Source organism: Tympanuchus pallidicinctus, unplaced genomic scaffold (genome assembly GCF_026119805.1).
Source record: "Tympanuchus pallidicinctus isolate F22 unplaced genomic scaffold, pur_lepc_1.0 scaffold33, whole genome shotgun sequence".
NCBI classification, from domain to species: Eukaryota; Metazoa; Chordata; class Aves; order Galliformes; family Phasianidae; genus Tympanuchus; species Tympanuchus pallidicinctus.
The window spans coordinates 3,282,409-3,353,208 of NW_026294751.1; the positions used below are offsets into that span (position 1 = coordinate 3,282,409).

The window sequence follows — 70,800 nt, forward strand, 5'->3', positions numbered from 1 at the left end:
ATGCAGGGCAGTTTGCACCACATCCCCCACGGCTCCCTTCTGCCCATCCCACATCCTTCTGATCCCTGTGCTGGGGGTAAAGCTGTGGGGAGGTGGGACAGCATCACCACGTGCCATAAGAGCTGACCACAATGTGGTCTTGAGCTTGCACCTTCCCCACCCTCCTCCTGGCCGCATAGAGGCCAGTGCAGGACAGCTTGCATCTGCTCATCTTCTCCCTCTGCGCTCTCATGCTGCACCACAGGTGCACAGGGTCTATTGCAGCCGTGGCCCATTTGCTCCTGAATGCTGTGGGAGTGCTTCTGCAGGTGCATTGCATTCCTCCATGCTGAGTGCTGGCTCTGCTGCTGGCACCAGGTGTGGGCATCAGTGTGTCCAGCATCAGAGATGTGCTCAGAGCAGGAGGGGCTCGTGGTGCTTGGGAGGGATAAGCCGTGCAATGGTGAATTCTTTAACTTTCTGGCAGCTTCAGCTCCTTTCTATGGTGGCAAAGAGCTTGAAAGGGAGACTGGAATTTCCTCCTTTCACTTGGGCTCAGCCCAAGGCTTGTTTCTGTTATAGGGACAACGCCAGCTCAGATTTGCACCCACTCCAAAATCCTGGACCAAAAAACACTGGTGCTGAGACTTGTTTTATTTTTTCCCCCCTTATTTTCTTTTCCTTTTTAATCAGATGTTTATTTCTCCTGTGGTTTTGCTCATCACACTGGGACTGGGCACCTATTGCTCTCCCTGAGCAAAATGACAAAGCAGCCCCACATGTGGGGAAGGAGAGACCTCAAAGGAAAGGAAGAGCTCTGGGCTCCGGCCAGCAGATGGGATGCAAAACTGCCAGTGGTGCCACTGATGTTCATTCTGTGCTCCAACTGACCCGGACTCACAGCCCCCAGCGTGACCCACAGCCCTCACCTGGGGACTGTGCTGCATTTCCTTCCAGCCCTCATTTTTCATCTGCAGAGCTGAACCTATTAATACTTTTGTTGGCAAGCGCGAAAGAAAAAAAAATAATAATGTAATCCTCTCCTGTAAAAACAGCTGATTCAGATCCGTGGTATCTTGATGTGGCAGAAAGAAATGAGTTACTGCACGTGGGCTGAGCTGCAACTGGGCTCTGGGTGTTCAGCACTGAGCAGCTGGGATGGAATGGTGCTGCAGTGCCATGGGGATGTGCTGTGGGGTTGCCCTATGGGGCTGTACCATTGGGGTTGTGCTGTAGGGCTGTGCTATTGGCTTGTCCTATGGGGCTGTGCTGTAGGGCTGTGCTGTGGGGCTACGGGGCTGTGCTGTGGGGCTGCCAGGAGCGGTGCTTGCTGCCCACTGCTGTCCCAGGGAGAAGACCAAGCCAAGCATTCCATAAATGATCCCATAATTTCCATTCCTGAACTGGAGGATAAGGAGTAAAGTTTTAAAGCACCTGTGCATTCTCCCAGCCCTCAGACAGCATCCAGGAATGCAGCAAACACTGTGTTTAAGGGGTCAGAATTTGCCCAAACGGTGCCACGAGTCAAAATGTAAAGCAAAGTCCACCTGCAGAGCTGCAGTTGCCAATGTCTCTCCCATCACCGGGTGAGGAGGCTCTTAGAACCTCCCTCGTGTGTCCTCCTCTGCCTTTGGAAATGATCAGGGTAGAAAGGAGGAGAGGATTCAGAGGAGGTGAGCACCAGCACAACCAGTTGGACTGGCACCAGGTGCTGCACTCCAGTACTGAGCGGGCAGGGATGGGCGATGCTGAGAGCAGATGGAAACGTGGACCCCCAGGTACAGAATGGCCCTGAGATCCCCCTGTGCACAATGCAGGTCGATGAGAATTCTTTTCCTGCACTGCAAAAGAAAGCACAGAGCCGCCCCAAGCCATGAGATCCAATGGGGTTTCCATGCAGAGGGTCTCGAGGGCGGTGGGGGGCGAAGCAAACCCGCAGCTCTCTGCAGATAGAGGATGGAGAAGGTGGGGAACATTTTTTAAAAACGTTCCGAAAACATTCCATCCTCTATAGGAATCAAAGCCCCATTGAAGGCCACAGAACCGCTCACATTCGAGGTTTAATGAAAACCAAACTTTTCGTGCCCCTGTGTTTTTCTTTGCGAGGATTTCCAGGGGAACACAACGGAACCGAAGGGGCGGATGGGGGGAACTTGGCTGCCATTCCTAGCATCCTGATAGGGCTCTCACTGTGCTTTTTGGTTCGGGGTTTACAGATAAGGCAGCCTCACTGCTGGGGGTCTGTCGGGGTGCTCTCAGAGCTGGGCGAGTGGGGGTGCGTGGCCAAGGGGGCCCTACAGCACCGCAGACCCCCCCTGGCTTTTGCAGCATGTTTAATCCCCTCGTTAACGTCCCCCCATTAGAACAATTCATTCTTTCACTCCGGCTCAAACACCCACCTTGGCTTTACAGCTCATTTCATTTACGACTGAGAAATGAAATCACGGTATCGATTTCGCGGCAGGCAGCGAACAAACCCGGGTGTTCCCAGCTCTGCCGACCTCCAGAAGCAGCAAAACCCACCAACGGCGACGGGCAGCGGCCCTCGGGACCCATCCCCGTGCCAAACCCATCTTAAAGAATTACATAGATGTGCTTCCAGGGAGCTGGGGGGGCTTTGCAAGTCGCTCCGATGGAAAGGAAATCCTCTGCCGGGCAGCGCTGGTGAAAATGTTCCTTCTGGAGCAGAGCCAGGGGCCCAATGGGAGCCAGGGAGGGGCTGGAGGAGGTGGGGACACCAACCCGCCCCAGGCTGCAATTTATCCATCCCCAAGGGGCCACTGATGTTGTTCCATCCCTTCTGTTTTGCTGCATGGTGCAGCCATGGGCACCACCGCTCTGTGCGTTGGGGCGGCTGCCCCACGGTTCCAGCAGGGCTGGGCAGGATGGGCCACGCAATAAGCAGTGATGTCCATAGCTGGATGCACAGCCCTGCAAGAAACCGAGTGGCCAGGAGGTGCTGGGCAGTGGCAGAGGGCTGCTGGGGGTGGTGAGGTGGTGGTGCTGCCAGGTATGTGTCCCCTGCCACATGGACATGCCTCATCACATGTGTGTGCTCTGCTCACACAGGCAGGTGTGTGCCCACAGGTACCTTCTGGGCACTGCACACACACACACACACACACACACACACACACTCCTCGCTGCCCCATCACCTTCCCTTACCCCAGACACTGCCTGCTCTCTCCATGCCTAACATGGGGTCACGCACCCCAGCTCCCCATCCTGCCCTGCCCTGTCTCTTTGCAGCCGGGCTGCTCCCATTGATGGCAATGGAGGAGTCAGCATCCCAACAGCACATTGCCTTTGTAGAGCTGAGCCAAGGGTGCAGAGTGCACAGATGTGCAGAGTGAGAGTGTATTTTAATGCAGAGCCTTCTGATCTCCTGGCCCAGCCCAAGAGAAAACACCTTCCCCGCGTCCCGCCCTGCTGCTGTCAGGGGATGAACAGTTATGCAGTTGGCTTTGTTTGCATGACTTCAATAAGAAACAGTGTCTGTGATTCAATTGCAGCCCTCGTGTGGAGCAGCACGCTGTGCGCTTCGGGGGAAGCTTGGGCTGCAGTTAATGTGCCCTATGCAGCTGCTGCAGAACCGGTGTGTGCTGCTGCCCGAGGGCTTGGGGTGGCACTGAGACTCACACCCCAGTGACATGGCCCTGTGGGGCAGAAAGGGGCTGGGAGGGTGATGGGGATCCAGGGACATGGCATTAGATTTTGGGGTTTGGGGAGGTGATGGGTTCCAGGGACACGGGGTTTGGTTTGGCAATGGGAAAGATGCTGAGCTGCAGGTGTTGGGGGAGTAGTCACCCTGGCATGGGCATGCAGGGGGATCTGTGCTGGAGCCCTATTTGTGGTACAGCACACAATGGGTGATGGGCAATGGGCAGTGGGAGATGGGAGACTAGAGGTGAGTGATGGGTGGTGGGCAGTCAAGGGGGTCAGTGGGTGGTGGGGGGGGATGGGTGACAGGGGGTGGGCAATGAGAGATGGTGATGGGCAATGGACAATGGGCGATGGTGATGGTGATGGGTGATGGCACCCAATGGGGGTCGGAGGTCCGAGGGCTCCTCACATCTGGCCCCACTGCTTCAAAGGGACAGGACTGTGCTTGTGGGGCACTGGCTGCTGTCCTGCACAAGGCTCATTAATGGTTTGATGAGGGAAAGGCCCTGTGGCATGGCACCAAGGCGGGCTCCATCCCACCTGCCCTGCATCGCATAAAAGCTTTGGGGAAGTGATTTATAAGAAGGGAGACAACACTGCCATTCAAAGAGGAGCTGTGCTCAGGGTTTGGTGTGGAAGAACACAGCGCTGCGGGTGAGGAGTGAGCAGAGGGGAGGCACCGGGAACTTGTAACCGTACGTTTATTATTCCACATGGAAAACCATTAAAACGATTACACGGAGGCCTGACAATATAATCATGTACAATGGATAAGAACATTGACACCAATAATGGAAAAGCAGAACTGACCACTTTGGCTTCGTACCAACGGCGAGGAGGAACCCGGCCACCCTCTGGAAGCCAACGCAGCAGCGTCGTCCCCAATGACTTCACCAGGAGCAGCCCCTCCTCGCCCCCCCCCCACCCCCCACCTCCCCCCACCCCAGTGACAAGTGCTACAGGTTAAAAAGATGGGCTACATATTAAATAGAGGGCATTGCCTTCAAGTAGGGCCGGTACGTTACACAACAACCACATTATTTGGTATCGCTAGCATTTCTTTTTAATGTCCATTGTAAGACACCATTAAAAAAAAAAACCACCACAACAGCTTTGGCCTTCTTTATCTACAGCGATCTCTGTTCTCATCTCCTTAGCTCTTCGTTGTCGTTTTACCCTGCATGTACAAGTATTAGAAGCATTCTTAAGAATCGGATCCTTCAACACATTTAAGAATTATATTATTATAACAAATATGACCAAAAATTAGATTTTATAGTTAAATATTCTTTGAGCTGGACAAAGGGGTTCATACTGTACAAGCAATTGTGCATTTTCTTTCTTTTTTTTTTTCTTTAAAAAAAAAAAGCAAATTATAGTGCAAAGCAAAAAACATTGGCCTGTCTCGTGACCATCTGCATACCATAGAGGTGCGTATATTTACGCCTTCACATGACAATATGTCATAAAAACAACATCGTTGCTTTTCTTTTTAATTCACTACGAACAGTCATAAATTAAGCTAGTCCTACGAATGCCTTGTTTGCTTGTGCTTTCAATCAGTGGTGCGATTGGATGATCAATATAAATGCATCCAAACACAGGCTGCTCCGGTCCAGTTTCTCCAGCTGGGAGCACCCAAAGGTGCCTGCTGTTGCTTAAGGACGTGAACGTTGCAGTTTTGCTGGGGAAGGGATTTGGGGGTGGGATGAATCTTATAGGAGAGCTGTTTCTCTTGTTGCATGTTTAACTCACTGAGTGGTCATCGCAGCTTTCCGACTAAACAGGGACGCCTCGCTCCCATCTCTGCATGGTAGTGCAATTAGAACTGATTGCTGATGAGCTACCAACTGAGATTTGGCAAGAGGTGTTGCGGCCATAAGGGCATAAATTCAGCAGGGAAGGATGGGGGGGCAGCTGCTGGGTTTATGTTTTCTTGCGCTCGTGCACAAAGAGGCACAACGAGGGTCGTGGATTCTTTAAGATTGGAAGAGACCTCCGAGGTCATCGTGTCCAACCACCAACCCAGCGCTGGTGGGAATGGATGGAATCGTGGTGTGCGGCTCAGGCAGAGCCCCCAAAGGTTCCACAGTGACTCTGAGTGCCGGTCCTTCAGCTGCTGAGCTGACACCAGCACCCCAAGACACCTGGAGGAAAGGAGGGGATGTGGGATGACAGCTGGCATTGCTTCACGACCTTCCCACCATGAGAGGGGCTGAGTAGGAAGCGCTCCTTTCTCCAGATCTCAGTTGGTGCTTTCAGCACACGCTGGTAAGCGCCGGTCGTTGCTTAATAAAACAGTCGATCCGCTCCTGGTGAAAACACAGGAAAGAATCACAGCAGAAGGAGGACGCTTTGCCACCAGCTGCGTGTGCAGGCACTCAGAGAGGATGAAAGGAAGACCCACAGACCCACGGCAGCACAGTGCCAAAGGTTCCCAGCCCCACAGCAGCTCACGAGCCGGGAATTTGCATCTCACACATCTCGGATTGCCCCCAACACCGCCTTCACGTCACACAACACCACCACCATCATCGCTGAGATCTGCTAAGAGGAGCAAAGAATTGAACGGTGAGGTCAAGGCGAGAGAGCAAACAAAACACAACGCATCGTGTGAAAAGTACATCTCATATGTAAACATAGAGGAGAGGGGAGGGCCTGCCAGGCACAGGATCAGCCACGCTACTGCTTAAAAAACGACGACAACGCACAGAAATGAACAACACAGCCTCTGTCGTCAGCAAGGAATAATCACAGCCCCATCACAGCTCCCGTTCACGTGGCTGATGCCGACCCACAAGGGACACACAGCCTGTAACTTGTGCTGTAAACCAGAGCTCTTTGCTGGGCAGCAGCCCTACACTGCTGGGAGGGAATGAGAGGAGACAAAGGTTTCTTTCCTTTTTTTTTTTTTGTTTCCTTTTTTTTTTTGTTTCCTTTTTTTTTCAGTTCAGTCTTTGTGCTTCGGCACAGAGATGGCTCGGATGATTTCCTGCTCTTGTCTCTGGAGCGCTTTGCAGAAGGGCGAGCTTTCCCTGACTGCTGAATGCTTTGTGTGGGGATGAGGGTGCAAGTGAGATGACCGAGAAGTGTTCGGCAGTAAACAAACATATGAATCCACGCATCTTTTTTTCCCTATGTACAATCCACATATTAAAACCATATGAAAGGAACCACATCAAGCGACAAATTCAAGCCTTGTGGACGTTCATCTTGAAATGTAACGTAGGTCCCGGCCCAGCTTTGCTTGATGTTTGCCCGTGGTTATGTGTAGAGGATTCCTCCTGCTTTGCTTTCGGTTTGGGAGACTTTGGTTTACCTTTCCCCTCGGCGTCATTTCGATGGGAAAGGAGTAACGTCGCGGCGGCCGATCCGGTTAAAGCTCTCGGTGCCCAGCTGCCCTCCTCCTTCCTAGTAGGGTCTCCAAACCGACTCATCCATCCTCCCAGTAGTCGTCATGGTTGTCGGTGAGTTACTGTGGCTCCCGTCCGCATCCACCCCGTCGTTCTGATTGCCCAGGTTGGGGTTCATTAAGTTGTTCCCCGCCGAGGCGCTCGTACACGAAGAGAGCATCCGGGTGGGGGAGCGTTCGCCACCCGCCACCATGGAGAACTGATAGGAACCCGACGACGTGCCGTAGTACAAATGGTAGGGAGAGGGGTTGGTCTGGAAGGGTCCGCTCTGGTTCTGCGTGGAGCCGGGGTAGGGAGGAGGCAGGTAGGTGTGGTGGAAACGCGTGGTGGTGGGCATGCTGGTCATGCTGATGCCCCCGATGCCCGTGGCTGAAGGGGTTGCGGTGTAGGGGAAGGCGGCTGACATGGCGCCGGGGTAATGCATCCGTGGGTCGGAGAACCTGGTCTCGGTGAGGGTTGGCAGCGTGGGGAAGGAGCGGTCGAACTGCCGCGGGTCCGAGAAGGGGCTCAGCTCTGATGTGCCTGTGGGGTGCAGGGAGAGAGCGGGCGGTCAGGGCACCGCGCTGGCAGCGTGCAGCTGGTGCTGCAGCCACACTCTGCGCGAGGAGTTAAAGCCAGAGGGAAAGAACGTCTCTAGGATCTGCTGGGGATGAGAGCTGGGAGACTTAAATACAAAAACCCCAAACCCATCTTGTTTGAGTCGTTCCCATTTCCTGTCCTGAAATTTGTTGTTTCCCATCCAAGAAGGGACACGACTAAGCTGACTCCTCCCGGGGTCTATTAGTCTCTGGTAGATTAAAAACAACAACAACAACAACAAAACCCACCTCATAAACAAAGAAAGAAAAAGAAATGTTTAGCCATTACATCAGCTGTGTAGTAAATAGATGGATGCAGCCCCAGACGGCCGCTCCCCAGATAGCCATGCTGTGTACACACGCACACACGGAGCCAGGGAGGAAAAGCTGGAGCCCAGACTGGGCTGCTGAGCCTTCTTGTGGGTGGCCTGTTCGTGCTGATACCATCAGGGGATGGAGCTGATAAACACACGGCTGAAAACTCCCAAGCTAGGAGCCACAACATCCCCCTCGCTCGCTTCGCTCTGTGTATTTTTCTCCATCCAAGAGGATAAAGAGAGTGAGAAGTTCAGGCTTTACTCTGCTGGGGGAAGGGAGCCCTGGGTCAGTGTGGGAGATGCTGCCCAGCTCCCTTCTCGGGGGGTACGGATGCACAGTGGGGCACAGCCCAGTGCTGTCGGGTCCTTCCTTTGCAGGAAACCCAGAGGGAAGGGGAGCCCACACCAGCAGCTCCTTTTGGGACCTGAGAGGTTTTCCGTGCCCACCCCTGGTGCCATGAGACCATTTCCTTACTGAGCCCTCTGTGCAGGGGGCTCTCGAGGCAAAGAGTTTTGCTCTCCAAGGAAGATGTGAAATCCTGCTCCCCGCAGCTCAGCAGCCCTCACCAAGCTCTGGCAAAGGCTGTACAGGAGGGCACAGCCATAAATGCCACCAGTGCACTTTTCTCAGCCTTTCCACACCACTCGTGAAACAAAAACCTCCAGGAAGAGCAGTTCCAGCACAGAGAGTACAGCTGGCACATGGAGCTGAGAGCTGTGGGCCGTCTGGAGGCAGCTTTCCCTCACTAAAGGCAGGGAGCTGCACCTCGCTGCTTTGGGAGCAGAATGGCCTTTGGCCGTAGTGACTTTTTCTCCAGGCTCACCTCCTCCCCGTGCTCTGCAGGATGAGACACGCTCTTCCAAACTATGGGGAAATCCCTGCAGTGTTTCCCCAGGAAAAAAACACCCCAGCTGCTTCCTTCTAGCTGAGCGAAGGCTGCGGCTCACGCTGCTGGTGCAGATGGGGAGAGATCAGACTTGCTCCCCTCCTGGTCTGGGTGAGTCCTGCAGCCCTCAGAGGAGCAGGCAGTGCCCACTTCCCACGCAGGCTCCACGCAGGAGAAAGGAGGAATACCTGCGTGGGGAACGTGGCTGCGGCTTTGGTGCGAGATAAGAGAGGAGCAGCTCAAAGCCGTCATGAATTGCAACGCGCTGCCGCCCCTCTGCACACTGCTCTGAGGGCTGTGTGCTTGGGGCTGGCTGGAAAAGCACCCACAAGTGAACAAACCGAGTTGGTTTCACACTCTGGTTTGCCTGCAGGATGCTCTGTCCCAGTGCAAAGCTGCACTGCTGCAAAGCACACGGGCTCCAAATCCCCCAAAACGCAGTGATGCTCAGCTGCTGCCCCGGAGACAGTGATGGCCCCCAGCAATCAGACCGTGCCCCTCTGTTGGCTCCCACACACCCGTAAATGATACTCCAGAAGATGGAAATAAAACAAGGGTGCTCAGGGCACATTTCCCTTCTGCTCCGCCACACTCAAAGGGTCCTTTAAAAGCTCCGTTGTCTCGGCCAGAATTTGCAACACTTGGCAACTGGTACTTGCTGCTAATTGGGACACAAGAGTGTGAGAGCGCTAATTACAGCCGCGTTCTCATCTTCACCTTTGGGCTGAAGGTACCCCAGAACAAAACTCCATCTCTCTGCTATCCCCCACCTACCCCAACCCCACGAGAGCTGCTCCGGGACGCTCGGACAGCGGCAGCAGCGGCCGGTCGGGCTTCTCGGGCTTCCCATCCCCGCTGGCCTCTGTCGCACCGCAGAGCAGGGAGCAGCCACGGGCTGTCGGTCCGACTGCAGGCAGAGGGACGGGGCCGCGATCCGAGGCGGAGGGGCCGCTAGAGGGAGCCGGGCGGCCGCCGGGCGAAGAGAAGCTCCGACCCGCTCCCCGCGTCGGGGATGCGCCGTCGGGGCTGCGCTCAGATCCGACAGCCGCCCCTATTCCCCACGTCCGAAGAGGGACTCCTGGGGGCGGGGGGGACTTAGGGACAACCCCAGGTGGAGAATGGCCGTAATTCTCATCGCATTCACTTCACTCAGCAATAAAGCAGCCCTCCAGCTAAGGCTATGCAAACCCCGGGGAAAGCTGCACCCTCTGCCCCTTTGGCATAGCAGACAAAAGTCAGGTCGGGTTGTTCCCATCCCCAGGGTTGTCCCCATCCCAGCACAGCCTCGCAGGGTGCATGCAGTGTGCTCTGCTCGCTCGCCATCCAACCCCCATTTGCTTTTTTGGGCCCTGGCAATCCGAGCTTTGAGTATTTCAGTTGTCCAGTTGCCAATCAAAATATTTGAAGGAAATGTTTATTTTCTTCTCGAAATCGCACCAGCTGCTGCACTAACTGAATAAGCCCATTTAGCTGTAAGAATTTAACCATTGTAAGAAGGAATTGAGCCCCCCCAACTACTCCAAAATCTGACCCAATCTATCAGCGGAAATGTCAATGTTTTGGATGGGAGTTTGGGGAAGTGAGGAATGTGTATTAAATAAAAGCCATGTAAAGGTCAAAGCCCTGATTAGTAATGCCACTGTCTCCTCGTTAGGGCCGTGCTGCCCAGGGGACTGCGAGGCCGGGGCACACCCTGCTATGTAATTGTGCAGCTGCAATAAGCACTGTGAGAGGACCCCATATCCCCCACTCACAAAGCCCGATGGAAACAGACCCTCAGCCCCTTTGCTGATATCACAACCGCTCTCAGGTGTCTCAGCAGCTCTGCTTTCACCTCGGAGGAGATGTGGACTGAACTGGGTCAGGGCCGGTGGATGCTTGCAGCAGTTTTGGGAGCCCTCGTGGAGCCAAAGCAATGTGATGCATGGAACCTGAGTGACTCCAAATCCCCCCAGGGACCGCTCTCTGGTCCCTGCTTTGGAGATGTGGAGAAGGTGCAACAGTTTCTCCCTTAAGTCAGCAATAAAACAGAGCTTGAGTGTACGCAGCAGCCACAAACCCATATAGCGTGTGGCACGCAGAGAGAATAAAGGGGATCTGAAGGGAACCTGATAACGTGGAACTTTCCGTGTGTACAGAACACATAAATATCTGCAGCCTGGCCAAATATCACTGCTTTATTTATATGCACATACGTGCCTTGCAAAATTGTCATGAAAAATTTAGCCCGAGGGAAAGCAAGCTCCTTTCCTGCCTTATGCCATGATGATTGACGACAATGTAAACATTAATGATATTTTATGCTCATGTATATAATACGCAGTCGTGCGCGAGACGGAGCGGGGACAGAATTCCTCTCCCCATCTACACCTCCTGCTCTTTTTTCTCCCATCCTTTCTATGATGCTTGGATGGTTTTTTGGCATCTTTCTGACCTCTCTCTGCCTCCTTCCCCTGCTCCCAGGGCTCCATCCCAGCACAACGGGGCAGTGGCCAAGGATGGGGAGAAGCAGCGCTGCAGGGGAAGGGGGATGGGGTGCACTGAGCCCCCCGGATCCAGCTCATCTCTAGACAAGCATTGCTCTCCTGCCACCCACACACACAGCCACGCTCCCACGGCTCTGTCACACATGTGAACAAGTTCATTTGTTTCCCAGTCAGAGCCAACTAAAAAAGAAAACGGCCTCTTCCTCTCACCCCGCAGAAAATAGAGCGGGTTTTATTTTGGGGGGGGAAGGGGGAGGTGTTGAGAAAAAAAGAAAAAAAAATAAATGAGGGTGTGAACAGCATCCGTTGTTACACACCCATAGAGCAATTGTTCTGTATCTGATCGAAGCAGAGCACAAAGCCGGTGCAAATACTTCCTCTGCAGAGCCTGACAAAAAAAAACCCGAACCCAAACACAGCGCTTATCGCCAGGCACCACCTCGAGATCACCCAGCACCTTTGCTTCTTGCTTTTCTAACTGCAAGCCCAGCACCCTGCAGCACTGCTCTGCTTCCCCCCCCACTCCCCCCTATTGCTCCATCTGGGGGCAGCCCCCAGTTCCCCCCCATCACAACTCTTTGAGGTCCATAGGACGTTTGTACCCCTCACTGCCCTCCCCCTGCCCTCTTCTCCCCCCCTTCCAGCCGGCTGAGCCCCCCCTGTTCTGTGCCACCACTGCTTACATCAGCTCTCCCCATCCCTGCTGTTTATGCCCTGGATGTATTTACAGAGCAACGCGCTCTGCTCCCAGCCTGCCCTATGCTAGACTAAACAAGCCTGCTGCCTGTCCTCTCTGCCCCCCAGCCCCCCTTCCCTCACCATCCCCGCACTGCCCCGCACGGCTGAGCCACCAGCTAACGAGCTAACAGTGCTAATTGGCACGGGTGGGTGGGCCGAGCAGGAGAACAGCCCACACTGCAGACCCCCCAGCAGCTTCCCTGCACTCTATTCTTTACCTGCATTCAAAGAGCCCTAAAAATAATAAAAACCAACCCAACAACGACATTAAAACAAGCCCTGACGGCATAAAAGGAAGCAGTGGGATTTACAACCCTGCCTGCACCGCTCTGCCTGCACCCACAGCACGTGGGCTGCTCCAAACCTGAGCCCCTCTGACCATCAGCCCCAGCACCCATCACACAACAGCAGGGGAGCTGCACAGACATGGGTGCATTCGGAGCCCGGAAGCCATCCTTGCAGTGTTCCTTCCTCCAAGGCTGAAGCCGAATCCCACAATATGTTTTCTTCCCACTAATGCTTGCCTGGCTTCCTTTGGAAACAATTTAGCCTCTGCCCACGGTACAATGTTTTTATCCATTAAGAAACGGATATTTTAAAGAAACCATAAGTCGATCTGGACAGGGATTAGGAAGCAGCAATTCAGTGTATTTGCTGGGCCCATAATTCAGGACTTAACCTCAGAGCAGCCACGTTGCATTTTGGAAACAATGGGGCACTCGCTGGCTATGCCAAGAAGCTGCTTAAAAGTAATCTAATACTTTAAAATGTATATTTAAAAAGAAAGAATGGGAGAGAGAGAGAGATTTTACTTGAACTGCATATGAAGTGCTCTGCTGCTGAGCAGCCTGTGTTAAAAACACTGCATTTGAGAAATGGGTTGTTGAGAAACGGATCACAAACCCAACTGGTTCTACTGGGCAGCATCCAGATGAGAGCTGAGGCTGTTCACCAGCAGGCACCAAGGCTGGGAAGGGAGGGATGCAGTCTGCAAAAGTATCCAGCAGACGTTTACGGTGCTGTGAGGTCAGGGGAACTCGGTTTTGCTGCAGCAACATGAAGATGTTCAGTGCATTTGTCACAACAGCTCATTCTATTACTGCAGAGATCGTATTCAAAATCACTTTGCAATTGGCCCCCTGTACCCAAGGCCCCTCTGTGCTGCTGAACAACGCACACAACTCCTCCTGAGCAATTGGAGATGTTTCCAGCACGAGGCCAGCAGGCAGGAGCCGGCTGCCTGGGCGGTCCTCTTCTGTTGCAATGGGAATAAAGTGGTTCAAATGGAGCTGCTAGAGCACAGGCAGGGCAGCGAGGCTGCAGGGCTGTCTGGGTGCTCCCAAAGGATGTGCCTGTCAGCAGCCCACTTCCCCAGAGCAAGGGGCCCAAGAGGCAGCCAGCAGCAAGTTCCTTTAACATCTCGCTTCTCTTTTGAGAGCTACTTGATTTTTTTCTTTAATATATTTTTTTTAATTTTATTTAAAGCTCGAAGACAACAGTGGCAATGAAGCCAGCACGCAAGGCTCTGGCATCGCGTGCCCCGTAATCAGGAACCATTTCAGGCCGTCCTAATGACAGTATGGTGCCTCACTGCAGAGATGGGAGAGCCAGGATTTCAAAACCTCGGATTTCCCAGACCTCACTGGGGGAAAATTGGGCCAAACCCTCAGTGGATGCCAATGGCTCTGCCCAGCTCACTGGGTTTCTCATTTTCTCTCCCTGCACAGTGGATGTGGCCAACAAACCCGGCGCGTTCAGGGCTGCAGACGTCTGTTCCATCAGAACAAATGGCTCCCCGCTCAGCTGCAAGGGGCAAGGCAGGGCTGGAGCCTCTGCAATGAACTGACCCTGGGCAGTGGGCACTGGTGCTGCTGGGAGATGCTCAGCATCACCGTGAGCACTTTGCAGGAGATGTTTATAACCCCCAGGAGATGCTGCACCCAAAGCCTGCGAATGGCTGAGGGCCAATTCCTTTCCCATTTACACCAGTGCCCCTGATGTGATCCCACTGCAGCACAGGGGAGGACAGAGCAAACATCTCCAAAGGACCTCAGTGGACAAACCCCACCCCCTGAGCTCCTTTCTGCCTCGCAACCTCCATGTGCCCTGCTTGAGGACCCAGGCTCTGCTTGCCTCTCGGTGGCTGAGGCTGTTCGGAGCACTCCAGCTCATCAGTTTGGCCACAAGCAGATCAGGGATCGCTCACACAGTGCACTGGCTCAGCAGAACCAGGAGGTCACCAGGAGAGGTTACAGGGGATGGGGACAGGAGGACCTGCAACACCCAGTGAGAGACAGCAGGGACTGGTAAACTTCAGCCTGCCTCATCCATCCCTCCTAACCAGCATCTCGTTATGCTTTTGCTAATCAGCTTCTCGTGTGTGTTACCTGAGAATGTGCCAAGTCGTGAGAATTACAGGCCTGTTAACTCCCGTGTTGTTCTTGGCATGGGGCAGCCTCCACTTGCTCGGGTAAAAATTACGATCTTTGTGAATAAGCTGTGTGTGTGAGAGCAAGAGGGTTGGGTTTTTTTTTTAATGATTATTATTCTGCTTGGTTATAGCCAGCGCTGTGTCAAAAGGCTGAGATTAAAATCACTTGAGTCGATTCTGCTCCTGGTTTTTAAGACGGTTCCTCCAGTTTGGAAGCAGCAGAGCCGAGAGCAGAGCGCGCACGAAGCGCAGCTTTGCAGCATTCCTGGTCCTCCTTTGGATGTGCTCCACAGGAACCATTTGGGATGGGCTAATTCTGTGCGTCTCCACTCCTGCTGTCACTGACATTTGGGAATCTGGCCCAGGCGGTGACTCGTGGCCCGTTCCATTTTTCTTTCTGTATTTGTGTCATCACCTGATTCTTTGCTCCAAATGATGCTCTCTGGGTTTCTGGCACTACGGGGGACTGTGCTAATTTAAACTATTCCCTCCCAGCCTCCTCCAAAGAATCTCTATTGCACAGCCAATGAGATGAGTCTATAAAACTCAGCCTCTCTTCTTTTAAACAAAAATCAAATGATAATCCTACACAAAATGTTCTTCTCGCAAACCGCGCTGCTATCATTGGATGATGATAGCATGGACTGAGAAATAAATTAAACTTTCATTGTCATTTGGAGTTGGGAGGAAAACCCCAATCGGCTTTTACAATTCAGGTGACATTTTCTAACATATCTCGGTGCCTCTGCCAACCCCCTGGCCAACAAAACTGAGGTCGTCAAACATCTACATCACTTCTGAAAGCGCAGCTCTGGGGCTTTTGAGACTTTCAGCCCCAACCTTTCCAAGGGTGACAATTTCACACCAAAACTCAAAGCCCGCGTCTCTTCAATAATACCCCATAGATCTCTGCTTGTACTTCTGCTGATTCTCAAAGGAAAGCAACACCACGATTAAAAACACACGGGAGGGAACTCGGGGCTACCGTGCAGATGAGAGAACAGCTCTCTTAATTACAGCGGTGCTGAGCGGTGCAGCAAAGCAGCCAGATCGCTTCACATGCAGCGCCTACACCTTGGGGACGAAACTCCAGCACACAGGACGGGCAGGCTGCAGCCCCAACCTCTTTCCTGGCAGCTGCCAGGCAGACACACGGAACACCTGAGGGCTCAGTGCCACTGATAGCACTGATGGGAAGAGCAAAGGCTGCGCGTGCGCCCATGCAGGTGTGCATACATGTGGGGAATGAGGCTGGAACAAGGCGGTGGATTGCTGGGCTTGGCATCAACACAGCTCAACAAGATAAGAAACCATTTGGATTAGCATGTAAAGTGCAATACACCCTTTATAGTTGATGCTTAACCGTCTGCACAGCGCCTTCATATCAAAGGAGTGACTGGATTCCAAGCACGTTGCTTTGCTCTCCCGGCATTCCGACTGGAACTGCTTGGTTTTACTGGGTGAAACCACTGGAGCGTGCAGCTCAGCAGCCATCTGCTCACCCCATGGGTGTGAGGAGGCTCCCAGGAACAAAATCCCAACCCCAACCTTGGAGATGCACGCCAGCCTTACCTTGGATAGGAGTCTGAGCCTGCGACCCGAAGTGGCTTGGGGTGCTGAGGGATCCACGGGGGCTGGGTGTTGTGGGGGTGACCCTCATGGACTGACGCAGCCGCTCCAGTTCCCCGTAGCGGTCAGCAAAGGGTTTGGTTTGGTCTTCTAGCTTTTGTCTGTGCCCTGGAAGATGATAAGAGAGGATGGTGTCCAACCCGTTCCCCTTTGGTGGGTGGAGCACAGCAGGAGCCCCCTGCCTCCACAACTAGGGAATCAGTGAGGGAAATGCTTGGTTGTGTTTTCTATAGCATTTCCTCCATGCACCCAGGACAGCCCCTTGTCCCACTGCAGCCCCTGCCCTGCTCTGCCCACGGCACCGCTTTGCTTCGCTCCGTTCCTCTTCTCCCAGCCCTAAAGCAGCAGCTAACGAGCATTTGCAAAGAGCTCCCAGCTCCTTAGGTAGCAGCTGCTGGAACGGGGCAATAATAATTATTAAATTTATGCTAATAGGCCTGAGGCAAGAGGCGCATGAAATACACTTGATACATAACTTTCCCATTTTACTACATTAATCATTGCCGAACGGCTTCGCTCTCCCTGGGCTGGATTCCAGCCTCAGTTACAGCCGCACGAAGCTGAAGGGCCCCACATCTGCTTGGCGTGAGCACGGTGTCAGCTCATAGCAAAGTCACAGAAGGTCCCCAGACTTTCCCCTCCTTCAGCCTGGCATCTGGTATCTCCCCATCTTGCCTCTGATTGGCTTGGGATGCGCTCCCAGGCTTGTGGAGCCTCTGGGAAGCTCAGCCCTGACTCCAGCATCAGCTCCAGCCCTGCTCTCTGATGTCCCCCCGTTGTTCCCATGCACAACTCCAGCCCCAGTGCCAATGTGCTGATGGCACAGAGCAAGATGCTCCAAAAGGGCTCCTAGCAGAAAGGAAAACATGGTGGTATTCTGAAAACGCAATTCCCTGCTTGGTTTACTGTGTGAAGTAAACCAAGGAAACCTCGAATCCTCACCAGGATCTAATCTCCCTGTGCCCCAAGACCTCAGGCATCTCCATGTTACTGGAGGGTCCTGGGAGACATAAGGAGCATATGGGGAAGAGATGGGTGTGCAATGAGGTGTCTTGCTCGGGCCACATCTCATCTGAACACACAAGAAGAAAAATAGGTGGAAATAAGTTTTTCCTCTAGCACTTCTCTCAGGCACAACTTAGCAGAGGAGCCAAAAGGACTGTGAAGACGAAGCTGCACAGAAATTCAATGGAAATGCAATTATCTGCCCCTACCTCAGCCAAAACCCCATCCTGCAGCAGTATTTGGGATGTGACAGAAAACCCTGAAGTGTAAATCAAATGATGTTGTTAATGCATTTGAGCAGTATTCAGCTGCACGACTGAACTGAGGGCTTTACGCAGCCACGCTGTGCTGCACTGCAGTCCCTGTGCTGCTTCCAGTAAATAGCAGTGTCCTTTGGAACAAGGTTTGTGTGCAGGCTCAGCCACTACCAGCAAAAAAAAACCCAAACCTAAGGCTGTCTTGATAAAAAAATAATGTAGAAAACTCGATGTGGATGTAAGCCAAAGCAAACACTGGGGTTGGTGTAGGAGGTGAGCAGCAGTGGGGCTCACACCCTGGCCAGCTTCCCCAGGCCCTCCCCAGTGCATGTTGTCCATGCCTACCTCCATCCATGGGGCTGAGCTGGGACAGCACTGTGTTGTACAGAAAAAGGAAGCGAATGAGTTAAAAACCAGCAGCCCCACGGACTACCAGCCCTGCTCGGTACAAGCTGTCTCCCCAGCGTTTCCTGCTGCTTGTCACTGAGAGCTGGGGACGTCAGACTTTGTCACGCAAGAGAGAATTGCTATTAATGGGTTTCTTTCATCAGAACAACCTGAGCTTTTTTATTTCTGCAGCGGTTGGCTTCATTAAAAGCCCTTCCCCATCTGCCCACAGCTGACATGCAGAGGAAACCAGCGCCGTCAAACGAACAATAGCTCATACCTTAGAGAAAAGGAAGGTGGTTTCGAGCTTAACCCAGGGACTGACTCAAAGCCTCCTGAAGTCAGTGGGTGGATTTTCAATTGACTTCAAACAGCGTCAGACCTCAACCCAAGAAATCAGTCAGAGGAGGCTTCAGCGCCCTGAATCATTTAACGCTGATACTCAGTGTGATGACGTGCAAATTTGGACAGACCACCTCAAATCCTGACGTAAGAACGCGATCTGCATCAGCCCAGCAAACAAGAAATCCCACCAAACACCTCCCAGCTGGGAGAGCTGTGATACTTAGGCCAGTAATAGGGTGCATCCTGGAAGTTTGGGGTTTTTTCTTGGAAAGCTGACAGCAAAAAGCCAGCGCTGCACCGAAGCTCAGGCCCTCCAAGCTGATTTAAAGGCATGCTTCTGCACTGAAAGACTCCAAACACCAAACAGACCCTACTCTTCTTGCCAGCAGAGCAACCTCTCATGGCTGCAGAGGTGTCTGCAGCGCCCAGCAAAGCACCCTGCTTCCCCAGCTGCAAATACAAAGCTGACCAAAAGTAGAAAAGGGACTCCAGGACCTTCATAGCGTGAACGATACCAAACTGTCAGTGCTGCTCAATTGATTTTGGCCCAATACAGATGCTGGGGAGCCCAGCCCTGAGTTTCTCTACATGTGGGGGCAGATGGAGCCATGGCCAGGAGAGGCAGGGGCTGGGCAGAGTGCAGCCCTGTGCTACCAGAGGAAGGGGAGCAGATGGTGGGAAGTGGCTTGTCCCTCCCCGGGCGCCTTGCTGTGAAGCACTGGCAGCAAGCTGGAGCAAAGGAAGCACAGAGCATTTCAGCTCAGAGTGGGGGCTGTTCATTAACACACGCATTTGCAGATCATTTCCTTTACTCCACTGAGGAGGAGATGAGAACCAGGAGACAGTAGCACGGCCAGGGCAGAACGCCTCAGCTGGGATGTGCTGTGGTTACTCCAGCTGAGCTCCAGCAGCTGTAGAGCCCACTGCGTGCCCACCAGCACGGCCACCTGCACTGCAAGGCCCAGCACAGCCACCAGCACCCACCTGCTTCTTTTCTCTGCAGCCCAACCAAGGAGCAGCCATGCAGCCTAACAGCTCAGCCTCTACGCGTCCACGAGAATGGACTGGAAGAAAGCAACCAGCAGCGGATAAAACTCCATCTCAGTGCACAAAAACACCTTTCACATCCCTCCTGAAGCCCTCAGAAGAGGTACTTCGGAGAGATGCTCCAATCCTTTACAGAGGGTTGAATTTTTTCCCAGTCTGAGCCTCAAGTCCCAGCATGAGCTCTGGGAACGAGCCACAGGAGAAGCGCCTGCGTTATGGGAACATCAGGGCTGTCCCTCGCAGCACAGGGCTCAGAGGTTTCATCTTTGCATACCCACAGTGCAGGAGGTGAGTGCCCCTCCAGCCCTCACCCACACCTCCAGCTCAAGGCTCGCCATGGGAAATGCCCAGCCAAGAAGCACACAGCGGGTCCCAGAGCCACCAAAGGATGGGAGAAGAGGACGGGGAGCTCCACAGAGCCCTGGTGAGCAGCAGCACCAGCCCACTGCTAAGGGGAAAAGAGGAAAACGTTCGCAGGGACCATCTCTTCTGCTGCCTAACAAAGTCAAGCACAGATAACTCATTCACATGCCTGAAGTCGGCCTGCTTACGCCATTTGGAAAGAGAATCAGTCACGGCGAGGCTCTGCTTTGGTTTCCTCTGGCTTTCATGAGACACTGCTGCTACTGTCTTCCTCCAGCTTTGAGAGCACGGCAGTGTCGCAACGCAGAGGATTTACACCGACTCCAACAACGAAAGGAAAATAATATTTAAGGGAGAAAATTAAAAAAAAAAAAAAGAAAAGAAAAAGAAGCTGCTAATTTCTAAAGCTTTTTTAGCCAGTGGTGGTCCGAGATGAATTGGCTGCCTCTAAAAGGCTGAAAATAAATATCCCTCTTTTTGAAGAAAACACGCTGGCTCACAGCCAGCTGGCAGGAAGCATGGAGATACGTTGCACTTACAGTGGGTTTTTACTGTCTGAAGCTGCAGCAGTGGGAGAGATGTTCATTATATGCAGGCTGGTATTGATTAGCTGGTTTGCAAGCCCCTAATCTCCTCTCACTTGTGGGTTGGTCCCTTGGCTTCGACTCTGCCTCTCTCCCTGCCCACCCCATGACAGGAGGCCACGCAAGCACACAGCTTCCGATAAACCCCATCGTTCTTTGGAGCCCTGCTGACACCAGCACACCCCCAAACTCAGCCCTCTGGGAGGAAAACAAATCTTGGATGGGACTTCCAGCAGCTCCTAACGATGCAGGAGCTGCGGCTCACGGTCAGGTTGAAAGGAGCATCACACCCAAATCTGTGCAGGTTTAGTACAGACCCCTGAGGGACATGGGCTCCCCACTCCTAGGGTTTGCACAGGAGGACTGATCCTGTCTGGATGCGCAAAGGTATTAAAACACTTTGCTGTGCTGGTAAAGCTGGTGGGAATCTCAGCAGCAGACAGGGTAAAGTTCACCAGGTCTTCCCATCCTTAAACACCCCTGAGAAAAATCTGGCTCTGAGGCTGCAGGGTGAATCAGGAGGGATTTAAAGGTCTTGACTGAAGAACTGAAAACTTCACCCGGCACGTTTGTGGGAAATCCTGCAGCTTTCATAGCAAGGTGCAAAAAAAAAAAAAAACAACAAAACAAAACCCCACCACCCTCCCTCGCTGCTTCTGCTCCCATTTCCAGGAAGGCAGAGCTCAGCTATGGGCTGCCATCCAGTTCTCACGGAATTAGGCAAAAAAACCCCGATTCAAAGATTTCGAGGCTGGGTGCTGGGGAGGAAGCAGACAGATCTCAAGCACATCCAGCTGGTATTGCCTCAGTCGAGTCTGAGATCAGATTTCCAAGTGCATACATTAGCTGTCAGTGCACAGATCAGTGGAGTTCTGCCAGTTTGCAGCAGGCAGTGAGTTAATGCCTGCTATCTAACAATTCGAAATGGAACCTGTGTGGTACCAGTATGGCTGGTTTTTCCCATCTAATAACCTGTTCCATTAGGGCAAGCGCATCAAATTCCTTTGGGTGACACTGGTTAGGATTAGGATACTGTGCCCTGGACAGGGAGGATCATCTGCTGGGTTCAAATCCGTGCAAGGAATGTGCAGTGTTACAGCTAATGCATACGAGATGTGCCTGATGCTGCAGGGCCACGCAGCAGCCAACTGGATGCAGCAGCTCTCCCCAGCCGGTCCTGCACTCCCAATAACACCACACAGATCAGATCCAAACTTTCCCAAGGTTTGAGGATACTGAGCCTTGGGTTTCCCCTTTGCCCTAGGACAGAGCTGGAGCAGAGCCCTGACATTTGAATGCTAATATCCCCCAATCCCAGGACTGAACTCTGAGCTCCATCTCCAGAGACTGGCTGGTGTGTTGGATAATTACAGCTCCTGTTGAGCTTTGCCAGCACTCTCAATGCAACACCGTGAGAGCCCCAAAGCAACGTTACCTGCGTGGCTCCCTTAATGCTCTGCTCAGTGCTCCTCCAGGGAAACAGCAGCAGAGCTGTGTTCCCACACCAGCAGCCCTGACAGGGAAGCACAGCTTTGGCTGCATCCCGCTGCCAACATCCCTGGTGCCATGACTCGGAGGCTGCAGCACCGGGCTGCCCCCCATTTCTGGTTGCTCCTCTCTCTACCACTCAGTGCATAGATTCGCTGGAAAGAGTAAAGATAAAATCATACAAAACAGCATCGAAGCCCCTTCCGCTGCAGGATATGATTTATCTCTGCCAGATTTCAGAACAGGTGATGGGTCAGTGGAGAGTGGGGTCTTAGGAACTCAATTTCATCTCACTCTGAGTCAAATCCTCTTCCTTCCTCTGCCACATCATTGAAGCGATTGGTTGTGCTGATAAACCCTTTGAGAGGGAGAAACGAGACGTGTCCTGCCCCGATATCTGACGCGATCTTGTGGTTTTGTTTAATAGTTTGGGTCCTTTAGCTGCTATCTTCCCTGAAATGAAACTTGCCTTTTAGCACTGACTTTCTTTTCAATCGTCAACCCTTTGCGCTGTCCTCCTGAGCTTGCAAATCCTGCCCATGGGCAGCAGGGCACTGTGTCAATAAACACACAGCTCAACCACCCTCACCAACAGCCCCCATGTCCACGCTGTGCTCCCACTCCTCTGCCCTTCTGCAAAGTTCGCAGCATCCTCAATACAAACACTCCTCTTCGGTCCTCGTGTGTCCCAGCACACACATCCCCTCCTGCCCCATCCCAGCCCATCTCCTAGCACAGACTCACACAGCCACATCCAGCAGAAATGCATTTCACTATTTATCTGTACAATCCCTGCACACTGAACCACCACCGATGCTTCTGGAAGCATCCTTCACCAGACCTCTGCTCCCCAAACATTCCCCACCCAACAGATGCTCCTTCTGCTCCCCTACAATCTCTTCCAAATGCAATATTGATGCCCTCATCTCCAATCCCAATCCTTTCTGTCTTTCACAAACCCGGAGCAGAATCAGGTTATGCTCTCCTACAGCCTGGGGTTTTCCAAAGCCATCAAAAGCAGGAGGTGTTGCAACCAATCTCAACAAAGATTCTTTGTACACCAGGAGCAAAAAATAATTTCCCTGCTCTGCCTCCCGATGCTGCTTTGCTTAGAAAATATCGGTCGTTTTTAAGTGAAATGATTTTGCAGTTATTATGCGCCGGGTGATTATAAAAGCAGAGGTGGAACGCACTCCGTGCAGCAAATAAAATAATTAGAGGAGCCAATTTACCGGAGCCCGTATAATTTGGGTTGCTTTGTTATTGCTTCTTTCAAGGCCTGGGTTACAGGAATGGGTGATGCAAACCTGCAGCCGGGGGACATTGCCCTCCTGGGAGGGCTCTGAGGTGCCTGCAATGCTCCACTCAGTGTTTGCCACCCCTCGAGCTGAACCCTGATTCGTGCCTTTGCCCAGAAGGGGTTAACAGGGTAGCAGTGCCTATAAGAAATTAGAGGAGGTAGTTTAACATAATTGCCTGCCATGCATGTATCAACAGCAGTCCCGAACTGCCTCTGCAAGAAAACAATGCCCTGGATGGTCTCAGCAGATACCAAAGGCTTCGGATTTACCCGCTGGGATCAAAACACATTAGCAATGGGAATACAAACAGAGAAACCCTGCTCCACAGCAAGTACTGATCTGCAGGGACTCCTGCATGAACTCGGCAGCTTGGAGCTTTGCACTGATTCCTTGCACCCCCAGCACAGCCCCAAAGGAGGGGGCACTGGGAGAGCCTTTGGGACACACACCACTGTGCTGCCATCAGCCCAGCGCCTGCTTTCACGTTTCTCCACTTGAAGAGGCAAAAAGGGACTCTCCACCAATGCCACAACGTGCCCAGAGCCCCTTCTGCTCCTCCAGGTTGCGAGGGGGTGGGAATAGAGAGCCAAAAACCCCACCATGAACGGAGCAGAGGCAGCACCAGGCGGCCGCCACGCGCCCAGGGCCAGAGTGGAAGCAGGAAATGGTCACTAAGGATTTCCTCCCCTTCCTCCCCAGGGTCAGGAGAGGTGGGAAATTGGCACAGCTTAAGCGCCGCGCTTGAAATTAGAACAAATTAAAGCGATTTTACAGTAGGCAAAGAACTGCCCCAGAAGCGTTGAGGTCATCTGTTTTTTTTTCTCCTCTTTTATGTTTCTGCTTTGGCCATTATTATTATTTTTAAACAGTTCCCAGATAAACTGGGAAACATTTGTGCATTTATATTTCGCTAAGGAGGAGCAGAGGAAAAACACAAAAGACCCTCAGAATACCCCAAACTATCGCCCCACGGGAGCAGTTCAGCAACAAGCCTGGCTGGCAATGCAAGGACAGCTCAAATTCAAGTTTCACGCATCCCCATGAGAAACCCTCTTTGCCAAGATAAAGATCTGCAGTCGTACAACCCAGCTCACAGCCCAGCCTAAATGCAAGCAGAGAAGCAATCTGCATTTCTCAGAGGTAATCAGAACGTTCCTGGATGATCTTTCCCTCTTCTTTTTTTTTCTTCTGCTTTTCTTTTTTGCCTGGATAAAGGGAAGTCCCAAAGAGATGCTTTTTGTTAAAGGAACTGCCAAAGAGTCAGAAGTTTCGCCAGAAATCATCGATGACTTAAAAAACTAGAAGTCAGCACAGAAACAACCACCTCCACTGCACGATAATTGCAGTTTTGTACTTTTTATGGCATTTAAGCCATTGAAGGCACAAAGATAGGGTGTAAAGAGTCAGCTTGGCACAATGCAGCTATGCCCCAGCATAAGGCAACACAAGGGGTGCACCCACAGCCCCAGATGAGGGGGGATAGGGGCTCAGCTTAGGGCAGCACATCCTATAGGGACACCTGGCAGCTCCAAGTTGTTACCATCACACTGGGGTCTCTACAGAGAGCTTATTCTGATGAAGAGCATTGCTTCCCTTTCCTGAGTCAAGCAGGCTGCTGGTTTTGCTGTCTCAAGATGCAAATCTGACTCCTCTGCAGCTGTGGGGATGGGGGTTGGGGGGGGGATGTGGGATGGCTGTCCTCACCAGCACAGCCCCAGATGCCCTCCTCCTCCCTGCCTCGAACTGGAGGACTCACTGAGAATCAAAAGCAAAACCCCTCAGAACAGATTCACCAGAATTTGGAAAAAAAATAAAAATAAAAAATTCAGATCTTGGGAGACAAAAAAATAAGAAAAGCACCAAAAGGGGCTTCCCAGGGTGGGTGGTGTTTCTGGGGCAGCTTGGTGTGCATTGTTACCACCACTAGAAGAAATGGGGCTGGAGGCACCCACTGCCCCTTCGGGCAGATCCTCCCCATTCCCAGCTCAGCCTTTCCTCTATTTTGGGGGACCTTTTTCCCCACCTCTGCCTGCAGCCATGAGCCCCTCAACGCATGGGCTGCTGGAGAACAACCTCGCACCCCCAACCCCCCCCCTCCTGGGTCACCAACACCTCCACCAACACCTCGCTCAGGCACAGAGAAGGGGCAGGAAGGAGGGTTTGCACCCCCTGCAGACTACAAGCTTTCCATTTCGCAGCTGAGAACGCGTGGCTGGGCTGCAGCTCAGCCTGACGTCGCACACAGGGGACAGGCAGGGAAGGGAAACCCTCACCCAGACTCTTGAGAACATCAAAGAAAAACCCAGTGTTCTTGGAAATGGCTCAGAAACGTGGGAGGTGAGAAGCTACGGGTGTGCGGGGAGCTGGGGCTGAGGCTGCAGCCCATCCCTTGTGTTCAGAGCTGTCAGTGCACACATCCAGCGTGGCCCCACAGTGTACTGGGGTCAGTAGGATGAGGGAGCCCCACGTGTTGCCCTGCCTGTCCTCGCTTTCCTTCCTATCAGTGCAGGAGAAGAGAACGTGAAGCTGCAGAGCAAAAAGCACATGGGTGCCCAAAAAGCACATCTAAGCCCTATGTGCTTTTTGCTGGGGGAGGGGATAAATAAAATAATAATAATAATAATAATAATAATAATAATAATAATAATAATAATAATAATAAATAGAACACATCTCCATCCCCCAGCTTCTCCTGATCTTCTACCAAGTGGTCCAGCATTCAGCAGGGAAGCAGAGGGCTCTGAGCATCCCCACCTCTCCAGCACCCACAGTCTGGGGTGGGTGGGCTCCTGGTGACACAGCTGCACACGTGTGTGCTGGGTGATCCATTCTGCTTGGGTTCTCCTCACTCCTCACCATGGTGGTCAGGATGGGGTAGGAAGGGAAAGCATGGGGTTAAGCGCTGAAAGGGCTGTAAAAAGCTGGGGAATGGGTGTTAAGAAAGGGTAAACAGCAGCAAAAAAAAAATATATTAGAAAAGACACTGGAAGGAAGAAAGCAGGAGCTTGCAAAGAGTTCCCAGGAGATGGGCAGGAGAGGGGAGGAGAGGAGGAAGTGGAAAGGTTTGGCAAGAAGTGACAGCGAGGAGGAGGACAGAGCTGGAGGAAGGGGAAAGGGAAGGCAGCCAACAGAGAGGTGTGAGGGGAGGCCCTGGAGATGCTCTCATTTATCCAGGAATAGACTAAACAGCCCTGCATAGCTCCCAGCTATTCCTTCCTCCACGTTCTGCCTCCTGTGGGTGGGAGAGCCTCTGCACGAGGACTGCAGTGCAGCAAAGTCGGGTTGCTGCTAAATGGAGAGCTGCAGAGAGGGGGGGGAGGGAAGGAAATTCCACAGGAAGCTCAAATATTTTATTACTTCCTGTTTGCACAGAGTATGTCAACACTCGGCACCTGACACGCCATTTGTTTAGAGCTAAGGTGTCAACTCCAAAAAAACAAAGATGTCCTCTGCAGATCAAACCCGCAGCAAAGCAGGGTGCAATAGAAAGAATGGAGCAAAGGCAGCGGGACCAAGGCAGCGCTGGGAGTTCATTAGGACTCCGTGGGCTCAGAGCTGTGGGTCCCAGTGCCCAGCCTGGTGCACCCCAGCCCTGCCATGAGTTCCAGCTGCAGCCTGGTTTGCCATCATTTCTCACCCAACTCAACTTGATCTCCAACTCCTCAGATGTTTTCTGGGCACAGCTTTAGTGAAAAGAGTTGCTCAAGGGCTGAGATGAAGCGATGGGACAGGGGTGGAAGATGAATGGGAAGCTCAGAGGTGGGGCACGGAGAGGAGTCACGGTTCTGGCCAAAAACCCCACGAGAACATTTGCTGGAAGAATTTCACTGCATCTGAGAAGATGATGCCCAGGGCTTTCCCAGGATCCCAAGACAAATGGCCAATTCTTTCCATATGAAGGATGCTTTTCTGCACGGTCACAACAACCCCTCCCCAGCCCCAATGCTGCTCCTGCACCCAACGTCCACGTCCCTCTCATTTGTGACACTGCTGCCAAGAAGGGCCAAAAAGCACATTGTCACCTATATGCACATTGCACATCTACACAGGTACACTCATCTATGAAGTACCTGCACCATACAAATAACCACAAGCCCTGGTGGCTGCTCTCACCTCCCAAAGCTGAGCAGGGAGGGCAATGGAAGCCTTGGTGCTCAGCCAAAGCCCTGGGGCTCCTCCAGGTGAGCAATGCTGAGCAGAGGGTGCTGTGCCAGAGCCCCCCAGTGGCAGCCGGGCCAGAAAACCACCTCTGACATCTCCAGCCCAAACCACTCTGCAGGCAGCAGTTCCACATCGCAGATCTGCACACGGATGGATGGGGAGGAAGAGAGGGGCAAAAGGATTTTTTGTTTTAGTTTTAGTGGCAGGTTCATTCAAAAATGCAAAGCAATGAGTATAATGAAAGGAGAAAACTACCCCCCATCTCCCCACCATAGACTGGATTTTCACCAAACAAGGCTCAAACCGAACATAGGCGAATTCCCTTTTCTGCCTACAAGTTTACAATCTTCTGAAAAGGAGACCAAAAAAAGCCCTACAAAAGACAATTTAGGCCTAAACTGCTCAGGTCATCAATTTGTGGGGGCACAGGGATGGGGTCCTGTGCAGACTGAGCTCATGGGGGCACCCAGCCCATGGTGGGGGCTGGAACTGGGTGGTCTCTACAGTCAACTCCAACCTCAGCCACTCTATGCAATTAACCCACAAGACAAAAGCACAACCGACACGTGAACACCACGCAGACCTCCTTAAGGAGCCGACATCTCCAGCACAGGTATGCAGATCAGAAAAAGCCAAAAGCACAGCAGCAAAGCGCTGACCTTGCATCCCAGGACAGCATCCCTCGGGCAAACCAAGCGAGAGGCAGGGCAGGCTGCTCCATGGCAGGTTTTGGCTAATTGTGCCAAACGAAGGCACGGCACCAACGCAAACAGAGCCGGGAGAGCTTGCCCACAGCTCAAAACCCACAGCTCAAACCCACAGCTCCTGCCCAGTGTGCTTCCATATCAGAGCCTTTAAATTAAAGATCGGCGGCGGCTGGCCCGTGTGTTGAAATGCAGGAGGAGGAGCGGCTGTGATTCAGCTGGGGTTTGGTGAGCGCGGAGTATCGGTGAAATCAGAGCAAACCAAACGCTAAGAGTAGTAACTATCTCGCCGTGTATTATTATTTATATATTCCCTGTGATGGCGATGATGATTATTATTATTAGAAAGGCAATCTGATGCAGCAGATAAGGGGCTGAGCAGGAGTCAGGAGGCCTGCTTGGTTTCTATTCCTGAGCTGGAGGTGTTGTGCAATTCCACACCGCCTGTCCTCGGGTTCTACAGCACCCACCACGACCTGCAATACCCTCCACCTGCAGGGCTGTGCTTTGGTTCTAAGAACCAACCGACCCAAACCCAGCAGCCCTGCGCATCCTGGGTGCCAGCTTTGCAAACAAGCATCTCAACCCTGCAGGCTCACAATGGACCCCCCAACACCCCAGGCTCCAAAATTAAAAACGAGCAAAGACAAAAATAATTAAAGAAAAAAAAAAAAGAAAGAAAAAGGAGAGGAAAAAAAAAATCAAGAAGCAGCAATGCAAATAAAACCCTCTTACAGAGGGAACAGCCTCAACCTGGCCTGACATCAAGGGGTGCCGATGGCCCAGTGACAGCATCAACAGAAAATGTTTTCTGAAGCATGTTTAGAAGGGATCAAACTGCTTCCCTTCCATTTGGGCACCGACAGCTTTACACGCAAAGTGAATAAACTGTGCTTTATATCCCCGGGGTGGTGCTGGGTGAGCAGGAGGTTGGCAGGGCTGGGATGAGGGCACACAGAGTGCTGCTCACTCCCAACCCCTCTGAGAGTGGGGAGCTCCAACCACCCCGACCCCACAAATGGAACACAGAGCCCCACTGCCTGCACCCCAATCACACAGAGGGGTGGTTCTGCAGTTGAGCTGCCTGCTTGGTTTTTCTCATTCTCCACCAGGCTGCCAGGCTGTGCAACCTGAAAGTAAAACTGACAGCAAGCAGCAGATGCCCCACAGGCAGGCAGGAGGCATGGGGCAGCCTGTGGGATCAGGGAGCAGCAATTCCAGCTCAACACCCCCAACCTGCAACACCCTGCACACCCCCAGTGCACCAGCACCTCGTTAGCTCCATGCTGCTAACGAAGCTGCGTCCTTCCCCTATGAATGAGGAGAGCTCAGGCTGCCAGCAACCCAATCCCTCCTGTTGTTGGGACCCCCAAATCCCTCCCATGCCAAACAAAGCACAGAACTCACGTCGTGGCTCCCGGGGTCCATCTACAGTGACTTTAATGGCTCGGTGGTACGTAGCGACCTGGGTGGGGTTGGTGAACACTGTGATCGTCAGGGTGAAGCTTTTTCCTAAGCAAAGGTAAAGGGAAAAATAAGAAAAGAGGACATTCGCGTGGGCTCGGTTCCTTTGAAAGCAGATTGCTCCTGCTGGAGCGTGCTCAGACATAAATATTCGCATACACCAAACTCCAACACTCATCGTTTCATTTCAGGGATGTTATTGCTGAGCTACAAAGCTTGGCTGGCTCTGCCAGGGTTCCACTGCTGCAACAAAAAGGCCTGGACTGGCTTAGAACAGCCCTGACCTTCCTGGACAGCCCTTTGTCCCCATATCAATCCTCCCACCCACAGCAGCCTACCGGTGCCTCCCCACCCAGACAATTCCTTTTTCCCCCCACAGGAATTCGGCCCCAAAACACAGCACTGGACACTGGACCCCCCCCCCCCCCCCCCCCCCCACCTTCCCCAGGGCCAGTTTGGGTCCTGGTGCCCATGGGACGCTCCTTAGGAGCAATCTGCCAACAAGGCACCTCTGTAGGTGTGACAGATGATGGGTAAAGCCACACCAAGCTGCAGCATAAATGGGCACTGAACCCAGCCCAGCTTCACCCAGCCAGGAGCAGCCCCCCCTGTGTGACCCCCAGCCTAGGAGATGCTGTCCCTGTGCCCCTCTCTCCATCCCCATGCAGGCAGGGAGCAGGAACCTGCTGCCAGGAGACATTCCACACATCATCATGGGGGGCTGTAGTGATGCTATTGAAGCACCAAGCTCGTTACCTTCATTATTAAAAAAATAATAACGATGGGGGAAAAAAATACATAAATGGGAGGAGGCAAGGAATAAATGCTCTCTAAAGCCAGGTTCGGGAGTGCAGCCCCAGCAGAATGGGAGGGGATGGGAAGATAGCAGCAGCCATACGCCCCCTACCCTGCTCTGCTCCCACCCTGTACACCTTACAGCACCTGCAGCCCTCTGGGTTCACGGAGGCTGCAAGGGAGCAGCTCCAGCTGAGCCCCCCCTGAGCACCCACTGCAGGATCACAAAGGCATCGGGTGCTGCAGAGCTGAAGGGTGAGCAGAATTCACCCCAAAGAAGCCACGCATCGCCCTCAGCCCTGCAGGGAGAGCCTCCCCCGCTCCATCTTCCCCTGGTTCAGGTTTCTCAGATCCCAGCCACCGTTTGATGCTAAGGATGGACCCGAGACCCACAGCAAATAATAATAATAATAATAATAATAGACATAAAGGCTATTCATATAGCTAGAAGGAGATAATAATAATAATCAATAATAATAATTTCTCCTTCAATCTATTCTTATTATTATCGTCTTGAGAACACTCAGCAGAAGCAGCTCTGCAAACATCCCAACCCGCAGAGCAGCACCAAGCAGCGCCTTCACCTCATTCTCTACATAAGGAGGAATTGTGTCCCCCCACCCCCACCTCAGATTCCCTCCCCTCCTCCCTCATTTCGGACGCGCTCCGCAGCCCCACTGGAGCGCCGGGATCCGCACAAACCGCGTCCGCAAAAAAGCCGACGGGAGCGGAGCTGTGGAGCCCGAGCGTAAAGGTAAGGGTTATTAAGGAACATGATTTTAGGAGGTATTTCCACGTGGAGAAAGGCAACGGTTGGTTGTGAGTCCCCGAGCAGAGCTGCAGCTCCGTGCTGGTTCTGCTGGCTCGGATTTATTTATTATTCCTTTCTATTTTTGGTTGCTGCCGTTAAATGGATGCTCCTTCTCCAGGTGATCTTTTCCCCGCATTTTTTGGCGTCCTCTCACACAACCACGGCCGCGACCCTCCTGCCTCTCTACCGGCTCTCAAAAATCCCTCCCACGAATTGAAAACGACCATTATTACTCAGCACCGTTTTGAACTCATTTCTCTCCTTCTCGGGAAACCCGGGCTGACGTTCCTCCTCCTCCTCCTCCTCCTCCTCCACCTCCATTCACCGCTCCCGGCCCCGACGGCCGCTTCCAGCTCCGTCCCGCTCCCCGGCCCCTCAATGGGGCTCCCCGGGGGGCATCGCACCCTCCGACCCCCCCTCTAACCCCAGCTTTCGTTTGGACACCGCCGTACGAGCAGCAAGGCAGGCTGTTGGAGCACAGCGAACACCCCCTCCGCCCCCCCCAAGTGCTCGAGGTCCCCTCCTTTTGTTCTACAGATGCAGATGGCGATGGGGAGGGGAAGGATCTGCTCCTGCTTCTGCCCCCGGTGCGAACACAACGCCCAGAACCGTTCAAAGTTCGCAAATCGAGAACCTCCCGGGGCCGATTTGAGGGCACAGAACTCGCTGTGACCCCCTGGGCGTTTTCACACACAGCATTTACACGAACGGACACACAGAGCTCTGCTCCAACAAAACACTGGGCATTAAATTCAGATTTCCATCGATAGAAACAAAGCCGGAGCGGGGCTTGTAGGAATGAAACAGGAAGGTAAGAGCGGCAACCGGGGTAAAAACCCAACCGGAACGATTCTGAGCATTAAATACCCCTCAGAGCCCCTCGGTTTGAGGGGGAGCACAGCCCAACCACCGACCGAAATAAGGGAAGAAAACAGCCCCGATCTTTGCTCCTTCTCAAGGTGCAATGAGGACCAGAGGGAGGAAGGAGAGACGTGGAAACTGCTTGCTTCCAGCACGGCAGAGCAGAGCAGGCAAGTTCCCAATGCAACCAAAGGCAGAGCCGAGGTTGGGTTGAGTTTGGAAATTCGGGGAAGAAAAAAAAGAAAAGAAACAACAACAAAAAACAGAAAGAAAAGAGCCGAAGGGAATAATTGATTGCAGAAATGAAAGCTTAATTCATAAAAGAAAAAACATTTTCCGCCCATCAACCTGCAAGCAGTTAAGCGGGGAGTTTTTAAAGAAACGGCAACTTGGAGAAGGAGCCAACAGGAAAAAGGAAATGTATGAAAGAATGTAAACTATTCAAGTTTCATAAAGAGGAACAAGTAAACAGTTATTACATGCAAATAATTCCTAACATCACTGCTTTTAATTAATGCAGAGAAGTCAAAATATATCCGACGTCGTATGTGTACATCCAGAGATGGAGAAAATGCTACCAGATGGCCATTAATGTGTAGCATTCTGCTTTTTTTTTTTTCCTTTTCGGAGTGAATTAAGTGGCTCAGTCTGCAGCCTTTATTGGTGATGAAATGCTGAAATGCTATTGACGCTGTCGGGAATTCAGGTAGGACGCGGCTGGGAGGGGGGAAGGATTTCCTTCCAGCTGTTTGCAGGGGATTCGTCCTGCTCTGGAGATGGCACAGATTCATTTCCTGGATGGTTTGCTGTCACAAACCATTCCTTGAGATCGGTGCGGGGCTGAGCGACAGAGCCAGAAGGTAACATCGCCCTTCTGCTTTCCCATACAGCGCGGGGAAAACAAGTGCGCCTCTCCCGCCCGGCTCCCGCATCTCCCACGGCGTTAAGAACGGATCTCCCCGCAACCCCACCCGCAGGACACCGCTCTTCCCAGGAGAACCGCACCGCCCCGTTTCCATCAGCCAACAACGAGCCTCCCCCTCTTCCGACACCGCACCGCATCTCCCTCAATTCCGCAGCACTGAGATCGGGGCTTTCAGCCCCGCACCGGCCAGGGGCTGCTTTAATACACGCAAGCTTCGCAATGAGGTTTTTTTTCTTGCCCCTTCCCCCAACCGAACATCTCAGGGAGGAGCGGAGCACCGCCGCAGCCCCGAACGACCCATTGAGGAATCACTTTGGAGCCGGGGTTGGGGGGGTTCCTCCCTGCACACCCCACAGCAACACAACTGCCTCGGTCGGTTTGCGAGAAAAACGCCGTTAAATAAAAAAAATAGAGAGCTTTCTTTCCCCCCTTTTCTTTCTTCCTTTTTTTTTTCCCCCCTGGAAGAAAATAAACCCCAAACAGGACGGCCGACACCTACCTCTGCCGCTTCTCCCGACAAATCGGAGGTCGTTAAATCTCGCCACTTGGTTTTTCATCACGGCGGAGGCGTTGCGGAGCTCCGCGGAGTAGTTCTCGTCGTTCCCCGCCATCACCGTCACCACCGTCCCATCGGGGACATCTCCGAGAGCCACGACCTGAGGGCAGGACGAGGGGAATTCAGGCTGAGGTGACCGAGGTCTGAGCCGAACCGCTTCACGGCTCTCCTCCCCTCGAGATCGTCCCCAAACACAAAGCAAAACCAAAAGCAATTCGAGTTCCAGATGATAGATTAAAAAAAAAAAGAAAAGAAAACGAAGGGGAAGGGACAAGCGAGCTTAGAATCGAGGTTTGAAAGCAGCGAGGGGCTCCAGGGTGCCGAGGCTCTGCCCTGCAGCAGCGAGGAGCCGCTGTCTGAGGGGGTTCGATTCGACAGAACTGCGCTGCGGAACTCGGGCGCAGCGGAGGAACGCGACCAGGGCCGGGCCCAGCGCTGCAGCCCCGCACTGCAGCCCACCCCCCATCCCGCAGGGTCCCTCGGAACCGCCCCCAGCCCCGCTCCTCATCCCCGGCCCGGGCCGACCCGTCCCAACGCACCGCGATGCAGCCGCTGCGGCGCTTCGCCCTCCGCTCGCGGCTCGGCTCTCCCGTTCCTGCCTCTCTCTCTCTCTCTCTCCCGGAAAGGTAATTAACCTCCGTTCTCATTACACTTCAAAGTTGCCTGAGAGCTCCTAACTGTACGAAATATCTTAGATGCCGTGACCGGAGGGCAATGAGGAGACTTGATTAAAAATAATAAGAGCGGCTCCCCTCAAGCTGATGTCAGGAGCGAGTAAAAGCGAGAAGGAGGGAAAGAGGCGAGAGAGGGGAGCGGCACCCTGAGCCCCGAGCCCCCTCAAGAAGGTCGCCCCTTACCTTGAAGGCGACGGGCAGCGTCTTGTTGCACCTCCAGTGAGACGGCAGCACGGAGCACAAGAAGTTGGGGCTGTCGGTGCGCACCAATTCGCCGGCGTGATCCGCCAGCACGTCCACGACGGAGCGCACCTCGGGCCGCGCCCGACCGCCCGCGGCGGCGGCCCCCAGCGCCCCGCTGTTTTCTCCCATCTTACCGCAGGGGAACGCCGTGGAGGGGGGTGTGAAGCGCCTGCTGGTGCTCGGATCTACGGGAATACGCATCACAACGGAGGGCGTCAAGGAGCCGCCGCCGCGGCCGGGGGTTGTGAGGAGAGCGGCGGGGCTCGCCGCGAGCAACCGGGCCCCGTCCCGGTAGATCCCCACTCTCGGCGGGGCGGTGCGGGGGGCTGCTCGTTCCCGGCCCCGGGGAGCGCCTGCGGCGGCCTCGCCGCTGTCCCGCCCGCCCCGTCCGGGGAACGGCAACGCGGAGCCCCGGCACAGCCACGTCGCGGCCGGGCTGTAGGCTGCTCCCCTCCGCCGGGCGGCCCCGACAGCAACTCCCAGTGCCACCGCGCCGCCCGGCACCGTATTTACTGCCGGCCCCGGTGGGGGGGCGGGCCGGCCGTGAGTGACGGGAAGCCTCACCAATGGGGGGCCTTCCCCCTGCCCCCCCGCCCGGCTCCCGGGAGGCAGGGGGGTGTGGGCAGCGCCGAAAGGGGCGTTGCCTCCCTTAAAGTGGGCTCGGCCTTACCGAGTCCCGCCCCGTCGGTGCGTACGGGCTGAGGGAGCGCGCGTCGGGGTTTCAGGGGCCGCTCACCGGCCGTGCCCCCGCTGCAGCTCAGCCGTCGCGGGGCGGGGAGAGCCGCTATTCTCCGCCTCTGGACACCGTCTCCACTGTACGGCGGTCCCGGGGCGTCCGCAGCGCTCGGTGGGAGTGCGCACGGCCAGACCCCACCGCAGTCGTTAGCGAAGTGACCGCGTATTCGGGAACAAAACGGAGCCGTCGGTCTCTTCGTGGCAACGCCGAACCGGGAGGAGAAACGCGCCGGGAGCGGGTGGGGGGAACCCCGGGGGGCGACACGGAGCGTCTGCCCCTGTCTGGGGGGGTCCGGCGAGGCGGCCCGCGGCTGTGGGCACGTCGGGAGCGGTGCAGAACGCAACTTCTGTTCTTTTTTTTTTTTTTCTTTTAAAACTTCTTTCCCTGAGCTCCTCCGTAAACGAATACAACGTTGTTCTCCCCAAACCGCAACGCGTGGAGGGGCCCGAGCCGCGCTCCCGTCCTGCAGAGCCGAGCCGAGGACGGGAACGAAAACAAAAATAACCCGTGTTTGCTTTTTTCTGTTTGTTTGCCTTTTTTTTTTTTTTTTTTTTTTAAGACGTTCTGTTAATAATAGGGAGCAGTGCGGGAGGAGCGGAGGTCCCCTCGCCCCGTTAAGCCCCGTCCCGCAGCTCTCCTGCCCTTTTTAGGGGAAAGCTCCGCTGTGCTCAGCGCTATTTTCTACCCCTGTTTACAGGCGGGGGGGGGGGGGGGGAACGCTCTCCCTTCTCCCTCCCTTCGCGGAGCTCGGGGCGCGTTGCGGGAGGGCCGGTCTTGGCCGAGGTTCTGTTCCCCCCCGGTCCCCGTGGGATTCCCCGGGGGTGGCACGGAGAGGGTGTGAGCGTGAGGGGGGGGCACACGGCGCCTGCGCAGTGCCCCGCGGGCGGGCAGCGCTGCAGTGCGGCCGAAGCGCCGCTCGTTGGCGCCGCGGTTCCGCGACGGGGCGGGCGGAGGGGGCAGCGGTCCGGCACGGGAAAGCCCCCCGTTCGGCTCTCGCTGGCTACCGTTCACGTCTTACGGCTCTTAGGCGGTGGGACCGTGGTCCTGGGCTTCCCTCAGTCCTCCGTTCCCCTCCACACACCCCCAACGGGCCCATCCCGGGGCTGCGGGCAGAGAGGTGGCACGGAGGTTTCCCACCGGTTCTCCCTCACCGGAGCGGTCGGGCAAAGGGAGCAGACGGGACCGACGGAGCCGGTGCAGTGGGGCAAAGGGAGCATCGCTGCAGCGAAGCACAGTGCTGGGACAGTCCTGAGATCAGCACGATGCTCGGTTCCAGGTTTAGTGGCTTTACATTTCCTTCCTTTCCTGTCTCTTTTTTTCCTGTCCTGCTGGGAACCTGCCTTTAAAGTGGCTCCGCCTAAAAGCCCACATCCCTGCAGAGCACAACCCGTAGTGCGTCACCTCGGCCCCTTCCTCCCAGCCTGCTCCCCACCCGCTTCCCTTCCTCTACACAGCAGCCACCGAGTGAGAAGATGATCCATCCATGGGTGGCCAGGAAAGGCCTGAGCACCCGATGTGGGGCTGACATGCTCACATAAGGCAGGGAGCTCGCATAGGGCAGCCCATGTCCTGTGGGGCAGCCCCATCCCGCAGCGGGTCTCAGCCCTTCTGTACACCCCTGGGAAATCCTCGGGGGTTTCGCAGCTGCTGGTGCGGTGACACACGGCTGTGCGCAGGGCTGGGTGAGCGTGCCCTCCCTAGAAGGCTCTTGCCTTTCATTAAACTTTATGCAAATGCATTTCATCAGGCCCAACTCACTGCACCTTTCAGTGAGGAGTGGCAATGCTGTTCAGAGAGAGGACGCAACCCTGGGTGCTTCCCTCATTCCATCCAACTGCTGTTCCTTCCTTGCACAGATGCGACAGAGATCAGTGCCCACACACAGCCCTGCTGCCCGCAAAGTTCTCCAATCCCTTTTTATACCAGTTTCATCACCTCCGTGTCCTCAAGGTGCCATATAAGTAAATGCCATCCCCAAATACTACCAGGAGCCGGTCCCCAGGGGGCGAGTATTCCCAAGTGCACAAGCTGCTGCATCCTGCCCTTCCCCAGCAGCCACTCTAAAGCCACCCTCTGTCCTCCCCCATTGGCTTTGTCCCCTTCAGAGCAATGGAGGTCGACTTATCCCCACAACCCAGTGCTTCATTGTGTGGCCCCACACTTCCTCATGGCACTGATGCTCCCGTTCACATTGTGGGGAGGCCAGCGGCTCTTTAAATCACTACTTGTTGGGATTTGCTTCCCTCACAGCCTCCTCTGTAGCTGGTAATTCATTTGAGCTACTTTTTAGCAGCAGTGCCTCTCGCTTCCACGGGTGCAGGGCCTTATAGGAAGCTTTCTATTAAAAATTCATCGCAAACTCTGTCTCAGGAGCACAGTGCTCAGTAGGGCCATGCGGGTGTCTGGATCTGTTTTGTAGGGAAGGGATGGGGATCTGAGAGCAGCATGCAGGGAGGGAGCGTGCTATTCATTCATAAATCAAACAGCAGATGCTTGATCCAATGGGGTGTGCGATGGTGACAGTTTTAACCCCTGAGTGTCACTGACAAAACGGGTTTCTCTCGAGGCAATTACGGGTGCTGCAACTGGAGGATCCTGCAGGAGGGAAGCTGCGGTGCTCGGGGGAAGAAATAGGGGGAAACTGTGGGGAGAAAAGGCAGCATCTGCCCCAGACAGAACTCACTATGAGGGCTGGGACCAGCTGTGTGCCCCTTCCTGCTGATGGCTCCGGGGGACTGCACCAGGCTCTGCCACGTGGCCGCTGTGCCCTGGGGTCAGTGGGTACCCAATGCCTGCAGCAACCGCTGCCGCAGCAACAGCTGTCACCAAAACCTGAGTGGGGACATCCATTAACCCCATCACACCTCGCTGTCTGCACCAGCAGCCTTGGACCGGGCAGGATCCTCACACGGAGAAGCTGGAGGAGGAGGAAGGCAATGGTGGGAGTTTTGGGCCAAAATGCCATCACCTGGGAAATTCAATGTGAAATTCAATGTGAAATTCAATGTGAAATTCCCTCCACGCTGCCCGGGGAGGGTTTCGGTCATTGCTGTGCACTGTGCTGCAGGGTGCAGCCTCAGCAACGCTGCTGCTGTTGGCACAGAGCATGCAATGAGAGCCAGGATGCACTTCTCCCCTTGCACCGTCCTGCAGGCGCTGCGTGCAGCATCAACACCCACACCCCCATGCACACCCTGACAGGATGGGCTGTGATGCACAGAGGAGCACGAGGGCCATTGATGTGAATCCTGTGGTTCTGAAGTCATGAAAGCACCGTTCTACATTGTTCAGAACCACGATTCTCTTCTCCCCACAATGGCAGCAATGAAGAGCGCGTCCGGGGCGCTCATCCTCGGTGCTATTGATAGTGCATGGCAGAACCTTGTGAGCATGGGTCCCATCTGCCACTTCCACTCCTTCTTTAAAAGATCCTAATGACTGTCAGATCCTTTTAGTTCTTAATTAATTTCAGAGTTCAACTGCAAATAGGAAACAAGACAGCTTTTGCCCTTACGCATATGAATATTACTGTTCCATTTAATGTGGTTACTGGTGGAATGCTGTTATTCATTCCTGCCTGCAATAAAAGCCACATGTTTTTAAAACTTTGCACTTGAAAAAAACTTTTAGGAAAGAAATCAAGTATGTTTTGTATGCATGGCATGAGATAAAAACTGGTCATAAATATTCAAAGAACAGTCAGAGCTTTATGCTTGATTTAAACAAGTGAACAGAGAAGCGCGATGGTTGAAGTGGAGAATGAAAGCCTGATGTTCCTTTAAGAATGTGCTTATGCAGAGAAAAGGATCCATTCATGCAAAGGTTACGGAGCACCTGAGGACATCCCATCTCCAAAAACGCCCCAAGGTAGGTAACAACTGGAAGCACAGGGCTTCATTCAGAGTTATTGGAGTCTCTGGGGGGGGTCTTGTTTGTTTTGGAGGGGTTTTGAGGGATGTGACCCTATGGGGATGGAGGACGTCTCACCCATTCCCAACCAGAGGAGCCATGGGATGGACGCACTGCCCGGAGCCCTTCATAACCTCACAGCACGACGGGGAGAAATAAAAAAAATTCCAAAGGAAAGAAAAAGGGGAAACGTCTGGATGGTGGAAAGCGGAACCGAAAGGCACATGACGGCGAGAAAAGTACGGCGGGGCCGATGCAAAAGAAAAAAGCACAGTGTGATTTGTGAGCTCGAGGAGAGCGGCTGTCACGGAAGGGCAGCACCCTCTCTCTCTGCTGAGCGTGCAGCGGTGTTTCCCTGCGCGCATTTCCCAATGCTGCTGTGATGTTGGGCATCAGGCGGGCGTGCGGTGCTCCCCCGGGCTGCTGGGGAAGTTGGATGCAAGCGGAGAGAAAGCGGCCGCTGGGAAGTGCTCACGTTCCCCACTCTCACCTACATCCCCACTGCAGGCCGTGCTGTTGCTGTCTTGGGGCTGTGCTGGCTGGGAATCCCCCTGGGGGTTGGTGCAGACATGGGGGCTCAGGGAGGTCGGGGGGGCTGGCGGTGCGCAGCTGGCGCTGGTTGGAACTCTCATCTCTCTTGGCTCAGGTCTAATAGAGCATCTCAGTGCTACATCTTGACAAAACCAGCTTTAGAGGCAGGTGCAAACATGCCGTGGCTAAGCTGTAGCTTCTCTGCAGGACATCAGCATTGCACAGGGAACCTGCTCTGCTTGCCCTGTGGGCACCCCGCAGCCCTTCAAGCAAGTGGCCAACAGAGCAGCTCTCTGTGGTGGCCCTGTGCATCACTCCACAGTGCACGCTGGGCTCCTGCTGCCTCACCCTGCTGACCTCTGGGCAGCAGAGATACCCTTGTTAATTTCCAAAGCCCTTCCTGGAATATCCTGGTGCTGGAGATGGGAGAGCTCCCCCTGAATTTCAACCACGTCCGGCCCTCCTCCCCCACCACCTGCTTTTCCCCATCCCCCCCCAGCAGGGAATTACTGCCTGGGTTGGGCAGAACCCCGATGCACAGAGCCAGCAGCTGGGAGGGATGCACATTGCAGGAGCTGCTCCAGGAGTACGCGGTTTGTCAGCAAGCCCAACCCAACTGCTTTCATCCAGGTGAGGGTTTCCCCACCTGTCTGCAGGCAGATGGCTGCAGTTAGCTGCACGAGCACAGAGTGGTGGTGGTCATCCAGTAAGAGAACAGTTTGGAAAAGCCCCACCAAAGCAAAAAAAAGCAGAGGTGGCAGACAGGAAGCACGGACTGATTGCAGCAGTGGAGCCTGAAGAAGCTGCAAGGTGCGCAGCAAGCAGATCACATCCAGCTGCAGGAGTGCAACAGGAGGGCAGCAGCACATCTCTGCTGTGTGTTGCTCAGTGCAGCACGAGCAGAATGCTGCCTGTGAGCATCAGCTTGCCCCCAGGGGCAGCTCCCAGCTCTCTGCATTCTGTTGCCTCCTCCAGTCGATGTTGCAGCTCGAGCTGCTCGCCCAGCACCCCCACATTTCTGGGGTCCTCTCAAGGACAGCGCTGAGCACAGGGGGCTGTCCCACCTGGTGCTATACCTACACTGGGGACACACCAAACCCCCACGGAGATGTCACATGCACTCAGAATCACAGCTCTCGGCCATTCCCTGCAGATCACACCAGTTACAAAGGAAGACGTGAAGTCACGGGCGAGCAGCTCAGTAATGTCACCCCATAGCTCAGGGCAGGTGATGCACGTAGAGCCCCTTTGCAATGCCACTGCCATGATCACGCCCTGCACGCTTCCTTGCAACACACTGGCCTTTTTTGCACAAAATGAGCATCCTCTCCTGCACAAATTGTTCCTCGCCCCCGTGGGATCAGCTCCTGCTCTTGGCCATGTCCACAGACTGGCATTCTGCAGTGGCAGTTCCTCACCAGTGACAAAGCTCAACCTCAGACAGCCGTCAGTGGCCAACGCACAGCGAAGTCATTCAGAGAAAACTGCCCTCTGCTTCCAATAGCAAGTTGTCCTTCACTCTCAGACCGTTTTTTTTTGTTGTTGTTGTTGTTTTTTCCAAGCTGGTTTGCTTTCTGCAATTATTCACCAGTTTCACTTCTATGAATAAGGCCGGGTGCTGCGCTGTCACTGCGCTGTCACAGCGGGGCTGCGGTCGGACAGCTCTGACTCGATGGGCTTTGGGCAGAGCTGCTTCTGCTCCTTCCTCGGATTATTTTTTCCGGTGCAAACGCTCTCTGTTCGTATTTCTAGTAGAGATTCTCATTGCCAACAAACCCCCCTGCTTTGGCTGCTAAAGTGGGATGGTGTAGAATGGCTGCAGAAAAGAAACCCCAAAGCGGGCTCAGACCGCACCTCGCCCTATGCAGGCACCCAACAAAACCCCCCTGACCTGAATGGAATTAGTCACAAACATACAGCTAGACGGAAGGTACTTTTCTGGTTTCTGGCTATGAACTCAGACAAATCAAGTGCAGCGCTTCTTAGGGGATGTTGTTAAGTCACCGTTTGCTGCACATCCATCTCCTGCAGCTTGGGAAGGGAACCGCTGCCTCCAGCCCTGCAGTGAGCTCCTTTTTGCAGAAGTTTCTTAGCAGTTTGGAGCTGTCTGTCTGCCTGGGTCAGCTGTCTGACACGGCCGAGGCCGCGGGCTGGGAAGCGAAGCGGTTCAGCAGCAGGTTAGGGCTGGAACCCAGAGAAATGGAGAACTTGTCCAGACAACTCGGTCGTGGCTTTGGGTCTCGCATGAGCAGCCAGCTCTGCGGGGAGAGCGGGGATCTTATCTGCGAAACGCAACCTCAGCTGTTTCCTTGGGCCGGAGCCATTCTGCGTCTGGCTGAAGGGACCGCCTGAACCTCCAAAACTGGAAGAGCTCGTGTGGTTTTGGAGAATATTTTTACATTTTCTCCTAAAACTGAACAGAGGGCCCTCGCTGGCAGGAAGCGTGGGCTCCCGGAGAAGACATTGGCGGAGGAAGCAAGTTGTCTGGGTTCAATTCGCAGCTCCACCGCAGCCTTCCCCAAGGACCCCAGACAAGTTGCTCATGGGCTCCAGCAAGTGCTGCAGCTTCCATCTGCAGAGCAGCAGCGATGGTGTTTGTGCCATCCCCAGCATCACAACCTGCTCCACACCGCTGCCCCACACACAGCCCGTATCTGGCCTCGAGGAGCACCCCGCTCCCATTGGGGTGATGCTCCTTCAAGGAAAGCAGTGCGAGCCCCAGCAGGCTCACATTCTTGACATTTCAATCTGCTGTGCCGATCAAACACGCACGTATGAGCCAACCCTGCCAACAGCGAGCGCTCTCAACTTCCATTTATGTCAGTGGGATTGCATTCTCGCAGGATTGGGGCTTTTGATGTCTCACTGGCTTTGCTCTCCCACTGAAACGCAGCCACAGCCATGGTGAGGTGGTGGGGATGGGCGGTGGAATGTCTGCATACGAAGTCTGGGGACACAGAGTGCGAATTCCCCTTTGCAGGAGCGCATCCCAACCCATCCCATCACCACAGCCCTGCCGTGGAGTCACAGAATGGCTGAGGTTGGAGGAGACCTCAAAGATATTCCAGTTCCAAGCCCTGCCATGGGCTGGGTGCCCCCACCAGCTCAGGCTGCCCTGGGCCCCATCCTTGGCCTTGGGCACCTCCAGGGATGGAGCACCCACAGTGCTGGGCAGCGATGCCAGTGCCTCCCCTCCTCCCTTCTTCAACATTAACCAAGCTCATTTTTTTTCCAGCCTGTCAGGTCCGACCTTGTTTCTCAAAGCTGAGGATATCTCGTGCAGGTTGGGAGAACCAGAAACTCTTTCATTGGTGTCTGTTCCCCCATTGACCTAAGGAAGGCAATGGGGAGAGCAGCAGGTGGCAGAGCTGAGGACTGAAGCACACAGATTTGGCTCTCAGCACCTTCAGGTCTCCCAACCACCCTCTTCATCTCTCCTACATCACAAAACACCTCTGCAACCCTGACACAAACAGACCCAAATGACACAAAGAAGCCTGTGTCAATGGGTTCCATCCACCCCAGCGTCTGCAAAAGCAGTGAAGCCCCAGTTTGCCATCCCAGGGGCTGCCACACACAGCTCACCAGGGGACAGCTGGCAAAGCGGAGCTAACAAGGAGCAGACCCATGAATTTTAGGGGGGAAAATAAAACAAACAAGGGAAGTGCAGCTCCGTGCCCAGTTCAAGGTGCAATAATAAACAGGCTGCAGTAATGTGGAGCAAATGAGGGTCTGACATGCTGTGCCACTTAGTAAGCTGCAGAGGCAGGGAGAACTTGAAGCACATGCTTGGGACTTTACTGCCAGTGGAGCTCTCAAGGTTGGGGCTTTGATGTGGGAGGTGGGGATGGTGCCAGAGGAGTCCTCACCACCCCAGTAGGGACCTGGTTGCAGCCCCACCGCCGTGCTTGGAGCTGGGGCTGCTGCTGCCCGGGCTGGCACTTGGGCTGAGCTCATGGAAAAAGTGGTGGGCTCACTCCTTTTGTGAGATTTGCCAAACTGACCCAGGGCTAATGAAAGGAGGTGTTTAATTATAGGGTTGAAGGTAATTGGGCACGAAAGCGGGCAGTAAAATGCAGCCATGGTACAAAGGAGTTGAGGAACAAGGGCTTAATCCTGGAACAGCACATCTGATTTACTCTTTAAATTCCCTGGCCAATGCTTCCTCCCTCTCCTAATGAGGGAAAATGGCACAAATCCCCACTAAGCAGTTTATTCCTGACTTCGAGTCACCAAAACCGTGGCACTGTGCTCCATCCCGGAATGATCTCAATGCATATGCTTTGAGTTTAAAGGGAACAGCACAGCCCGCATCTGCAGCTTCACGTCTGCCAGGCTGCAAAGAAGTGACCACTGCAGCTTTCTATGCATGGGATCAAGCATCCATCTGCAGTGCAGCAAACCATGCATCCTCTGTGCTGGTAACAGAACGACCCTGCAGTGATCAGCAGGGAGCAAGCGTGCCTCTTCCTAACAACCCACGTGCTCATCCCAGGGATCAGAAAGCAAATGCATCCATCTGTAGCATCCAACTCACCCCACGTTGTGACCATGGGCACCAATGGCACACGGAGCCCACCTGCCCATCCCCGTGCCATGGCCCAGAAGGTACAGAGGGTGCAAGGAGCTGGGAGGGCTTTGGCCCCAATGCAGACTCTGGTCCAAGAGCTGGTACAGGTTCAGGGTTGTGCTGCTAACATCATTCCTACTGTTTTGTTTTCGTATGTTATTATTTTATTATTTTTTTTTTACTTTTTTAGGAGCTATTTTAACACAAACCATGCTGTGTTGTGAAATCACAGCCCGATATAGCAGACAAACACACACAACTGACAAAAAAACGCCCTGCCCAGCCCTTGTCTTCCCAAACTGAAATATGGACCCAGAGCATCTCCCCTGCAGCCCTCCCATCCAGGATTTGGCCATCCCAAAGGCGGAGGTTGGGCTCCTGCAGGTCCCTCCCGCACAACAGGGACTGTTGTAAAAAGCACATTTTTCTGTCTCCCTTCCCCACTGAGGACGGCTTCTTCTTTAAAAAACAATCTCTCTGCCTTCTCCTATTTTGGTTGTTTTTATATTTTATTTTACAATAGCTTGTGTAATCCATTCCTCATGTTCCAAAGGCACTCGCTTCTTCCAGCGGGAATGGAAAATCATTGTTTCTTTTTATTTTCCCTTTTCTTTTTCTTTTAATATGTTTATGTTATGGAAAATACCCCCAGACTGCAGACGCATTGACTGTCCCACTCTCTTAAAAAAAAAAAAAAAAAAAAAAAAAAAGAATAAATAAGAAAATAAAATTTAAAGCATTTTCAGAAATGGAAAAGCCAAGGAGGATGATGCGGTTGAAGCCCCCCAGGAGACCCCCACACTGTCCCACTCCCACTGCAGACATCTTGCGTGAGCACAGAGGAATTTTTCTCATCTTACTGCATAGAAAAATGCAAAATGCCTCCCTCAACCCCACAGCAATCCCAACCCCAGGGTGGGGTGGGCAAAGCCAGGGTGAATGGTGGTTATGCACCACATTGGATCCTGGAGGCCAATGGGAGAGGTCCAGGTGCCCCAAGGGCACACTGCAACCGTGACAAAGCCTGTCTCTAAATCCGTGTTGGTCCAGAAACAGGGCAAGGCTGATGGGTTTTGGCCAGCAATTAAAACTAAATCTCTTGAAAGCCAGCCAGACTTGGCTGGGAAGAGCATTTGCTCCAGCATCCAGCGTGGTTTCCCAGGAAGGCATTGCAGAGCAGCGCTCAGCTCACACCATTGACTTTCAGACTGAGTGATGCTTTCTGCATAGGACAGGAAATGTTGTGAGAAAGTGGTGTGAGCTTTAAAATGGAAAGAAAAAACAAAAACTACCAAAAACAGCACCAAGGAACCCTGACCGAAGGGATGGCCAAGGCTTCCAAGGGACTTCAGCACTCAGAATGGAAGGGATGGGAGCGCTGGTTCAGCCCATTTTCAGCATGACCCCAACAGTGACCCCGAACAAACAAACATGACCCCAGCAATGACATTTTCTCCCCACCCTGGCTGGACGTGGCCATAAGAAGAATTGGGTGTGAACGCAGCACGCAACGGGAGGAAAGGGGAACGTGAAGCCACGAGACTGAGCTCGGGGCCATCCCACTGGGCTGCTCCACGTGCTCCTGCTATCAGCTCCATTTGGGGATATTTACGGCGTGGCCGTGGCTCAGCCTCACTGCTTCGGATGGGAAGTCACATTCTTGCTCCTAATGCCAACCATGTGTGGATCCAAACACACAGCTCGTTCTTTGTTTCCCAAACTGTACGCGGCCAAAACAGTGGACCGCAAACGCTGACGACGTATCAGAGGAGATCAAGTCTAAGAAATCATCATGAATTAAAGCTCTCAATACAGGGAAACGCCACTGTCTCCCTACCCGCGTTAGATCATAACAAGGTGACGAAAGACAATGGATTTATACCCGTTCCCTCACCCCAAAACACACAAACAGAAATATATCATATAAAAAATAATAAAATAAAAAATAAAGACATGCCATGAGCCAGCGGGGTGTCCTTGGAACAGGCAGAGCCTCTGACAGGCAGTCAGAGCAGCAAACAGCCTTCCCCAGGAGGGGGGGGATGAATGGAGACAGCACAGACTTTGTGGCCCCAGCATGCAGCTCAGGCTCCCCAGATGGCCCCCAATGGCCCACTCCATTGGAGAGCAAAAAACAACTTTTTCTTACCAAAAAAAAGTGTTTTGAGTCTAACTAGGGGATACCTTTGTTGGGGGTTTCTTTTCATTCCTTCAATGTTTGTGCAAACAGACCTCCATTTTCATGGATATTACCAGAAAAGTTAACAAAAAAATAGGAATAGGGTTGAATCCAAAATAGCCCTGAGGCATTTAAGTGAACGTTCGTGGCTGTTCTGCAGTGTTCACCCAAACGTAGCTGTGCGCAAAGCTGGGGATTCAGGCTGGATGTGAGGAAAGACTTCTCTGAAAGAGTGCTAATGCGTTGGTGCTGGATGCTTGGGGAAGAGGTGGGATACCATCCCTGGAGGTGTTCAAGAACCATGGAGATGTGGCTCTTGGGGACATGGTCAGTGGGCAGAGTTGGTGGCAGGTGAACATTTGGACTGAATGATCTTAAGGTCTTTTCCAACCTTAACAGTTCTGTGCAGGAGAAGATGCTCTGAGTTCCACATAGAAAACCATTTGGCCATATTCCATCCTTGGAGCAGTCATTTAATCCTCCCCCTTTTAATAAAAATTATGTTTGAAACAAAGATGTTTATTGCTTTTATGAGTTCCTATTTGTATGGAAATTGCATACAAGACGTGATCGTTCTGTTTCTTGCTCTCTTTTTTATTTCTGAATGAGCAAGCTCAGTTAAACCTCAGCGCTACTTCATTTGGCTTTGGAGGCAGAAAATACGGATTAAAAAGAGCCATGCAAATGTTTTTTATAAGCTTCCCTTATTTCCTTGCCACGGGACTGCCTTTAATTATCTCCATGGAGCACAAAGGACACATCTGTAGTGCCACCATCCCTGAGTGCAGGGCAGCAGGACAGATGTGGTCCGTGTGTCTGTTTGCCAAACTCTGGCTCCTCCTGTCCCTGTCCCACACTCAGTGCTCAGGGGGACACAGGGCACCTCTCGGTTCTGCAAGCTGACCCCATTGATCGGCCTCAAAAGCACACATAACGTTTGGTATTCTCAGAAATAGGCCAAAATCCTGTCTATGTCTGATGCATTTCTTGTCACGTAGCCAGATGGCCCTGCTGAATTGTAGCATCTGCTGTTCTGCTCCTTCAGCAGGGATGGGTTTGGGATCACTCTGCCCCATTCTATTCAGGTTCAGTCCGACCGAACCATCTGCAGAGCCGTTGCTCAGGACCTGGGTCTTCCTGGCCATGATCAGCTCAAGATTTTGCTTGTACTCCTTAACTACAGCTGCAAAGCAAGGATGGCAAAAGGCAGCAGTTCACGGTGCTCTGCCCAACTCTTTACAAGCACTGAGCATCCTCCCAAAAAGGTCTCATCCCACACCTTGCAGTCATGCTCCTCAGCAAGAGCTGTGGGCAGCCTGGATTCCTCACACTGTTCCTTCACTCACTGCTTTCAGACTCAAGACATCACCCAGTGTGCACCCAGCAGCTCGCCTGCACAGCATTCACACTCCTGTGAGCAGCATTTGGAATTGCCGCATCCTTGCAGATACCCCAGGTCAAGGGATGGGGCTCTGAGCAGCTCTGGGTGTCCCTGTTCACTGCACGGAGGTCGAACCAGATGACCTGCAAGGGTCCTTCCAACTCAAACGACCCTGTGGATCTCAGCACAGTGCAACCTCCTTGCTGACCCTCCATTTCCCAATGGGAACACAACCACGTGGGAAAAGGAAAAAATCAAACAGCAGGAAACCACACAGCAAACCTGCACGAGGACGGCAAGGCGCAACGCGTGGGGAAGCCAACAGAACACCACGACGAGGAGAAGGGAGAGGAGATGTGCAGCAAAGCTGCGGCACGGCCCAATGCTGGTTGGCTCCTCCACAAGATCAATAAACAAACACAACCCCAGCAGCGTTTCCTGCTGCACTCACCACGCAAGAAAGTGGAGGAGTAGGCGGCGAAGGAATCGAAGACGCCGTTGGAAGCCATCCCCTCAACCCTGATTCTCACCCTGCACTCAGGCTCTCCTCGAGCAGCTGCAGGAAGAGGAGGAGGGACGGGGAGGAAGAGGAAAGCCTGACAGCAGTGCAGGTAGCCCAGCTCAGTCGCAGCGTTGTGGTCGGGAGCGCAGCATCACCTGATCTGTGGCGTCAATGGCTCTGATGGTGGATGTGGTGACCAGGCTGGGCTTTTTCCTCTTTTTTAATAATAATTTTATGGCTTGCGTCCGTTGGTTCGTGGTGAGCTACAGACCGAGATGTTTTTTCTTTAATTAATCATACTGCTGCCTGAGAAGAAACAGAGGAGAGAGCCCATGGGTTCCTAATTGGGGGATTGAAGTAACAGCCCATTTACAGGCAGTGGTTTTCTCCTTTTAACTGCCTCTTCTCCCACATTCGCCACTCATCCGCACCGATGTTTGGAGCTGTGCTTTCTGACTCCTGGCCCTTGCAGACAATCACTGGTGCTGAGACTGCTTCCATATGTGTAGATGGGTGGTTCTTCTTCACAGGGATTTTATGTGAATTAGCATTAAGCAAAAATCTGAAGCACATGCGGCAGAATAAACACGGCTCTCCACAGAGCAGGGACCTGATGCAGTTGCTCTTGGGGTTTTGCATCTCATTCCATGCAGAAAAAGGGTGGGAGGTTCAGCCCCCATCTGGCTCAAGGCCCAGTAGGGTCACGAGGGAGAAAAGTGAGGATAGGAGGTGCTTTTAAGACTCTATTTCTGCCCTTCATCAGGTGCCAGCTGGGAGCTCTGATTTACACACATAGCAAAACATCATCAGCTGTGCTACCCGGGGAGCTTTGCAGGGGACTTTTTCTCTCGGTCACCTTCCCACTACCTCATTTTCCCTAAATCATGGCTATGCCATCCCCACAAACACAGCACCAAGCCCTTCAGGCACAGCTGGGGCTACTGGCCTTGGTCATTGCCCCTCTGCAATCCACAAAACGGGTCTCTATCCTAAGATTTCTTTTCCAGCCTTTTGGAATCAGGACATTTCCCCCACAGGTGAGGCTCTAAGTGCTTCAATTTGCTCCCTCAGATGTAAGGGTTTATTCTGTGGCCTACAAAGCAATGGTTACTCCTTGCTATCTGTATGCTGTACCTACACAACGCTGCCAGTGTGGGTCACGAAGATCAGCACTGCTTCATTGTGTGCACTGACTGCATTTGGGTGAGAGCAATGGGCACCTCCAGCAACCGGTATGGAAATGCATGGAAATCCAAAATCCCTCCCCTAAGACCTATAAGAAGCAATTGTAGGACAAAACCCACATGAAACCCTTCATCTGTTGCATCCATTGACAAGAAGAGTTTGGTTTTCTTTTTTGGTAGCTGTGAAATGGAGCGGCAGTGAGGTGAAAATCCCACCCTGCAGGAAGCACAGAGGAACACAAGGTGATAGAGGGAAACAGCATTGCTGATGTTTTTGATTGTGTGTGCAAAGCACAGCCTGGGAGAGGGCATGTGATAACAAGAGCCAATTAAAAGTTCTCATGCAAATAACCCATCTCTTCCATGGTCTCCTCTGCAGAGCTGAGCATGCAGCTCTCCCACCAACATGCTCCTGCAGTACAGGAGAAGTCCCAAGCTGGCTGGAGGCAGCAGACGTGCTGCAAGGGATTGTTTTGCTTTGGTTCAGTGCTTTATCTCAGCCTCAGCTGTGCACTGTGCTGCCCAGCTTTGCAGGGATGCAGCAATCCCAGCAGCTGCCCAAAGCCAAGGACCCAGTGCGAGTCTGGGAGCTCCATCTCTGTTTCTGTGATTCTGTGATTTCTGTGATCTCCTCTGAATGCTCAGAGAGAAGCAGCAGGCCAGGCTGGCAGCACCACCCCAAACCTCCCCACTGCTCCAAAGCTTCACATTCACTTTCCAGACATTGCTGCTCCCAGCTCACATGTGATGCAGGAACTGCAGCGCTGCCCCAGTGCTGCAAGCTGCAGCAGCAGCCGTGCACTTCTAGGTTAGAAAACCCAGCGTTTTACCCTCCTCTCAGAAAGAACTGACACTGACTGCTGCAAACAGGTTGCCGTAAGCACACTGACACAGGGGCTTTACAGCCCGTTGACTTCCTCTACGGTGCTGCTAAAACCGCAGCTGTCTGCAGCCGTCCTCCTCTCCTGCACCGCAGCTCTCACCTCTGGGAACAGCACAACCAAACCCGGCCCCAGGGCTGCAGGACAGCGGCCCCAGCACTGCTGTACAAACTTATATGTGCACCCAGGTGCAGAGCAAAAGGCAGAGCTCAGGGTGTCAGCACTTGCTGGTTTGGTCCATAGGACACCACCGCAGCATGCATGGTGCTTCCCAATTGCAGCAAGCGAGGTGGGATGGTGGTTTGATGTGGGAAAACGAGGCATGGGGTGATGGGGATTAAAACCCCTCTTCATTTGGGCTGAGGGCAGACAAATCCACGCCCTTAGCCCTGCAGTGCGCCATCACCTTTTGGAAGGCTGCCTTTTAGCCAAAGCAGCTGTCAGATGTCCCTAAGCCACAGTTCAGCTTTGCTTGCCCCATTCCCCTGCCTAGTGGCTATGCCCGGGCAGCACAGCTCTTCCCCATGCCGGCTGTGGCTTCAGCCATGGGAAACAAGGCATGTGATCGCCTCCATCCCAGCTATCATCCTCAGCCTCGCCGGCGCCAGGCTGCTCTTCGAATGCCACGCACTGCCAGGACCCCCCTTGCATGCGCCCGTGGCCGAGAGGCACAATGCTGCCATTATAACCCCGACGCTCTGCTGATCCCCTGCAGCACGGACCAGCCACGCGGTCGCTCCTTTCTCTGTGCGTCCGAAGGGTTAAAGGAAAGCACCCAAGTCTTGGAGCTATGGAGTGAGCTGCAAGCAGAGGGAATCTGCAGTGGGTCAGGGGATTGTCCAGAGAAGGGACCAGAGCCCTGTGGTAAGGAGGGAATAAGGAGAGAAATGCATAAAGTGCTTTTAGGAAGGGGCCAGGAGTCAGGGGCAACGTGCAGACACTCAATGCTGCCTTGAGGCACAGACTCTGCGCCTTTGTGGGGGTTTCTGGAGCCTTGGAGATGGGTGCTCCTGCAGGACACCGCCTGGTCCTGGGGCCATTCTCACACTATCAGTGAGAGCACAGCCCTGCAGGGCTTTTATCTCTCCTTTCATTATCGCAGGATTGAGAGCAAAGTGGAGAAATTGCAGCTGAAAGCACCACAAAGCAGCGCGCAGCCCCGCACCGCCGGGCACCCGGCTCTGCTCGGGGCAGTGATTGCACCATCACCAGTCACACCACGGTCACGCAGTGCCCTCCACCCGACCCTGGGATCACACGCTGCTGGCACCTCCGTGGACCACATCCCTGTCCTCCTGTGCACTCAGCTCTATAAACCCCAGACCCTGTGCGCTGCCAGCACGGCGGCGATAGGCTGCAAGGTCCCTTCCAACTCAAACTTGCTGGGATTCTTTGATTCTCTGATTCCAGGTGCAAGCAAAAAAAGCAGGTGGGCCAGCAGGCCCTCGTGGGTGCAGCCGTGGGGTCAGACAAGGGAGAGCAAAATGGGATGGAGGAGATGAACAGCAGAGCTGCAGGGACAGCTGCAACAGGGGGTGCTTGGGATGACTTGGAAGGGAATGGCCCCCAAAGGGGAATCACACCCCCAGGTGATGACAAAGCACTTCAGCTGCCCGATGGCATCCCCCAGTGATGTCACACCATAGGCATCGTGCGGCTGCTCCCTGTGGGGCTGCATCCAACCACACAGAGGGAGAGAATCTAAAAATATGCCCAACCTCAACCCATCCACAGAGCACGAGGAAGGTCCCTTTTCTCCCCGAGTTTTCCCATTACGAAATAACAAGGGGAACATGCAAAAATCACCCATCCATTTTAATGGCTCCTCTCACAAACAGCGATGCAAAAACAAACAATTTATGGCAAACAGTGTGAATTTTTGTGTCTGGTCTGTGGTCTTAGAGCATACGTTACACAAGAAGAGCTCTCTGCAGAAGCCAAGGAAACCAAGGCGGCTGCTGGTGGGTTCTCACTCCACACGTCTCTCTGAAGGATGAGCAGAGCAGCAATAACCCCATGCTGACCAGTGTGGAGGAGGAGGACCATGGGAGAAGCCCCGAGGTCTGTGCCCCACCGCACAGCCACACCACACACACAATTAGCCCTGATGTGGTGGGATGCACGAGGTCTAAATCAGGGATAAAATGAGCCCCAAGGACCAAAGGATGACTGTGAGCCTGCACTGCTTTTTCTGTTGAACTCGTTCCAGTCCCACAGTGTTGCCACATCCATTCCCTACCAGGGCAGCACCTGGATTCATCCACACAAATCCTCTTCCAATCCCATCTCAGTGTGCGGTGCATCTCCTGCTTTGGGGAAAGACTTTTTCCTTCTTCTCATGCCTCCTCGTGCACAGCAAACTGCACACCTGGCAGGATGGGAACCTGCTCTGCTGACCCCAGAACATGGCTGGATCCCATACAAGCATCTCTTAAAGAAACAGCAGAGCAGCTGCAGAGCCCCACACTTCTCCCTGCCAGGCTGGGGAGGGCCGAGGGCTTCTGGGGTGGCCAAGTCTGGGGCTGGTAGGGAGACCTGGAGCTGCCCTTGCACCCTTTTGCATTCGTATTCATTTTTATTTAGTTAGAGAGCACAGCTTTGCTCATAGCAGCGGCGTGACCGCCTCGTGCCTCAGATGTAGGGCAGCAGACGTGGGAAGCTGCCTGGTTCAAAGGCTCACGCATGCCCTATGGATCCGGACAATCCAGCCTGCAGTAAAGTGGCTCCGTTTGGGATTTGGCATCTTGTAAATCTGCAAAAGTGGTGGGAAGAGCAGCACTTATTGATCCGACCCCAGAGCCTCTGTGATAAAAAGAGCTGCTCACTACAGTGTGAAAGCACAGGGCACAGCCAGCAGCTGACCCGGCACCCAGGGAGGAGCTGCTGTGTCTCCCACACACTCTACGGCCAGAAGTGAGGCTCTCAGGAGGGTCCCAGCATTGGGATGTGGCCCCCAAGAAGTGTGCAGTGTGGGTTGCAGTGTGCCAGCAGGCGATTCCTGAAGAAGCTAGAAATCTGAGTGCTATCCCACAGCCTTTGTGGGCAGAGTTAGGGTTAGGGTTCAACCCCCCAGCAGGGGCTGTGCACCCACAGGAGAAAGGGAATCCCCAGAAACAGTGCTCATCCCATCCTCCTTCCCAACTTCATCCCATCCTATTTTTTGTCTTTATCCCATCCTCCTTCCTGACTCCATCTCAACCTACTTCCCAATATTATCCCTTTCTCCTCCCCCATGCCATCCCACCCTCCTTCCTGAATTCATCCCGTTTTCCTCCCCAGCTTCATCCCATTCTCCTCCCCAACCTCATCCCATCCTCCTCCCCACCTTCATCCCATCCTACTTCGCACTTTCACCCTCATCAAATCAAAGGGCAAAGAGGCATTAGGAAATACTTTGATCCTTCACAGTCCCGAAGAGTAGAAAATACATGAACATCATCACAAGAATTGTAGAAAGCAGATCCTGGGGAGTCACCAAAGTCCTTCTCAAGGCACATATGTGTGATTTGGGATTACAAATTGGACGGTCAGCCCAATGCCTCACTGTGGCTCTAGAGGCACTGGGACAAGCCCTGAACTGCAGCATCTCATGCTATAGAAGGGATTCAGCTCTGTTTTCCCTATATGTCCCTCTCCATAGACCTGTCTTGCCCTTGGGTACATAGGGACCAGCAAGGGGGGCAGCCTTCTTCTTTCCTCTTTCCAAAGGCAGAACAAAGCTACAAACCCCAAGGCAAATGAGGGCTGGCATCTGCCTCTCCAGATCATTTTTTATCCTGATAGCCCAAGAAGATCCTTTTGCTGCAGCCCACATTTACTGAGAACAGTGCTTTTCAGTGGGACGAAGGGATGCATTTGATTGAAATCCAAGGGCTGGCTGTGTCCCCGGGCAGATACAGCCACCAGTTTGGTGCAGATGTGTCGGATCCATCAGCTGCCACACGCAGCTGTCAGCTCCTAAAGAAACCATGAGAAGAGATTTGTGCCCAAACGTGGGGAGGGACAACTACCAACACCCCGCAGCCAGGTGAAGTGGTGGATGTTTGATGTCTGCCATTCAATTTGCGTTAAATTGCTGTGATTTTGGGTTCCTGCCTTCTCCATCCTCAATCTCAGCCCAAGGCAGAAGCACCACAGATCCCACGGCTGCAGGGATCAGCTCTAAATACAGACACTGGGGCAAAACCTGCGAACCAAAGGCACTGAAGAAGCATTTCAGAGGGGAAGGCAGGGCTCCCTCCCTGAGGTTTCAGGGGAAAAAGAAACTGCTCCCGAGTGCTTTTAGTGATGGGAACAACCTGGGAGCAGAACCGTCCGCGTGCGCAGGGAGGCACATCCACCACTGACAGCCCATTGCGAGAGCAGGGCGTGGGAAACTGCCTCCGACTGCGGTTTCTCTGGGCTGAGGACTCAGTGTCGGCGCTGCTGGGTGAGTCACAGTCAGAGCAAGAGAGAGAGGGGAAAGAAAAAAAGAAAGAAAAAAGAAGAAAAAAAGAAGAAGAAAAAAAAAGAAGCAACTCAAAGCCCGGCGGTGGCAATTAGCGCCTCGGACCCGGAGCACGGAGCTCCTGCTCAGAAGAATGAGGTCAGATCTTTGCAGAAAGAAAGATCCAAAAATGGTGTTGGTTGGGGTTTTTTTTGCGTGTGTTTTTTTGTGTTTTTTTTTTTTTTTTTTTTTCCTCCTGTCTCTTCAAAGCAGGAAACAGCCCCTGCCTTGAATAAAGCGACAAACACCTGAAATCTCCCCTCTGGAGAGGTAGGAGGATGGGCAGGGAGGCTCCAAGGCACTCTCAACCTGAGTTTACCCTTAGCTGGAGTAGCTCAGGCTTTTGAAGTGGCACTTTTTTGGGTGAAAAAGACACAATTCTGGGTCTCTCTCTGTCCTCGTGTGTGCGCCATGCGGGGTTCTTCACTCTCCCCCAGCTCCAGACCCTGGGAGTGGGATCCAGTTCGTAACACTGACCTGCACTGGGAGCCAGGAGGGGGCTGCCCCTATGGGAAATGTCAGCATGGAGACGTCGCATGTCAGCATGGTCACAGAGGCTCCATCGAGTGCTGCTGACGTGCGCTGCTGGGGGTTGCACCTCCCCACAGGCATCAGTAGATCTCCTCATGAAACGAAACCGCCGCGAGATTGAAGTTTTGAATTCTTGTAATTTGTTCTGAATCATTTTCAGATTGTTTCTGCAGGTGATTCAACCTGAGAGTAAAAAAGAAAAATAAATTACAAAAAATAAAATAAAATAAAATAAAAAATCACAAAACCATTCATTCATTCATGTTCACGAGGCACCGGCAGGCGAGGAGCTGTCAGGGCACACAGTGGGGAGATGTTGGCTGCACAGAGGGGCCCAAAGCTGTGGATGAAGCCCTGGGCAGCATGAGCTGGTGGGGGGCAGCCAGCCCATGGCAGGGGGTTGGGAGTAAGGGGCTGCAAAGACCCTTCCAATCCAAATCCAACCGTCCTACGGTTCTTGAATCTTTAAGGACCTTTCCAACCCAAAGCCAAGCCATTCTATGGTTCTATAATCTTTAAGGACCTTTGCAACCCAAAGCCAAGCCATTCTATGGTTCTATAATCTTTAAGGATCCTTCCAATCAAAACCCAAACCATTCTATGGTTCTATTATCTTTAAGGACCCTTTCAACCCAAACCCAACCCATTCTATGGTTCTGTGTTCTTTAATGACCCTTCCAACTCAATCCATTTATGGTTCTATACTCTTCAAGAATCCTTTCAACCAAAACCCAACCCATTCTGTGGTTCTATGATCTTTAAGAACCCTTCCAACCCAATTCCATTATGGCTGTTTGATCTTTAAGGACCCTTCCAACCCAAACCCAACCCCTTCTATGGTTCTATAATTTTTAAGGATCCTTCCAATCCAAACCCAAACCATTCTATGGTTCTATTATCTTTAAGGACCCTTTCAACCCAAACCCAACCCATTCTATGGTTCTATGATCTTTAAGGACCCTTCTAGTTCAATCCATTTATGGTTCTATACTCTTTAAGGACGCTTCCAACCCAAAGCCAATCCATTCTATGGTTGTAGCATCTTTAAGAACCCTTCCAATGCAACACATTTATGATTCTATGATTTTTGAGGTCCATTCCAGCCCAAAACATTCTATCACTCTACGATCAAGTGAAGGATGGAAAAGCCTCCAGCAATGAAGAAACATCTCCTACCCATGCAGGAGGTATTTCTGTGGCCAGCATGCAGCGGTGTCCCCTCACTTGTGCTGTCACAACGCTGTCACATCAGACAAATGTCCATCCATGGACTTCCAGAAGTGGTCTGTCCTGGTTCCTTGGCACTTCTGAGCTGCAGGAGAAAACACTGATGGCCCATCTCAACACAGTGGATCAGAAAGGGGGAGAAATAAAGTGAGGCCTGCATTTGATTTGGAGGAAATGCTTCGTTTTTTGGCTCAATTTTTATTTTTTTATTTTTTTTTCCCCCTCATGTTTTAATTTAGAAAGTAAAAACTTGCATTGCTGAACCTACTTCCCACCCAGGATATCTCTCCAAGTTAGAGAGGAATCCTGGCTGCAGTGTGCAGAGCACTGCCCTGGTCTCAGCAGGGACAGGAATGCTGAGATGGCTGCACTGCAGAGGGCTGAAGTGGGATTTTGGGGGCAGTGGCAAAGAGAAGTGCAAGGAACAGGGACAGTGCAAGGAGCAGGAACCACACGAGGACCAGGAACCACACCAGAACAAGGACCGTGGCTCTGGCTCTGCACTACTGAAAGGATTTGAAACCCAGGGCCCTGCGTTGCCCGCAGACACTTTTGAACTCAGCAGGAACCCTGTGGTGACACAAAGCCACGGGCCAGAAGTCACCTTATCTGCGACCCAGATAACTGATGTGAAACCATCCTGGTGCTGGGGCTGGATGGGGTCTGTGCTCACACCACGGCATCCGCTCCCCAAACGCATCCCCTAATGATAGGAAGGGCTGCAGCAGCCCCAGCCCTCAGCCGGATACCTCTGAGGCATGACGCCGTTGCGGATGCAGGATGGCTCAGCGATGGCTTTGCACCACTTCTGCCCCCAAACCTCTGGGACGGCAGGGATGAAGGGAAGACGGGTAAAAGGAGCACGGCAGGATGGGGGCTCAAAGCCTGGAGCTGGATATTGCCCTCCCAGGCTGACACCCGCCATCACCTGCGGTCGGGAGGAAGCGGAGGAGGGCGTTTTTGCCTCCCTCCCGCCCCCCCCGGCAGACAAAGCTGCTGCACAAACTCATGAAATGGCCTTTTCTCAGCGGTGGAGCAGACACAACACGCAGCAGCTTCCGGCCCTGGGGGGGCTGCGGCAGCGGCTCACGCACCCCAAGCAGAAGTCGGCGCTGCGCGGAGGAAGTCGCTGGTGGCCGATGGCCCCACGGCGGTTTGCAGCCCCCATTGCACCGGGAGGGGGGTGGGAGGGGAAGGAGATGTGGCTCCCAGTGACCCCCCCCAAACCTGCAGCTCTCTGGGCTGTAGAGCAGCCGGCGCTGCACGCTCTACAGGGATCGGTCTTTCTAGCAAGGCTGTATGGGAAGTACCCATTTCTCAGCACTTTGCTGTCCCCCATCCCCTCCTTCTCTTTTGGCTGGAGAAATAAGACCCCCCCTGTGCCAGCAGGATGCTCCTCTTTGCAGCAGCAGCCCCACACAGAGCCCAGCCCCATGCTCTGTGCACACCCAGACAGCTGCAGCCACTGCCTTAGGAATAATGCACCGAAAAACCCCCATCCCATAAACACTCGCGACCACGGCCGCTGCATTTCCTTGATTACCAGTCCCACACTTTTCATTAGGAATTACTTATTAAACAGGGATCTAACCTTTCTCCTGGCTGGTAGCAGATAATGAGGGTTTTATTAAGTTGTCATGAGCAATTGGTGGCTAATGCAAGCTGCATCCACTTCATCCTAGGGCTCTGTGCTTCATTAGCGATGGGTTATTATGCCATTTATAATTAAACGTTCCGCGTTTTGAAATACAGTGCAGTGAGTGGTGGTGGTCACCTGTTGGGCAGAAGGGACTGGGGAAGCATCCCACAAACACCGAAACGCAGCGGGTTGTGCAGTGATGGGTCATGGAGTCACGGGGAGGAGCTGATATTCTTGCCACGTTTTGCTGCCCTGTCGATTTTTGGGTGTAACACGAACCAATGAGCTCCAGATCTGGGGCTGGAAGTTGTACCTGGAGCAGCATTTGCAGACCCATGACCCTTTAGAGTCTGGAACACCAACAGCCGCACAGCGAAACAGAAAATGCCAGCACGTGCCAGAGTAATTTAAGAAGAAATAATTAGGGAAAGGAAATTTGAATATGCAAATGAGCTTTTCTCTTGCCTGGGAATAAAACCATAAATTTTAGCAGAGAGGATGAAGTGCAAATTGATGAACAACTTGTGCTGCTCCCGTATTTCAGCCTTGCCAAAGAAAGAGGATATATGAGAAGAGATGGGTTTTCGTGACGTTTTTTGGGGCAGGGAAGGGAACAAACACTTCCTTGATGGAAACGGAGCTGGAGTCGGAGCACGCAAGCAGTTGCATTCAGCCCAGCATGAAAGCAAAAGCCAAACCATGAGTCAGACCCCATGCCAAGGCCAGGTGAGGTGCAAGGAGCAGCAGGAAGGCAGAGCATCGGGACCACCGGGCTCCTTTGGGACCGCTAGGATCACACGGGCTGATCCTTCCACCTCCCAGCTCTTGGGAAGCTCCCTCCTGTTTTCCTCGTTGGGGAAACTGAGGCACCGCAGCCACCTTGTTGTTTTCCTATGCAGCATCTCCCAAATTGCCTCTCAGCCCAAAGGAGGAAACCTCTAACGAAAAGAATAATTAATGGATGGCTTCATCCCTACGTCCAACGCCAATAATTGAAACCCAACGAGCGAGGAAAGAAAAACCACACTCCCATTATTTCAGACTCTCTAAGTTTGGTCAGTTGGGTTGTGTTTTTTCATTAGCCCGCTCTCTAGCAATAAGTAATTTTCCTTAATGCCTCGAATCACTCTTGATACCGCTGTGGTGTGCCTGTGGCCAATGTGAAGGATGAGGAGGTCGCAGCCGGCGTGTCTTCGTTGGGATGGTGTTTCATTAAATGTGAGTGACCACAGAATCCAACGGTGGAGCCCAGCAGCACTGCCCACTAATTGCTTTAACGTGCTGCTGGTACCACCACAATTTCCCCTCTTCGGTATTGGGATTCGTCTGCTTCATCCAATGCCCTCCATCAGGACTGCCACGCGAATACCGCTTTTCCTACGTCTTCAGGACTTTTTCTGCACCAAGAACATGGGGCACCTTGGAGGCACTGGGAGCTCAGTGCCCCACAGGGTCCTTCCAGAGCATGGGGCCAACCAAGTGTAACCCGAACGCTGTGGCCGGAGCCAGGGCCGACACTGCAGCCCCATCCTCATTACTGAGCAAACACGTGGCATTACAGCTCGCTGTGCTTTAACTAATCCAAATCTGTCTGCGTTATTGTGCTATTCTATTCCTAAATCTTGCGTTAAAGTCTTTTAAACCATCTGCACAAAAGGACTCTCTGTGGTTTCTAGGGCATTTTCTGTTTAACTTGCATTAAAGTGTACCAAAGAGCTACAAGTGCATTAGCGGTCCTGCTCCCAAATTGCTGTTATAACCTTTGCCCTCAGTCAATCAATCTTGCTGACACCCATTAAAATGAGCTCATGGTGCTGTTTTTATGGCCGGATTAAGTGGTGTATCTGTAGCTCAGGCGGTTTGGTAAGGGCGTCACACTGCTAATGATTTCTTTATTGATCTTTAATGATTTCCTACATTAGTACAAGCAACATTAGCTTCAACAACATGCTCCGGGATAGACTGACTAAATAATTCACTGCAGCAAACTGTGATCACATAACTGAACATTCCTCTTTTGTGTTAAGAAAGGAGGGAAGGAGCTGCGTAATTGTATCCTCTGATATAATGGAGAAAGTTGTGTCCTCCCCCCAGGTTTCTCCCTGCCTCCCTATCCCCGTGCTGCTAAACAAGCTGTCCCAAAAGGGGTTGGGGATGTGCCCCAAATTACTCATTGGGAGAAGCATTCAGTGGCGTGGGTCAAATTCTCCATGGGTGTTGGTGCAAAGCCAGATGAGGCTGGGCATGCCACAGTCTTCATTAGCGTAACTGTTTGCAAACCACAGCTCTTGACCTGCAAATAGAAATGATTCCTTCATTAATGGAGATGTCAACAGTGGGGAACCTGTGGTTTCTAATGACACAGCCATTATCATCAATTGTACGAACTATTAGGAAAACAGAAAATTGTGGCCTTCTTCCCTCTATCCCGACAATGCAGGATGGTTCTCCTTGAAATGAAATGCGACACGATGAGGTCCTGAAGAGCAGCTCCTTCCTATAGAGGCATTGTTAAACGTCATCGTGACTTCCCTTAGTTGACAATGAAAGCCTTGGTTGATGTTATCACAGCACTTCAGGGATGGGAACGGCTTCAGGACAGCACCTGCAGATGTCACAGTATGGAGGTCCCAAAGGGCAAGGCTAGAAGAACATGGGATGCTCAGTGTGGTGGCCAATGTGGACGTCCATCCCTGGAGGTGCCCAAGGCCGTGGATGGAGCCCCGGGCAGCCTGAGTTGGAGGGGGGGCACCCAGCCCACGGCAGGGCTTGGAACTGGACGGTTCTGAAGGTCCCCTCCAACCTCAGCCACTCTGTGATTCTACGAACACGGGCTGCTTTGGGTTGCTCTGCTCCTAACAAGGCGTTTCACAACGCTCCCATCCCAATTGCCCGCCTCCATCCTCCCACCAGATGGGCGGCACTGTCTGCAGACCACAGCACTCCTGGTCTTTCAGGAGACGTTTCCAGGTGTCCTCAAACCCACGGCCGGCACCGGGTGCCAGGGGAGCGAAGCAGGAGGAGGAGCAGCACCGCTTCCTGTGCCCTCCCCGCGGCGTTGCTCTGCTGCTGAGCCCGCAGCCCGGAGTTCCACTGGGTGAACTCAGTGCCAAGGGAAAATGTGCCAGAAAAAGGGTTATTTTTTGAAGCCCTGGCACAGATGGGCTCTCTAAGCAAATGAGGCCGCTCGGACGAGTCCAAATTAGAAGCCAGAAAAGACAGACCACGGCCCTAAACAAATAAACAAACTAAAGCAAGAGCTCATTTGCATCCCTCAGCCCTCAAACAAACCGCAGAGGATATTCTCGGCAAAAACGCAGCGGCAGCGTCTGACACCTGGCCCAAACCGTGCTGTCAGCAGCACAAAATGCTGTGCCAGCCCCGTGCCCCACGCACCGCCCTCCTCCAGCAGCCTCCAGGTCCAACCCCCCCCCCAATCCCTCCTGTCCCGATGCCGCAGAGCAGAGCGTGTGCTCGCCGCCCTAATTATTTCCAGGAGCCAAATACCGCCGCCGCAGCGCTCAGATCGCGGCGTGCCAACGGCTGAGTCGGCAGAACGAGAGTTTGCACAGAGCTGCGGGGGGAGCGGAGGAGCTCAGGTGAGAGGCTGAGCATCTTTGCGACGGCTCGGAAAGGAAAGGCGCTGTCTGGCCCCGTGGTCACGGGCAAAAGTGGGAAAAGTGAAGGAGAAAGCCTCAGCTGCGGCTGACAAGAAGCTGACAAAAAACAAACAAAAAAAAAAACCCCAACCCGCTCGTTGTAATTTTCGGGGTGATTTTTTGTTGTTTTTTTTTTTTTGACGGCCGTCCCTGAGTGGTCGAGGGTGAGGGATGGCAGTGCTGCAAGAGAGCATCTTTCAGGGAGAGAAAGCGTGTTTTTAGCGGGAAGGAATAGATCAAAAGGGGAGAAAAGGTGCAAACAAAACCACAGTGAAACAGAGGGTGGGGTGGTGGAGGCTCAGAACTAATCTTGTGCTCTCTGTAGGAAAACTGCCTCAGATTCCAAAGCGGAATTGACACAAGGAGCCCAGGGCAGACTCAATCCCTGGATCTCAGTTTCCTGAGGTTCATGATTCCATAAAACAAATTGCTGGCAAACGCTGCTCTGGTTAACTGATCAGTTGGAAAGGTGTAAAGGATGTCCTTACAGGATACAGCCAACAGGTTGAGACCTCAGCTGGTAGAAGTTGGTGTAACCCCTTGAAATCAAGAAAGTGATGTCACATTTGGCCAGCTGAAACCCTGCACTGACCCACACATATGGGGCAGCAGTGTTGGGGGCACAGCAGTGGGGTGGCCGTGTCCCCAAGAGACAAAGCTGGGGGGTTGGAGGGTGGTAGCAAACACCACATCCTCACGGGGGGGGGAAGAATAAAGAGGGAAATCACATCTAATCGCTTAAGCAAACAGAGGGGTGGAAAGAGAATCCCTTTGGAGGAGCAGCTCTGAGTGCAGGATGCTGTCCTGCCCAGTGAGGGAGTCCCTCTGACACCGGCCAACAGAAACCCAACCCCACTGTTTCCAGTGTTTCAGGCACCAGGACTGCCTCACCAGGGCTGGTGAGCAGGGAGCTGCGTTCTGGCCGTGGTAACCCCGACCGTGCTTCCCATTTGGCTGCAGAGCCTCTTGCCCGATGGCAAAGCCACAAATGGTCCCTTCTCCAACCCCCTTAATGCCTATTGATCAGCGGAAGGCGCTGCCCCACGGGCCGCATCAGCGGTTGGGGACATCGATCGCCGTCACAGCGCAGCAGCAGCCGAGGCCACCCGGGGTGGCACAGAGATCGCAACCCGGGCACCGCACCACGGGGGAAAGCCCGGTGCCTCCGCGTGTCCCGGTGCCACCCTGGGGCGAGGAATGGGGGAGAGGGAGGGGTGACACCGTCTGCCGCATCCAGAGGTGCTCAGCTCACCCACAGACCCACCCGCGGCCCTCAGAACCATCCCAGCCCCACGGCAGCTCTCGGGTGCGGCCGGAGGGACCCGTCCCCAGCGGTGCGGGGCGGTGGGATGGGGACGTCCGTCCCGTGGGTCGCACCCGGCTCCCACCCCGCACCCCGCTCCGCAGCGCGGGGCTTTGTCTCCCTCTAGCGCACGGAGCTCCGAAGCGGCTCCGCGGCGGCCGCAGGTGTTCGTGTGCCGTGGGTGTCCTGCGAGTGTCCGTGTCCTGTGAACGTCTGTGTGTTGTGGGTGCCCATGTGCCATGGGTGTCCCAGTCCTACGGATGGCCGTATCCCAAAGGTGTCCTTGTCCCATGGGTGCCCTGTCCCATGGGTGTCCCCATCCCATAGGTGTCCTTGCCCAATGGGTGTCCCCACCCCATGGGTGTCTCTGTCCCATGGGTGTCTCTGTCCTATGATGTCCGTATCCCAAGGGTATCCGTGTCCCATAGGTGTCCTTGTCCCATAGGTGTCCTTGCCCAATGGGTGTCCCCATCCCATGGGTGTCCCTGTCCCACAGTGTCTCTGTCCTATGATGTCCGTATCCCATAGGTGCCCGTGTCCCATGGGTGTCCTTGTCCCACGGGTGTCCCCATCCCATGGTTGTCCATGTCCAGACTGCATCCCCAAAGCAAAGCTCAGAGGAGAGCACCTGCCGCACAGCAGAGCTTCATCCTGTCCCCACACCTTCTGTATCGACTTTCCCAGTTTGTTCTGTTAAACAAATACTCTGGCAGGGGCATAGGGTGAGTTATTATCTCGCATTACGATATCCTGTCCGCTGATATATCTATTATTCATTTATTTTCCTATTATTCATTTATTCGCCGGGCGTTTGGAGGCAATCAAAAAGGCACTCTTGGTCATTCCGCTATAAAAGCATTTTTGATCCTCTTCTCTGCCAACTCAAACTTGTCTCTCTCGCTTAAAATACACTAATGACCCATTACAGGGGTGGGATCTGATGCCCTGCTTATATATAGGAACGTCTTTGGAGATTCTGAGATTGATATAAATAAAGCGGGGCTTGTTTTTAATGTGCTCATTAAGCAAGCAGTGGGCTGGGATGAGGAACACTACATTTTCCACTCCAGATTCCCCGGGGGCTCTCCTATCGTAGACAGTGATGTCTAAAACCGAGTGAACGTCGGGCATTCATCTGTGCATTTGTCTTGCTTGGTTTCTGGGCTCTCGCACCCTGACCTTCCCTGGGGGAGATGTCACTGCCCTACAGGGCGCAGAGCAGCATCAGCACCTCTGTCCTGCACCCTTGAGCTGTTAGCAGCCAGTGTCACATCTGGGGACACCCAGGGGCTTTGGGTCCTTTCGTAGCCACGTTTCCCAGCAGCTAACAGGATGCTTGCCATGAATGGTGGGATGTGGAACAGCACTGCTGCCACCCAGCAGCTCTCAGCCGTGAGATGTCTCATTTCTGTTCTCCTCCCCGTGACACTGCGGCCATTCCCAGCAGCGGTCACCCCATGAGGTGGCCTTTCCCCACTTCTCCCTTCGTTCCCAGCCTGGGACATGGTTCTCCAGCCCTACAGACTCTGTGACCCCACGGCTTCCCCATCCCAACTGCTCCTTTTGACACACAACAAGAGCACCCCGCCCCCTGCAAAGGGTTTCTCACCCCCGTTGTGCAGAACTGGCCCCAAGCATCATCCGCCGCACAGTCACCCTTGGGGTTCCACTTTGAGATGGAGCCAGACGAGGCGGTTTGCTGGTGTCCTACTTCTTCTTTAAGGTCTTGACTCTTCTCCCACTTCCATAAGTGATGTCTTTCCCCATACAACCTCTACTCCTGGGGACAGTGGGTTCAGCAAGCAGCCGGACCACAGCCAGGAGAGCATCTCACTCCCCTCCCAACCCCCAGTACTCCTCCACCCTGGGGAGAAGAAAGAAGCAACAAAAAGAGGCTTGGATGGAGATCTTCCACCTCTTCCCAAGAGCTCTGGGTCAGACATCCACCCTCCAGTTACCACCTCCATGCTCCCATGCCAACTGCAGACCCCAAACACCCAACGCCTCCATGGCCCCGGGCTGCAGCAAACCCTGTGATGGGCACAAAGCCCACAGTCAGAAGTTGTTAATTATTACATCAGTGACAAACATTATAATAAATAGAAAAAAAAAGAAAATAACTCAACAACCCCCCAGCCCCAAACTAATTGCACCAGCGTTACAGAAAGGAAAAAAGCAAAGTTATTACTGGCTGCAAACATTCAGGCTCCTGAGCAAAGCCTTTCATAGGTAATTTCTGCTGTAATTAACATCTCTGGGGTTAATGGATCCAAGTTTCAGGGGATAAAGGGATGCATTGTTAGCAGCCCATGCTCCTGGCTGCGTCCTGGCCAGGCTGGGGGTGCCCTGACCAGGAACTCACAGCTTTCATCTGCCATTAGTGTCAGAACAGCTGTTATAGCCCGGAAATTAAAACTATTCACTGCAGTAAAGTTTTAATGTCTACGGTTTTATTTGACATCCCGTGACTTATGGGCTGGATTGGATCCCCCTGCTCTGATCTGGTGGATTTATGGGCTTGGAAAAGGCACTGAGCCACTCTTTCAGTGCCGCAGCAGCCGATGCTACAGGCGGGGGGACATTGCTGCAGGGAGATGGAAATCCACTGTGCTTCTCAGCCCGGCCTCTAACTGCCCCACACATCTTCCTGCATCCTAACCCTTAGGTTAGGACTTTGGACTGTGTCTCCCAGCACGGGGACGAGGAGCTGCATGCTGGCAAAGGGCAACACTGCAGCAGTTGCACCCTGCATCGCAGCAGGCGAAGAAACGCTTCGCAGATGGATTTTGCATCCAGCCTTGTGGCTCCTAGAATATCTTCATAAGCCACAATGTGCCCTTAATCCCACAGCAAAATCAAGTCAAAGAGCAATTAATATTCTGATACCTGTGGCTAGCTGAAGTGATATAGAGCTGAAGACTTCTTTTTCCATTTCACTCCAACTGTGGTTTTGTTTTTTTCCAGCCGTTCTCTGGTCAGTGGTTTTAGGGGCACCAAGGTTCACTTTTGTGGGTAACCTCCACTGTTAGCTGTTGATTTAATTAACTCAGGCTCCTCTGCTTTCTTGACCATACCAACCCCAGCAGGGCTGGATTTCAAGCACAAGCCTGCAGTATTTCTGCTTGGCAAAAATGAGGGGTTCTGGGGAAAGCAGAGGGTCAATTTTTGAAGCCAGATGGACAAAAAAATAAAAAGACGATGCTGAATAACCAGACTGCATGGCACAGGGAAGGGGAACGAGGAGCAGTCCACACCTGAACAGCACTGCATATACTGCAGGTCTCAGCACAGCAGGGTCCTCTGGGACCCCTACCCCAGGATGGCAATATTGCTTAGCCCCAGGTGGGATCAGCAGCAGCTCTCTATGCCTGGTTTATTCTGAGGGTGAGTGTAAGCAAAATGGTTAACAGGCAGCACTCAAGGCACAACCATGGGCCCACTCCAGCACACAGTGCTGAATGGAGCTCCTGCTGCCCCGAAGGGATCTGACTGCGTACACACAGCCCAAAAGATAAGAGTTTCTGTGCAGGCCAGGTCTAGAGATGAGCCAGACACCAGGGATGGGACCCACGTTGCCCCAGAGCAGCCCTATAGCTGCATCCCTGTTGGCAGCACCTACAAGACCATGCTCAGGTGGGTTGTAGAGAAGCCAAACCCTCTGGGTTAGGACAACAGGCAGAAAACAGCTACCTGCTGCCCCAACAGAGCTGATCAACAAGGTCATCCACCCGGACCCATGTGAGAGCACAGCCCAAGAAACCCAAGCAAAACCTGGGGATGTCCTTCACCACCTGCTGAACTCCACTGACCTTCACTGGCAGCTAAAGCCCCATCCAAGTGATTGGTCCAGGCAGGTGCTGCCTTGTTTTTAGCAACATCATTGAAATTTAAATTGATTTGTTATTTATCCATCTGACAACAAAGAGAGAAAAAAAGTCATAATTCTGTGCGCTGGGGAGATTGGGTTCCTGTATCACTGTCAGCTACATTAACTTACTTCCTGGATCTAAATTCAATTAGGGCAGCATTCCCTAGCATTAATAAATCAATACCAATGCCATTTTGATATATTTTGAATGTCTTTCATTATATATTTCAGGGCAGGGATTAGTGCTGAATTAGAAGTTAATGGGACGTGACAAGGCGAATCAAGTCGGGTAAGTAAAACCTTAGAGCCGTTAGCAATAATTGCTTTATGATGCAAAAGGTTGCTTTGGTGAAACAAGGAGTTGCTGAACTTCTCTTGCTGGGGATAATCCCAGCCAGGGGGACTCTCTTTTTGTGATGGGGAAGAGAATCATAGAATCATTAAGGTTGGAAAGACCACTAAGATCATCCACCCACCCCATGCCTGTGACCATATCCCTCAGTGCCACATCCACCCTTTCCTAGCAAACCCCCAGTGATGAGCAGTTAAACATGACCAGAACGTCACTACTGGGGTTTGCACTGGGATAACGTGACAGCACCCTTGGTATTGGCATCCTTACACCTGGGTATCAAAGGATAAAACCCAGATTTAACTGAGGTTAATCTGACGCTCATAGATAACCCAGCCCTGATTTTGGTTGTCTTTCTCTGGGCAATAATCCCATAAGATCTCCTCATCCCCTCCTGGCTGCACGTGAGCCAGCTGCCTCTCAAATTGATCAGGACAGTGCTGATTGCAGATTAAGTGACTGGCTATCAGCGACCTGAATCCTGCCCATCCATCACTCAGTTCGGCCCTTTGCAAAACATTAGTGAAGCCATTCATCAGAGTGACTCTCCCAGACTATAAACCAGGCACCTCACAGAATAGAGCGTGCGACTGTTAAAGGTCTTAAAAGCATTTTCCCGTGATGAGTGGCCTGAAGGGAGCCATTCCTGCTGCATCTGGGGATGAATAAAGATGGAAAATAACAGAACGTCAATGGTGGTGCAACTTTGCTGCATGCATCCTTCAAGAATTCAGGTTGCTTGGGGCTTCGAAGCAGGTGTGGCACACGAAGCCCATGGATTTTGATGTGTCAGAAGCAGAACAATTTCGACTGAGCTTTCCTCTGAGCCATCACCACTGAGTTTGTCACTGCTGTGTCCCCTCAGAGGCAGTTTCCTTTGAGGGTTTCCTTTGCAAGGCAAGCGAGCCCCAAGTTGCATTATGCCGTACATAAAAGTCAGAATGCACCATTAAGAGCCATTCAGAGTCAGGGTTGCCCTTTGAAACCAGGTGTTTCCACTTTCAGGGGCACCATGAGCTGCGAGAATGGGATGTTTATATGGATTTTCCATAGTTGGCTTGGAACAACACAAAAAAAACCCACACAGAGCCCACTAAAGCATAGCCCTGAGAAAACAGGTACAGCTTCGTCCTTTTGCAATTCATTAGGTCCTTCCTCTTCCAGCAGGCAGGTGCTGATGGACCCCGTGGGTTGGATGAGGGAAAGAGGCATAAAAAGACAGCACGCTTTTGATCAAAACCATTTAGCCCAGACCAAAAAAAAAAACAAGTGGCTCTTTTTCCTACTGGACTCCAAAGCCTCATAAAAGGGTGCTGAAAGCTGCGTGACCTTATAAAGCTCAGCCTGCAGTGTGCTTGGACCCAGGTCTGGAGGCAGGATCCGGCCCTTCCACCCAGCACGGTTCCCAAAATGCCCCCATGGGGGTTTGGCTGCTCCGAAAGTCCTTTTCTCTGTCGGAGCTCTGTGAAAAGCCTGAGACGTTTTGGCCACATCTGTGGCTTTCCAAATTAAACAGGGCCTTTTCTGCCCACTTCTGAGCCACTGTTGTGCAGATTTATAACTCCTGGAGGGCCTGGAAAGTCAGCTATCATAGGCCTGGATTTAAGTTGGCCACAGAGACTTAAAATTAAGAAAACACATTAATTAACACAAGCATCGATGAGGATTTTTCCACCTTGGTCACAGGCAGCACTCTCTCCTGGACAGACTCCTTTCGTCAGTTCATAAAATCACAGAATCACAGAATGGCCTGGGCTGAAAAGGAGCACAGCGCTCATCCAGCTCCAACCCCCTGCTGTGTGCAGGTCACCAACCCCCAGCCCAGGCTGCCCAGAGCCACATCCAGCCTGGCCTTGAATGCCTGCAGGGATGGGGATCCACAGCCTCCTTGGGCAACCTGTGCCAGTGCCTCACCACCCTCTGGGTGAAATGGTAGCAGGTAAACCTGGACAAAGCACACCCAAAAATGGGATGCTGGCACTGCATCCCAAGCACCCAGCAGGGAAAGCCTCGCTTATCCACACTTGCATTGCACAACCATCCTGTGCATGAATGGGTTTTGTTCACCCGAAGCTCCCCTGGCTGCTTGCACATGTCCAGCCACGCCGTCCTCTCAAAGGGTTCTTTAACTCCACCTGGGATGAGTTTGCTCAGCTCCTTGCAGCTCTCCTTGTGTGTGCTGAAGGGATTTGTGCTCCACCCACTCTTGAATCTCATTTTTCAGGCTCCCCCAAACCTTGCACATCCCCAAAATGAGTGAAGCAGCCCCACAGCTCAGCAGCACACCTGCCTGCTTCCCCCACCTTCGTGCCCACTGGGACGCCGACAGCAGCCACCATCAGTGTTGGTTTCCAGCAACTTCCCCATCTCACCCTGCAGAAGAAGAAGAAGAATCAAGAATTGCTTTCCCCAGATGCATTGCACAACCTTTAAAAAAGCAGAAGCCCCACTTGCAGAGAAATCTGTTCTGGGCAGCACAGACAAACCCCAAACATCTTTGCCCACAGTCTTGAGCAATAACTGATCCCAGCCGTGATGGGGATCCTCTCTCGCCATCCTTCATCCTACAGAAACAGCCCTGTGCTGCTGGCCAGCTCATAGAGCAGGGAATGAAGGACATGGAGAACTGGAAAGCTCCAAGACCCCACATCTGCATAAGAGGTGTTTGATTTTTCCTACTTTTAAGCAATCACAGATGTAAAGCCAACAAGCCCAGGCTGCCGCAGCCCAGAGCCGATGCGAACTCCCATCTATGTGCATGAAAACTGGGCAAGGTGTTGGGTGACCCGAAGGGGAAAAAGAAAAGAAAAAAAAAGAAGAAAAAAAAAAAGAAAATGTTTCAAACATTCCAGAAATAACACAGGCAGTTCCTGAATTACCACTGCATTAATGGAGACTGTTCCACTGGCAAGCCGTCGAAATCTACCGTAATCCCACAAAAATCGATGCAGCCAGAGCACTGCCAGCCTGGAATTATTTATGCATCTCTTTGGGCTCCTGAGCAGCGTTTCTTCCAGGAGGCTCAGATGCAGCAAAGATGGGGGTAGCATTGCAAATAAGCACAGCTCCATTGCCATGGAACTGCCAGGACCTCAGGAACCCAGAGGGGCCGTGGTGCTCCATCCCTGTAGGTGGGGGGATGGGGACCTGAGCGCTGATGGAGCTGTGGGTGTCCCTGTGCTTGGCAGCAGAGTGGGAACAGGCAGCTTTTAAGGACTCCTTCCCAGCCAAACCATTCTATGAACAAGTGCAGGCTGAGGAGCACTGCTGGATCAAAAGCAATCAGACGTGGGAATGAACAAAGCCAGAAAACCATGCACAGCCCATGTTAACGGCCATCGGACCAGCACTTCTCCTTTTCCACCCCAAGCAATGCTCTTGTTTCCCTCCCTGGAGAAATTCTTGAGGCTCCTTTTCACCAGGAGCCCATCAGAAAGAGAGCAGGACTCATTCCACGAACATCTCCCCCTACTTCTTCCCTTTACTTCAGACATGACCTTTTGATTTCTCGGGTAGAGTGTAAATTACATGTCGCCAGCATAAAATATTAAATCCAATTTATATTTAATTATTGATGTTATTATGTATTCCATAGTAATGGCAGCAGGAAAAAAAAAAAAGTCCACACCACCATTAAATAGCTTGGTTGCATTAGCAGCTTCTTGAGGTTAGAGATCTTCCTCCGTTCCTTCTTAACGGTAAGATTGATGGGTATGGGGAAGTTTGTAAATAGTCTTCCAGAAATATTTTATCTGATTATTGTACCTATA

The 70,800-nt window shown here is 52.9% G+C and overlaps 1 protein-coding gene across 1 annotated transcript; it reads right to left on the reverse strand.

Moving 5' to 3' along the window:
* Nucleotides 1-4,584: 4,584 nt before the first annotated feature.
* Nucleotides 4,585-48,591, reverse strand: RUNX3 (RUNX family transcription factor 3). Its single transcript, XM_052698594.1, has 6 exons — nt 47,850-48,591; nt 34,033-34,277; nt 33,119-33,275; nt 29,171-29,275; nt 16,065-16,229; nt 4,585-7,577 (listed from the first exon to the last, which is right to left on the reverse strand). Exons 1-6 carry the CDS (start codon nt 47,905-47,907, stop codon nt 7,054-7,056), a joined length of 1,254 nt encoding a protein of 417 aa, XP_052554554.1. The 5' UTR covers nt 47,908-48,591; the 3' UTR covers nt 4,585-7,053.
* Between the last annotated feature and the right edge of the window lie 22,209 nt (nt 48,592-70,800).

Bases quoted from the DNA above. Each gene is read 5' to 3' on its own strand.
- RUNX3 (XM_052698594.1), bottom strand. From the start codon at position 47,907: ATGGCTTCCAACGGCGTCTTCGATTCCTTCGCCGCCTACTCCTCCACT. The intron at 34,278-47,849 runs GTGAGTGCAGCA...GTATTCCCGTAG, and splicing joins CTCCTCCACTTTCTTGCGTG to ATCCGAGCACCAGCAGGCGC. The intron at 29,276-33,118 runs GTAGGTGTCGGC...ACCTTTGCTTAG, and splicing joins TGTCGGGAGAAGCGGCAGAG to GAAAAAGCTTCACCCTGACG.